General features: G+C 46.4%; 1 protein-coding gene across 5 annotated transcripts; it reads left to right on the top strand.

Annotated features, from left to right (window-relative positions):
* Positions 1–5307: 5307 nt before the first annotated feature.
* Positions 5308–28776, top strand: LOC126522480 (uncharacterized). 5 transcript variants are annotated; one of them, XM_072288527.1, is made up of 7 exons: positions 5325–5979; positions 7075–7136; positions 9003–9107; positions 18330–18356; positions 22165–22215; positions 22308–22358; positions 28536–28776. In XM_072288527.1, exons 1-6 carry the CDS (start codon positions 5835–5837, stop codon positions 22326–22328), a joined length of 411 nt encoding a protein of 136 aa, XP_072144628.1. In that variant the 5' UTR covers positions 5325–5834; the 3' UTR covers positions 22329–22358; positions 28536–28776. The 5 variants fall into 5 exon arrangements, with proteins under 5 accessions (XP_072144630.1, XP_072144629.1, XP_050027187.3 ...); XM_072288529.1 differs by lacking the exon at positions 18330–18356 and having other exon boundaries at positions 5308–5979; XM_055066265.2 differs by lacking the exon at positions 22308–22358 and having other exon boundaries at positions 5327–5979.
* Positions 28777–72089: the final 43313 nt, after the last annotated feature.

A 72089-nucleotide genomic window follows, 5' to 3' on the forward strand; every position in this document is an offset into this window, starting at 1 on the left:
CTACGACAATGCCTTGTGACTGGTGTTGTTGTTGACATTGATGTGTTTCGATTCGGCGAGAATTCACGTGATGTGCGCGTTGATGCGGTGAAGTGCAGTGGTGTGTGAATGGAAAATGGCCAACTGAGGTGATGTGCGGTCTGGCGTTGTGTGTAAACTGAAGAAGTACAGAAGAGTGACTGAAAAACAGAGGGGCCATTGTCAGGGTTGGCAAGTGCAAGTGAAGAAAGAGGACGAGATGGTAGCGAAGAAGGCAGACAAGAAGGCATTGGAAAAAGGAAGAAGCGAGGGGAGCGCGCGGAGACGTCATCATGGAGACGGGGCGCACACATCGAAGGATGTGGTGGCCGGGGCACTGCGCTCCGGGGAGAAGAAGTCCGAAGAACGCCGCTCTGGGTCGCGCCCCAGTACTTTGATGATACAGCGATATCCCGCCTGAGTCGTAGGATTGGCGAGCAACTGATCGCCGGCTCCAGAGCTACCGCTGGCCCGCACGTGCCCGGGACACGTCAGCGTTCACGCTGCTGAACGTGGCCGCGCGAAGGTTGGTTGCAGCCAGTTGCCGTCCGCCCTACAGAGCTAAACTGGGCCAGAGCGTGCCAGGAGCGCCAGTCGGCACGAGTCCCTGTCTGCCGGAGTGCGACAGCCACCGAGCGACGGTGCCTTTGCCCCGTCAGCCGAAGCAACGTTGATACTAGGCACCAGCGGCGATTGACCACAGACATCCACAGACACGACATCCGCGATGGACATTCGCATAGTATTAGCGCCATGGCCCTAGCGTGTAAACAATCGTCCCTTGGCGTTCAGTACTGCGGTGGTGTGATCGCGGAACTTATCGCGGACGCAGTTCACGTGGAAAAAGTGTTGCAACATAACTTCATGTAATTTAAAATATGTTACGGCTGTTTATACTGTACATCCAATGAAGGTCGTATTTGTGCTGCGCCTTGTGTTCATGTGCTCAATCTGTCTGTTCAAGCAAACATAACAGACGCTGACGTACGCGTGGCAATGATATAAACAGTATTTCTAGCTATCCACGATTCATTCATTACGCCGATACGAACATATTTTTGAGTGGCTGCACCCGAGACATGCTTATAGGCACAGGCTACGCTATTCTTGAAATATTGAGTGAGTGGTGAAGGGCAAATCTACTGTAAATAACCACTAAAAAGGCCAAAGCTCATTTTTTTCTACCTGTAAATTATGTCGTCACCTCTAGTAATCAGCCTGTGCTTTACAATAATGGAATAGATATACCATAGTTTTAAAACACTTGAAGTTGTTTTTGATTCCTCAAAGAGGTAGAGAAATCATATAGCCCTTATCGAAAAAAAAGTAGTCAGTCAGTTGGTTTTCTTTCTATATGTCGACTGGATTCTCCTACGTGACTACAGCCAACAATCTATCACGCTATTTTTCAATCTCGTGTTAATAAATTTCATTTGGTCAGGGGCACGACATCAAAAACTAACCTTAACAGACTATTGGTATTGCAAGAAATGTCGCGAGGCATATTGCTGGTATTAGTTATAGAGCACACGCTAGAGATATTTTGTACAGTATAATTTTATTTGCATTACCACTACTTTTGAATATAAGCTACTCTATTAGATGAGATTTTCACCACCTGGAGTGGCGGAGTTTCTGAAACCTCTTGCGGTCATAACCTAAATGATAAAGTTGTTCGTATTTGATGAGCTCGAAAGTGGACTGTTCCTCGAACCAGAACGAACTGTGCTAATCAACCTTTGCAATTTCTGATGCCAACGATCATGAATACATAAATGAATGAAAGTAATATATTTACCCTCACACTTAAACATATTAAGTGACATTTTGTAATGTCCATATGTAGCTCTTGAAGTTCTGTGTAAATTGTTCAGGAGATACTTCTAGAATATTTGATTTATTGCAACTTGTAATCGACGAATTTGGTTTTATGATACTGTTTTTAGATGTTAAATCATTTTATTGCCGTACATATCAATGTTTACTCTATCAATAGTTATTAACTTGAATGTAATCTTCCGTGTATCACGTTATCAGTTTGATTGTTGACTGTGTTTTTGTTTCACTGTCATGCATTTAATTATGTTAGGCCTCAGGTGCACTCAAGCTGCATCTTTGCAGCTTTTAGTATATGGTCCTTTCCAGAATTTTGTTGTATAAAATAAAAGGCACTTTTCAAATTTTCAGATGATCCGCCATCTGACCAAACAAAATAACGCTAGTGTCTATAAGTCTTAATTGAAATGACAATCATTCAGACGTTCATATGACTCCGTGTCTTAAGTGGAAGCTTCATCTCAAGGAGGACTTCAATTTCCTTATTCAAATGCATGGGAAACGCAGAAATGCTATTGTCATCTGCATAGGCGCGTACAACGGATCTCATTGGATAACGCTTTGAACTCGTGAAAAACATGATCCTTCAGATTTGGTGTGCAGAGCGCTTCTAGGTATAAATCGAATAATAGAAGGAACAAGGGACAACCTTGCCTTACCGATGCCCTCAGGTAGATAGATTTGGATAGACGACCATTAACTATTAGCCTTGTTGTGCTATTAGCATAACAGATAGTGATGCCTTTAAAAAGAAGAGACCCAGTGTTTATGTGCTCTAACACACGAAACAAAAAGTAGTGATTAACTTATCAAACGCTTTTGCCAAATGGACCTGAACTATTGCGACCTCGCCTGCACTTTCTGCTACACACTCTAGCACAGACCACGCAACGTGAATATTTGTCTGAATTGATCTTCCTGTAATGGCACATGTTTGATGGTCTCACACCACTGATCCCATTACATCTTGAGGGCGACTAGCTAATATTTTCTTAAATATTTTATAATCCCCTTGGCAAAGTGGTGCGTGGCGATATCCTTCGACTTTCTGCAATTTAGGCGCATCACTGCTTTTTGGCACAAGTGCTGTGGGCCCTGGATATAGCGTGGCGGATAGTTACCCAATCTGGTAAGTTCCTTTGTACACTTTAGGCAGAAAAACAACTAATATAAAGCAAACACACTGATCATATTCCGTGCTCAAGCCATCAGGCCCAGAAGTTTGGCCTTTAGATTGCGAAGCAATGGTTGCTTCAACTTCTGTGATGCGTATGTCTCTATCAACATCATCACATTCTTCTTGACTGAGCTGTGGCAGCAACGAAACACATTTTTCCATTACAGTTTCACTGTTAATAACTTTATGGCACTGAAAGATATTTTCATAATCATCCGTGAACGCTTTCGTTATTCTAGCCTGGTCATTAACAATCGCTCCTGCATACTCTATCTCGAGCACATGCTTTGGCAGAGCATGCCGACGCTTATCACCAAGCGAACGACTACAGGGCTGTTGCTCCAAATACCGAGGAGTACGTGCTCGGACTAGTACACCTCTGTATCTCTAAGTGTCCATTGCCTGCATTTGTGCCTTAATGTTGTAAATTCCTTCAATGTACTTGCCAGGGTGCAGGCATTCAAGTTCTTGTAGCTGGTCGAGCAACTCGCACAACCCTTTATATTTTCCTTTTTCCTCAAAAGACAATATGGAAGCTTCTTTAATAGATATCATAACTTATTGCTTGAATATCTCCCACTGCATAAAAAGACATAAAGAACTGCGACTTGATAATTCAATAAGATTTTTCGGGACACGCTTTCGAAAACGCTGATGTAAGAGTAACATACTAATGGAAAGAAAGGGTAAGGCGTGCAGACACGGACACAAAAGAAGAGAAGTGGACAACACGAATGCTGTGAAGGAAGCATTGAGGCAAAAAAAAGAAAGAACACACAAAACTCATCTGCAAATGCTCTGGAAAGGTAGCACCACGTGTCAATCGGGTACACGTGCCGGCCTACGTGATAGATAGCTGTTAAGACATTTGATCTCTTCCTTATGTAAGGTAATCGAAGGGTGCCTCATGTACGCATTTCCGCCATTATTGATATGCCATGCCTCGACCATAAGGCACGTATCTTCATTCCTATGCCTGTACAATACCGCGCATTCATCGAACTTAAGCGTGCAGTTACAATCTTGGAAGTCTTGGTAATGTAAGGAAAGATTAGAAGGCGATCCACCGGTTAACGACCTTTTATGTTCCATTAGCCTCTGATTGATTTGCCCAACGTATAGATGGTCACAGCTAAAGGGAACTTTACATACCACACCCATACGACAGTAAGTAAAATTGTTGTTCTTGATGTGTTTCCCTGGACAAATATTTGTTCTTTTCTTTTTTGCCTTTCACCGGCTCCTTTTTTCTCTGCACGGCAGCGCATATCTTACATAGCTTATTGGGAGCAATGAAAACAACATTAATACCATGTCTACTTGCAACGTATTTAAGCCTGTGCGATAGTGAATGAATGTCAGAACCCCATGCGCATGCACATGAGTTTTGCCTTTTACCTGCTCCTTTTTTCTCATACTAATAATTTTCCATCAATCCCAGCTTATCCGAGAACTTTGAAATTGCCGGTTGCCAAAACAAAGCGACACCAAACAATGATCACTAAAGAACACCAGGTGCACATGGTAGCCGTATCGTCTAGGCAGGATAGGTTATGATACATTAATCTGATCGAGCGTTGCATTAGTTGTACCTTCAAAGTGTGCTTAGCGAAGTGGGTCTTTTTCATGCTCCCCTACATCAACGAGTTGGTAATCACATATCATGACATTCAAAACGTCAACACTGGCATCGTGGCGCTGCCTTGTAGTCGACCGATGTTGTGCACTACATGCGCAATTAAAGTCACCTAAGACAACTAATACACAGTCAATGCGTAAGTGTTGGGTCAATGAGAGAAAGTAGTCTTCCCTGTCACATGCTCTACTTGCCACGTACACGCAAAGAAACCTCCAAACTTGACTTTCCCATAATGACATCACACCATAGCTGCCTCGGTACCGTTCTTCTAGCAACTTTTTTTTTGTATTTATAGTTGTCTGTGTGCATGATTAGCCCTGAGAATTTAGCCAGCGCTCCTTTCAGCCAGGGAGGAGCATCTCTTTAACCTCAGGCTGCACGTAGTAGGTGAGCTTAAGAGCAGGCACCTGCCCAATAAACCCTCGTGTGCTACTTCATAGCATCAAGGTTGCCAATTCCAGTTAGGCAATGATTCTCGATCAAAGCGCTTCAGCACTTTCTCAATGGTCCTGTTTATAGACATAGTACTGTATCGCTGTACAAGGGCCCATCGTTCATAACGCCTGATAACGGTAAATTTACAGTTATCCATCAAAAACATATTTATTTGTATGGTGAAATCGAAAAATACATTGTTGTGTAAGCTCATATTGTCCAGTCACGTAAAATCGAAAAGCCCCAAAATAGGAGTGCAAGCAAAATGTACGTGCAATACCGGCAGATGTATCTGTGAACAGTAGGAGCATACAGGTGATCAGAAGGAACTAGAGGAAAGCTTCTGCGCGTACAATTGATTTTCTTTTTTCAAAAAGCTGGGACCTTGCTTTAAATGTTATGACACCCTTATTAACGTTAGATATGGAGCCGTCCTTGACCACGCCGAAACCGTTCGCAGACGTGGCACCCGACGTTTTTTTTTTTTAAACATTGGCTGCTCAGCTGGGAAGTAGCGGCTTGCGTATAATACAGAGAAATCATGCGAACTATTGGCTCTACATAATGACCGAGCGAACGATAAGTCGCGACGTCTGGAATGGGCTGAAAACTGTACTGTCAAGCTTTAAGTATTGCGCGCGTTGAAGGACACCGAATATTGTACGGCCTCCGAGATGAATCAAACTTGTCCCAGCTGTATAAACACGCGTGGCCTAATACTGTAAAATAATGAACAAAATGTCCAATTTCTGGCGACGCATAAAAGCCGGCGCGCAGCTCAAAAAAGCAGCAGAGATGCTAGTGTTAGGAATATTCCTGATGCTTGCCTCAGTCCGCGCAATCTCCTTCGAAGATGCGGTTGGGTCATACTGCTGTGAGTAATAACATTTCTAGAAAATATTTATATGTGGTTTTTCATGTTTTGGAAAGTAACAAGCGCTAAACGGGCAAGTACTTAGGCAAAGAAGAACACGACACCGGCGCTCACACACAACTGAAGTTTACTTCGAGAAATATCACATTTATAAACATTGGCGGACAGGGCAACAACTAAGCGACTCTACATGAGCAGCAGGAGCCATCCTGGTGGCGTATCTAACTACGTGGGATCAAGCAGTGCGTCATAACAGAAAATAACAAACAAAAAACAATAGAAGACTTTCCTTATCAAACTTAACAACGCTCTATCGTGGTACACTTTTTTTTATAAATATCTCAACTCTTTTATTCTAAGTGTGACAGACGGTTTGCTAACACATCTTGCCCCTTCCAGTTCAATATAAAAGGCTTCCATAAGTTCCCTCGTGGTTTCATCCTTCGGCCAGAACAGACAATCCGTTTTTTTCTGCTATCAGTCGGCACCCGCACTCCCTAACTATAGTAATTATACAGCCACACGCTGTCCACAGCAAAGAGTTCTTTCTTTACGCTTGGTTTTCCACGCGTCATAACGTCACAGCGGAGCTAAATATAAGAATGGAAGCCTGTTGCACAGAGATATTTCAACAGTGACATAAAATGTGTTGTCCATATTCCATCTTTCATCGCCTCCAACTTGGTCACTGTTAAATTTTGCACTTTTGAGCAGACTTTCAAGAATAGCTAGCTTAAAGTTGTATTGCTCCCTTTAAGTTGCCAGGAACGCTACATTAAACATGCACAAAGAGGAACTCGCAAACAAGCACAAATACACATACATACACACACGCATGCACGCGCGTGTTAGATGGGCAAAAGCTAATTGCACTTCTAAGGACACCATTGTGTAAAGTTTGATATCTTAATGTTATGGACAATTAGGAGTCTGTTTCATGATGGCTATGCTGTTTTAATGGCAGTGAAATATTCAGAGGAGTTAGACAGCGGGGATGCTACGATTTATTACAAGCGCTAATAATGTGAGCTTGACACCGTAAAGTTAAAGCACACTCATAGCGACATTTAATTGCTGCTACACATTGCTCTTTAGATGCGGACGAACCCTCGATGCACGAATTTGTCGTCTGCGTCATAAACAATTTCCCTCCGAAGGTACGTAATAAATTCGTATTTTCCGTAGTATACCGTGCTTGATTATTCCATAGCTCATGCACGACGTTATTGGCCCAGTGTCAAGACGTGTTCAGCCGCTCGAACCACTTTGTCTTAGCTTGCGTGGCGCGTCACGAATTGCGGCTTTTGTGTGCTTTATTCAGTGCGTACCTGCATCGGCACATAGTATGTGCTTCCAAGTGGTCATTTCATAAGCGCTTTTTATACGAGAGGTTTGCAGGGAACTACATTCGCTCAGGAACGGAAGCGAATGCCTCTGGAAGCGAATCCGTTGACATCCGGCAGCTAATGGTTGTCAATTATTCGGTCGCTTGCAACGCCTGCGTGTGCGCAAGAAGATATAGGGAACCCGAGGGGCTCGATCTTCTATTAGTCGAAACCATATCAAATGACAGCATATGAAGCCAGAAAGGGTATCAGGGAAGTTCATTTATAATTTAAATATAATTATGGGGTTTTACGTGCCAAAAACCACGATCTGATTATGAGGCACGCCGCAGTGGGAGATTCCAGATTAATTTCGACCACCTGGAGCTCTTTAACGCACACCTAAATATAAGTACACGGGTGCCCTTCTTTCTTCCGTGGCGGGATCTGGTCCCGCGACTTCGTGCTTAGCAGCGCAACACCAAAGCCACTAAGCAACCAGAGCGGATGGAAGCTAATTGCTCCATTTAATTGAAATGTAGAGATAATCACGTAAAGAAAACGGAAGCGAAGGAAAAGATCACTTCCCGTAGATGGGCGGCGAACCCAGGTTCCCGGCATTACGCGTGCGTCGCTTTACCAAACAAGCTATCGCGACGACATCTTACCGGCCACTTTCTTGGTAATTTTTTTGTGTACTTGATGGTGCTAGGAGCGTTAGCCAGAGTCGCTCAGGTCCAATGCGGCAGACACTGAAAGCCCCTTCTGTCGCCGCAAGAAAATGACCAGACAGGTGGCGCCGCGGTATCTGAATTGGTAAAGTGTAATCCGGAAAATGTGGAGTTTGTCTCCACCTGCGATTAGCTTTTTCGACAATTTTCATTTCCATATACCTTTTTGTTTCTACATTTTAATAAGACATAACGATTAACATTCCTTAAGCTTTCCGTAGCTTCAGATTCTGTCACTTCGTACGGCTATGCTATAACTAACCCTTCCTCTACGTCTTTCCCGTGCACTTGCGCTTGCTGGTCAGTACACCGACTCATCACCACCTCACGTTGCTTGGGACCGCAGCACATCTGCTTTCTCTTACGCCGTTTGTCTTGCTTTCTCGCCCTCTATCAAAACTAGTATTACGCTCTGCATAACAAATATCATTTCCGGTGCGATATATGTAATATATGCGCCTGTATTACTCTAAAAGAAACATCGTTGAAAAAGTATGTCCACCGAGACTGAATATATATATCTGTTCCGGCCAGCGAAATTTACGCGTAGCTTGACCCTCCATGACGCCCAGAGAAAAGCTCATGACCTATTTGGGGGTCATGACCCGCAGTTTGAGAAACACCGATGTAGATCGTAATCGGCGCACAGACACGTAACTCACCACATCAAATGCTCATTTTGCGTGCGTTCTTCAGATGGACATTACTTGCTCTTGTGATAAAATATTGCAAGGTGGACGCACGCGCTAAAAAGAGCCAGCACTGTACTAAGATTTAGCCTCGATGTATTCACTGTAGTGGGCTTGAAATCGCGGGCCCGCAAACATTTTCACAACGCCGATTGCAACAAATATCCGCCAGAGGCTGCAATATTCTATGGCAGCCTACACAAAACACATGGGCAATCGGTCACGGCGTGTCTGATACGATAAGATTGAGAAGTGTGAGGGCGCCGCTTCTGTTTCAGGTAGGTCAGAAAGTCCAGGAACTCATGGATTTGTTCTCGGGAATGACATTTTTCGAAGCTGTACAGCTTATGTGTAAGGCATCGATGGATTCTTCTGCGGCAATGGTAAGCGAAGTGCCATGGGAATTATTGATTGAAAGTTATGCTTATTTCAATGTGACAGGAGGATGACTTGAACTGTCATTGAAACTACATCTCCCCACCTGTTTTACCAAGGTCATGAAGCGAAGGCCATCGAGCTTATCCTTAAAGTGGTTCTGCAACTTCATCAGCGATTTTATTTCTTTGTTTGTCATTGTGATATTGTTGAGTTTTGTTTTTCAGGAAGTCCCTAGTGGCTACGTACCATAAAACTTTAAGTCCTTTAACATGGACGTCTGTAGGGAAAGGCTGTCGTGCCCAAAGAACGTTCGCAAACGTTACCGACAGTCAGGCTTTCTCGCGAAGAAACTTGCGCAGTTCAACGCAGAATTTAGCATCGGTTGACTTGAGGCCATGCTTATTCAAAAGAATCACATTTAAAGAGTGCTGCCACTTATCCAGGCCACATTTTAAAGCCTAGATCAACGCTCCGCAACATAAAAGCAGTGCATCCTCATTATTTTGGATAAACGATCATCTAAACATATTTTGTGTGGTAGTGAGTTCAGCAGAGTGAGCGACCATCACCAACTGCGCGGCGTCCGCACGCTGAAGAACCCACTGGGCCGCATCCAGTGCTAAACGCTATAAATACCTATGTTGTCCTTGGTGTCAATGTTTGTTGGCTTCTTATGATATGACTGATAAACATCGAGCCCCTCGGTTAACCCCCTTTCTTCTCGTTATATATATATACATATATACATATATATATATATATATATATATATATATATATATATATATATATATATATATACATATATACATATATATATATATATATATATATATATATATATATATATATATACACATACCATAGGCCAGGCAAGGAGTGGCAGCTGAACATTTCATACATTAAAAAATGTGCGCAGGGCAGATTGGAAGGCAGACGGGTCAGTGATTGTTACAATATCTTGGGGTAAAGCGTTCCATTCATTCACTGATAACACCAAAGGGGAATTTAGGAATATTTTCGTCTTAGCAAATATGGGAGACACTTTGTATACATGGTCATTACGGTTGGACAGATAATGGGCGGGCAAGATGGGAGCAGATGAAAAAGATCAGCCGCTATAGTAAAGGGAGTGAAAAAAAAAACAGACGGAAATATTTCCGTCGTGTGCCAAGATCCGGAAGATTAGGGTCTGCTTTAACGCCGACACACTATAGTACGGAGAGTAGGAGCGCAAAATAAAGCAGGCAGCCTTATATTGAATTGATTCGATGCAATTAGAAAGGTTAGCTATGTGAGGGTTCCAAATAATTGAGGCGTAATCGAGGGTTGCTCTTATAAGGGAAATGTATGCACGAAGTCTTGCGTCACTGTTTGCAAGGTACAGACGGTGCTTTAAAAAGCCAAGTTTTTTAGTGCCTTGTTAGTAATATGCTCAACATCCATGGTGCAGCTTAAGTAAGATGTAAGAATAACGCCTAGGTATTTGAAAGAAGAGGTTCGTTCGAGTATGCATTTGCGTAGGGTGTATACGTTGGACGGAAAGCTTAGCCTGGAAGAAAATGTCATGACCTTAGTTTTATCCGAATTAATTTTCATCTTCCATACGCGACAGCACACAGCTAATGAGGTTAAATCTTTTTGTAATATGGCAACGTCAAATATGAACAGATCGCACTCGATGACTTCGCGCACTCGTTACAAAGCTGGCTTAATGGGGACCCCTGGCGTGCTTGTCACAAATGAGGAGCTTAATGCATGCCGCTGGCTTCACCACTTCAACTGTGCCACGCCTTCAAAACGCAGATTACGAGACCTCCAAAACTAGGCATGCGGCAAAAAACACAATTGAAGCCACCAGCAATCTTGGCTCGCCATTAACCCTTGGATCACCTCCAACATACGGCACGCGGGCGCGTATGCGTTAAGCAACGCGAACAGCCGCGACAGCCATGCGGAGTCACGGACACGAGACGTTTATTTGAGGGATCGCCAGTCGTTTGTGCGCAGGCGCTAGTAAGAGCGGGTGCGAGAGAGAAAATGTGGGGGGCTTTTGCTCCTTGAGTATACGCCTCGTGCACCGCCTATAGAGGCGCTACTGAAAGCCACCTAGCGGACGCTTCCAACAGTACACGCGGGAGCAGTAGCAGCAAGGATGGCTTAAGTTCGCGGCTGCGATTTCTCCTTTGTTCGGGTGCCAGGCTGCTTCTTCGACCTGCGGTGACAGCTGTAGGGAAGATGCTGACCTCTGTGCGAGCGGGTATGAACACGATGTTACCGGTGTTTGGGACAACATGGTCCACATACGTGCAAAGTGTGTCCCGCAGACAAACGCCATGAACCCCATTCACATGACGAAGTGCTCATGTTCACTAGCCAATAAATTTTGTTGAGTGATGCGATCTCTCGATGGTTTTTTTTAATCTGCCCTTGCCGCAATGCTGCTTCTGTACCTGAATAATAAGCACCCGTCGTTAGTGCAGACTTATATCAAACAAATCCGCACGGTGCAATCTCTGCATATGCCATTGTGATTTTCTGCCGATGAATACATCTGACATCACCGAATAAGTGCAGTCGAAGTCGCCTCAAGAAGAGTAATTGCCAATTTATTGATGGAAACGCGTACACTAGCCCACGAAGTCACCAAACACACGGGATAATAAAAGCGCGTGTTAGTGCTGTACCGCCGATGCAATTCTGCTGCATACGCCGATGAACTAGCGTTCCCGCTGCAGTTTGTGCAATTTTAACTTCCCCAAGGGAGCTGCTTGGAAACGTACAATGCTAAAGACTGACTAACTTTTCAGTACTTTTTTATATTACCAGAGAGAGGTGCCACATGATATATTTAAAGGCAGAGCAGCGCCAGTCAAAGTAGATGAGCGCTGGCGGCAAGGCCCGGTTTAGTCGTCTGCAGCGTAAGTATAAGAAAGAATTCAGTTGAGTACAAAACTCACATGCAAGAAGGGACTACGTTGTGAAACAAACAAATCACTCGGCGTGTTAAGTTTGCTCAGGCAGCATCGAGGTGTGATGACTTCCCAAACGGGATGCGAACTTTTCAGCGAGCAATGGAAGAAAAATACCATATGCAGCAGCTATTAGCAATTCTCACCCTGAACTACCTATTTTCTAAACACATTTCCAAAAACGCAAACAATATCTAAGATGCCCTCGGGCGAAAAGAATAAAGCTGTTAAAGAAGCACTTCCTTGGTATCATTCCTATAAGACACAGCGTGATTTATACCCTTTACAAACAAGGCAGGGTGAAAACTTCGCAGCTCAAAAGAATCGACAAAAGTTATGCATGGAGCAACTAGCAACAGTTAAACATGTGCAAAGCCGCGCATAAAATAGATGTAAGAACATGAAGTGCGCGACAGCTGGTGCGAGGATTTACCGCGCCACATGAAACCAACAATTTCAATTCTTGCAAACTTCAGTAGCTCTAACATACAACGCAATGCGCTCGTGCAGTCGTGCTGCCTAGCTAGCGCAACGCGGTAAAGAAGCGGAAAACAATATTACCGGCAAACAGCATTCCGAACTTTAGCGAAATGCCTTTAAACCTCATGCTGCACTGCAGACGAACTTCGTTGCTCACGCGTCTATGATCGAGTGGAAAAAAACACCGACGAGACAAAGGAAAGGATGAGAACAAAAAATTTCCCTTCGAAGCGACGATCCATTTTTGCGACCATTGCTCCCGCTGGTGAGGCTTTGCCGGGAATGATTAGAAACGCGTATCCCCGGCACGTTTTCACCGGTATTTGAGCTCCCACCCTGCAACAATTCTTCTTCGACATTCCCTGAAGCTTTGGCCACCCCACACGTGCGAATGGTGTTGCCTATCTTGCTCTGAAAACGTGAATAAGACAGAGAAGCACGATCAGCGACACAACAAACTACGGCGCGCGCCAGGCTCCTCTCCCGCGTGTTCTGCGCAAGGCCGCCACCAGTGGCGCGTCCGTCGGCGTGCACGGCGCCTATATGACTCTGCCTAAGCACTACGGAGGATGTTTCTTAGCGCGTGTTGTAAGCGTTTGTCCCCTAGACATGCCGGCATTGCGAAGTGCGGTCGAGTTTGTTTACGCTCCGCCGCTGACTGCCTACGCGGTGAGGCAGTGGACACGGACGCCCCATTTGGTGATCACTGTGTCTGGAAGGGCAAGGCTCTGACTGGTGCTGTAAAGTCGCAGGCAGCTTTTTTTGTCGCGACCACAAATTGGATTTTTTACAAGCACTGCTCCAGGAGGGCACATGTAACCGTCAAACAGAGGCCTCAGGAGAGCGTTATATTAAAGCAGGTGGCGCAGGATCTCCAGGGCACCCAAGGGGTAGCGGGGGGATCAAAACTGGAAGCAGGGCGGCCCGTGGGTTGGGGCCGCGGAGGCCGAAGCGTGCCAGGGGGTGTTCACATGAAAAATTGGCTGTCCGCGATACACCCCTGGCACGCGCAGGCCTCGGCGAGCCCCAACCCACGGACTAGTTCGGGTTCTAGCCTTGGTGTCCCCGTTACCGCTTTGGTGTCCTGGAGGCCACACCAATAATGCGAAATAATGACACCTTGTTACAATTAGTAAAAAAAAAAAACACGATTGAATAAATATAATTACGTCCAGCTGCCAACTTGTGACGCTAAGTTCAGCAGTACCGCGCCCCGCGACTTCTCGAACACCAGTCAGAACTTTGCCTCTGAAGGTATGTCGGACAGACTTTCTCGCGCCTGCGGCGCTGGTGCTGAGTCGGGCATCGTCACCGGCGGCCTTTCAGCCACTTGCTTTCAACCGCGATTGCTAAGGCGCTCTGCCTTCTAGCTTTTCAATCTATGCGGCCCGGGCTCTACTACGGCAGCTACTGGTCTCACAGAAACATCTGTGACGTTATTTACAAGGTACATCACCGTAAGGCGCGAGAAAGCTACGATCCGCCACGACTGTCTTAGCACGAGCTCAGCAGGTGCGAGACAGTCGGTCCGACACAGCGGTCGCCAAATCGGGCGTCAGTGCCTGCTACGTCACCATTTTTCCACGCCGGCAGCCAGCGTCGGAGCGTAATCTACTCGATCCCACTCCGCAATGCCGGATCGCTTAGGGACAAACGCCTACAACACGCGGTAAGAAACCTCCTCCGTAGTACCTAGGCAGAGTCATATGTTCAAGGAGCAAAAGCCCCCATATTTTCTCTCTTGCACCCACTCTTACTCGCGCCTTCGCACAAACGACCGGCGATCCCTCAAATGAACGTCGCGTGTCACGGACGGGCTTGAGGAGGTCGTGCGCTAGACCACTAGGCCTTCAGAATCGGGAGCATGGAAAAGCGGCGTGCATCGATTCTTCATTCTTCTCGGCTCACCTTACATGCTATAGTCATCGCGCCCGCAGCGTATGACGCATGAACCTTTCATTCCCCTGGCACTTGGACTTCATTCGGATAATCACGACGGCTGCGAAAATTTGCCTGGAAGGTCCATGTAATCGCTATCGTAATAATATGTAGGTTTTGTGAATGGAATGCGTCATGGCAGCTGGATATCAATATCAATAAGACAGTGGCTATGACCTTCGCAAACGAACAACCACTCCATGATATTAAGTATCTCGGGGTAATCCATACTACTAACCTAAAAGAGTACTAGTACATCGTCGTCATAAGTTCTAAAACACTTCGAGAACTCACATTCTTAAAATGAGCCTAAAGAATCATGAAAGCGAGTTAAACTAACGGCATCTTAAGCATCGATAATATGCAAAATCGAGTATCCGATGGTTTCTGGTCACTACACTGTTGAACTCGAATTTATAAAAAAAGCTATAACCTTCACATTTTGCATTTATGACCGCCGTTTTTCCCCTTCATTGCACGCGCACTCTTTGTCATTGCACACACTGGAACACAGGCGCATATGCGAGCGCCTTATTACTATGCAGCAAAGCACTGTCAATTCCTCAACAGTTATCGCAGCGCCAATTTTACTCATTGATCGCTCTGCACGCACATTGCGCCGTACTCAACCCCTGAACAATACTCCCTTTCACTCGCGTTGGAACTGTTTTAAATTTTCATTTTTTTTAATTCGTAAGTATGCCTACTGAACAAGGAAACCTGTCCGTCTGTCTGTCATGTAAGACTAATCGCTATGCAGAAATTAATGCACAAACAAAATAAATTGGGAAGGAAAAATGTTGGCGGGGGTGAGTTTCGAACCAACGCCGCCATGCTCAAAAGCCAAGTGCCACCCTTCTTTTCTTTCTTTATTGCCTTTGCTGAATACACACAGAACTACACTGTACAATCATACCCGCCCAGCAAGGGCTGAGGAGAGGAACACTCAACACTCTGGCTTGTACATGAGCTCTTCTAACCTTGGAAGCCAGACTGGTTCCTGATTGGGCTAAACACCATACGAATGTATTGTACCGGCGGTGCAAAACAAATGTTCAAGGAGAATGTTTTTTCTATGAAGGCTTTTTTGAAAGATTTCGTGCTAATGGAATAAAAGCCATCTCTAGGACCCCATGCAGACTCGACTCCGAGCAGTGTAGACATCAGGAATTTCTGATTTTCGAAAATTGAATGTCAAACGCGCCAGATTCCCGATGCGTTTCGGTGGTCGCGGAATGTGCCTTACATTGGGGCACTCCTTCACCGACCGAAATGCCTTCATCACTGAGGGTTTATGCGCTTCACGTCGCGTGGCACTGACAGATAAGCAGTCAATCAGTTGATAAGGAGTGATGCAGGGTTGTATGGGTGTCATCACAGTTGATAATGGTTCGACGCGGATGGATAAAGTGCTAAAGAACAATAAGAGCTTATAATGGTTGGGCAGTTCTGATAAGTTTAATAAGTACCGATAAGGACCGGATCAACTCCGATAATGTTGATAAGGACCGACAAGAGTTTATAAGGGTCGGATCATATCAGATAAAGTTGATATGGACAGATAAGGGATCTTTATAAAGCTCGGATCCAGTCCGATAAGGTTGATAACCGGTAAGGGCTGATTAGAGTCCGATCTATTGCGATAAGGTTAACGATCGATAAAAGTGGATGAGTGTTTATAATGGTCTGATCAAGTTTCATAATAATGATAATGGCACTGGGCTGTACGGAGATGGGCAAGTGCACATTGCTTACGCATACTTAGACAACTCCCAGAAGAGTTTCTACGTGAATTTTTTTCCCAGCAACAGTAGAACTATAGAATAATTTAATGATGCTTTGAAGCAGCTTCCAAAGATTTAACCATTTAACCCATTAGTTTTGTGCTTATTTGGAAGCTACGTGGATTACATTAGTTATCGTCCTCTTTTACTCTATACGTGTAATGTGTTTTCTGTTTTTGATGCTAACCTAAATATGTTATTTTTACATCATGTTTCATTACCTGTGTATTCTTTTTGTACCTACTTCTACAATGTCTCGCAATGAGACGGCAGTATGTGTAAATAAAAATAAAATAAAATTAGAAAAGGCAAGCCTTTCTTTAATATACCAGGTATTCTATTTAGTCTGTGCAGTCCGAAATAGTCTTGAGAAATGAACCTACGCAATATGTTGCGAAGAGCAGTGCTATTCTCCACCTAGTTGCGCTGTTTCGGCGTGGACCTTAATGCGCATAACAAGCACCAGGGCGCGTGTTCACAAAACGCCCGTATGCTAGAATTGTTTGTTCGTAAAAAAAAATTCCAGCCACGTTGGCTGGCGAATGGCAAAGATTACTTACGAACAAGACGCTTTGTGAATTCGACACCAGAACAATCTGCGGCCGTTCTTGCCCTCACGTATGATGCTGCTTTATGCTTCTTTCATTAAGCTTTGTCAGCTCATAAGACTTTCAAGGAAGCACCCTTAGACGACTGGCCATATTTTAGGTAAACATGTTCCACAGCGAAGTTGATTCAAGGGGAGTTCCACAATGATTCTCCTGCCGAGGCGTGTGGCTGCGGGTTTGGTATCAAACGTCAGATAGTGAACAGCCAGCAATGGACTTAGGAAACCTGGAACTACCGCATGAACACAGCGTCAGTGAAAACGCGCAGCCGGCGTGGGTGGTGCACCATTACTAAGGACAGCCTGCGACTCAGCTTCACCAGGTCGTCGGAAAGCCAGGCCAACATCGTGACCGAGCCGGGCGCCGCTGTCGGTACAGAAGCCGCAGAATATAGAAACATGTGTCGGATGTAACGAAGAGTATAGATAAAGTCATCAGCGTGGATATGGAGAACCAGTTGAAGAAGTACGGCTTAACAGAAAAAATTGGATTCTCTACAGCAAAAGCTTTTTTGGAGTCTTGGACAGAGATTAAGCAGTGGCAAATTAGGACCCTAGGACTTCCGAGCAGTGTGAGAGCCCCCCTTCTACAGTTTTTTTGTCATTGATATGTCACTTGTTCGGATTGGTGTACATCTGCGATCTGTTTCTTTTTTTTTTTACTTTTCAACCGATCACTGGTTCTTTAAAGAATGCCAAATATCTCGCAATTTAATTTTGCAAGGATAATGCCTCTTTGAGCTGTCGTATCAAGTACTTTTGTAACGCAAGTCGGAAATGTGGAAATTATAGGGAATTGAATATTCATGAGAGATTTCTCCTGAGTCCGGCCGATTCTGCGCAGTTGCACAGTTATCATACCTTTCCCGTAAGACTTCAGGATGTTATAAATTGCATCATCAAATCTAAAGAGGGTGTAGCACAATATGTAAAAGCTTACTGTGGCAGCGCACGTTGAATGAGCACGCACGACAGGTTGTTCAGCTGATATTTGCTCAGATGGTCGCTCGGATATACAGGTTCTGTGCATGTGACGAAATACTCTAAAGCGCAATATTATTACGTCAATACGCGTTAGATTTCGTATACTCCAATAAGATGTAATACTTATTAGAGACGACCGCGCATACATAACATTATAAAAATACACTCAGAAACAGGCAATGGCGTTATTGCTACCTACGTAAGCTTCTAGTCCAGATATTGTACGCGTAGGCACGAACCACAACTAAACTAGTGAATAGTTCTGTATTTCTATTAGCTAATTGGAATTGAGTGTAACTGAGTGAATAACCATGTATATCAGCTAGATGACACGTGTTTTTAGAGCCAATGGCAGAAACTCGGGCATGCTCTAATTTTATTGGATTGACTAGAGTGGTTGCCCCTAAGTACATGTTGCACCAGAAACTGAAATATGACTGGCTCACTTTGTTTTTATTACAGTTTGATGACTTTATCACCATGAATGTAGTAAGTACGTTATTGTTTCTAGATATAAACGTATATACTGTTGAATTATTTGCCAGCGTTGGGGTGTATTCGTTATAGGTTGAATAATACAGCATAAGTATTGAGGACAGCTGTACACAGCGCTGCAACCTGCAATTTTTGCCGCTTTGCTGCCTGAGCCTTAGACGAACGAATGAATAAAACATACGACATTTACTGTAAAGACATGAATACCCCACATTTACCATCTCAGATTATCATATTGAAGTTGTTCAGTAACCCACGTGCAACCATATGGAGTCATGTGATCGGGGGGGGGGGGGTTATGGTGCGAATTACATAGGTATTTTTTAATGTAGTTTTTACCATATGCTGCAAGTTGTGTGGCGAATGTTATGTGCGTGAAAATTTTCTTTGGAATATTTTTTTTCGCTATGTGCGTGGAGCGGCTAGCGAGTACGCGTGTCGTTGCAGACACCTAATATTCCACGCTGAACAAACTGATTTGGGGGGATAGATCCAAAGTCAAAGCCAATGCTTATTTGACAGCACATAGTATACATGATGCAACTGTCAGAGACAAAGCAAAAAAAAAAAACATTCAAAATGGGCTTGGCTAAGGTCTGTGCTTCCTAATAGGCAGAAAAAAGAAATTAGCAGTTACAGGGATAATAAATAAATATAGATACACAAATTTCTTTCTTCAGCGCGGAGGCGTTGTGCAATTTCTAACAGTATAAAAATACATTCACAATAGCGCTAATATATTAGAAAAGAAAATGCAGAGCGAATAAGGTAATTGTACATTATACATATGCTATAATGAATCACAGTACTTGTTGACAAGAAACAAGTATATCAAATTAGAGAATGCTAAAAAATAATTTGTACATTTTAAGGACAGATTGATTTCAGAAGCAATGTCAGTATCTATCGTAACATTTGAGTACCGTAGTTCATTCGTATGTGGAGAATGTGCCATGTCTAATGCTGACACGTTGTGTAGTTGGTTGTGGTTTTTGCTAAGCTTGACAGATGCTCAAATAAAGGGTTATTCATGCGCCCTTCGCCAACTCGTAGCGTTTCGATAAAGTATGATTGTACAGGGAATCAATTTTCTACAAGTCTAGTTTAGTAAATAGTGGTTCTGTATGAGCATCACATGGTGTGTTTGTAATGGCGCGCACGCCTGTTTTCTAAAGTACTTGAAGGTTCTGAATATCTAACGCAGCTGCTTTATCTCGACTCAAGAAGAAAAAGTTAATATAGGAAAGAAAAAGTGTATTATAAATCAATAATTTTATGTGCGTTGGCATGAGCGAAGCAAACTTGTTAGCACTTGAACGCATGAGAAAGTTTTTTTTTGGTAGCCATGTGTGCATATTGACTTCAAGCCATGTGCTCTTGAAAAATAACTTCTAAACTTCTGATGGAGGGCACAACTTTAATAATTGTATTGACTATCATAAGGCCACCACTAACGATATCACTCTGATTCTTTGGTTTAAAAACCGTATATTTAGTTTTGTTAGTGTTTATAAGGAGTAAGTTTAGTGCACTCCCACTCGTGCAATTTCTACAATACATCGTTGGTGTGATCAACCAGTTTGTTGATATCGCAGAAAGTTAATAACATGGCGCTGTCAGTTGTATAATATATAAATTACGCAGTCTTATCCACGTTAAAAATGCCACTGATGTAAATATTGAAAAGCAAAGGACCATGGACGCTTCCTTGTGAAAGTCAGATATTTATCGCATTAAGACTGGACATTTCGTCATGTATATCAACTGCCTGCTTGCGAAATTCAAAGTATGATTTTATTATTGACAAAGATGCACCTCTGAAGCCATATATCTCCAGCTCATTAATAACATTACATGACTAATGGGATCGAGCACCATAGAAAAATCAACAAAAATGCAAGAGTAAGCATCGTTTATTTAATTGCCTGTAAAATGTGTTCTTTTTGCATTTGGAGTGTGGTCTCACTTGAGCAATTCATTCTAAAACCAAACTTACAGGCTGTGACTATACTATGTCTCGCGTAATATGATTCCTTCCTATTACGAATTAATTTTTCTGGGACCTTAAAAAAAGAAGTTCAGGGCAAAAATAGGCCTGTAGTTGAATAGAATGCTTGCGACGCCACTTTTAAAGATAACGGTTAGTTTTGCTATCGGCATGCCTTTCGGAAACTGATGATAGTCGAAAGAAAGATTATGTAGGCGTTTAAAGACAGGGTAGGGAATATCTAAAACGCACTTGATAGGCCGTATCTACATGCAGTCTGCATCACCGCATTTGTTCTTTCGAAGTGACAAAAACGTGCTGTAAATCTGGTATGTATTTGTTGTTGTTGTTGTGGCATGTTGTTGGAACGCACTTTCATAACGCACCGGTTAAACGTGACGTGAGCTGTGTGGATTATGACTCGCATTATGATTGTGACTCGGATTATGAAAGGCCGACATGCGAGGTTATAGCTGAATTTGCGACAGAGCGTGAAATGTGACCAAAGGAAACGCAGGTAGCTGTAAACGGGGCCGTATTTATAAGTCCGCATTTAAGGGGGCCCTTCAGCTGGTTTCTATACCACAAACACACAATGAAGCTGCTTAGATAACGTGGCAACAATCGTGTGTGGAAAATGTAACACCCATGTATGCCGCAAGAACGGCTGAACATTCAAACAATTGCCTGAGCGTTTTTCTCCTCTCAAGAGGCACTGCAGCCGCGAGTCACAGTACGTCGAACGCGTAGTTTGCTTCCTCACCATGTGCAGGCACAACAAGATCCTGCAGCAACGTGAACAGCTTGGGGAAAACGACATCACAATGCGCACAACGCCTTTTTTGTTTGCTCTGTAGACCATTACCTGATGTCGCCTTGGAAGTACACGCACGGAGACTTTCACGCTAGAAGTCTACGTGACGTGCCACGTAAACACCAAACGAAGTGCCAAGCTTCGAAAATACCTGGTGGCGCAGCTACTGGCGCATGCAGCTGCTAACTTTCACTCCGCCACAAAAGCCGTTCGAGGCCCACATTACACCAGCGCAACCGCAATTTCTTGAGCAAATAATATAAACGAATCGTCTCGCGACATGCTGAAAAGTTGTGCACTAGCGTTTTGTGTCAAGCCGGAGTACTGTGACAATGCAAGTTGCGCATTTTAAAAATTGAAAAGTGAGTCAATTATAGTGTTTGCATGAAAGTCTTGTTCCGCGTCTATGAGATCCCCAGCCTGCAATATTTTTTTCCCACAGCAAGGTCATGCAATGCGACTTGAGAAATTCTTTATGGTTGAATTCGACGTAACAGAAATGTCTTATGAGTGAAATTATATGTTTTGATGGGTTGAAATAAGCAATCAAAAAAACGTTCATATTAAAACTGGCTTACTGTTGGCCGAGGATATGGGAAGTTTAATTAATTAATTATGGGGTTTTACGTGCCAGAACCACTTTCTGATTATGAGGCACGCCGTGTAGTGGGAGACGACGGAAATTTCGACCACCTGGGGTTACTTAACGCGCAGCTTAATCTATAGGTACACGGGTGTTTTCGCATTTCGCCACCATCGAAATGCGGCCGCCGTGGCCGGGATTCGATCCCGCCACCTCATGCTTAGCAGCCCGACACCATAGCCACTATGCAACCATGGCGGTTTGTGGAAAGGTTCTTGTGTGACGCTGTCATATCTTTTATTGAGGCACTGTTTTTCAAAAATATTTGTGCCGATAGGAGAGAGCTGCAAAAGAGCGATCGTAGCAAACACCTTGGTGTGGCCGTTGAAGGAAGTGTGTGCTTTCTTCTTTCTTACAGGAAGACCAGGAGGAACTTGACAAGACTAAAGACAAATTATTGGAGTGTCATGTGAGGGTTTTCAAAGAATAGATGGTGTGTGGTGCTGCCTGCGGGTGCGGTAACCATCACTGCGACAAGCACTGTTGTCATTTGCATTTCAGTGCAAGAAATATGAAACGTAAAAAAGATAGCGCACTCCTCACTACAGAAAGGTATGTTCCACGTGCCATGTCATTAGGAAATAAACAGACACTGCAAAATGCTTATTACTATTCACATGTGCATGTGTGGATGGTAACCGTGTAACGTGAAAACAGCCTGGATTGGATAACATAAAAGTGTATCGTTTTCAGGATGCGAGAAATACAATTGAGATCATATTGGAGAGGCCGATAGTAGCGAAAAGAATTGGGTCGTGGAGACAAGGAGCAGCAGCTGCGGCAGTGCCAATATATTTGTGTCCAGTACGATCGCAGGAGAAGCGCATAGGCCGGAAGTTGCTACTGCTACATTCACTCGGATTCCTCCGGTACCAGCGGGAAGTTCGAGGTTCGCGTAGCGGTAGCAGCAGTGAGCGAATTCGCCTTCGTGCATCCTAGCCTCAACACGAACGAAACGTCGAAAGCACAGCACATATGAAGCTACCGGCACTACGCGCCCTCTGCAAGCATCGCAGATCGCTTTTAAGATGAGGTCCGCGCGGCCGCGCACGTCGACCACCTCGCAAGTGACTTTCAAGATACGGCGCCCCCACTGTCGCGTAGTACGCTGCAGCCGCCAGAGTGACGCACTGGGCGCAGCCGCCTCTGTGTGACGCACCATTGCACGAAGGTCGTGATCGCCTTTCAAAATTTGCCGTGCGCGACGAGACAGGTATTCCGCCTGGCTCCTTCGCTCTCGTACCCGTATCCTGAGGTGTCATCAGTGATGCAACAGTCCCCTTACGCCATCCGACTTCTTCGTGAGCCGTAAAGCTCTACCACTAACCTTCGCAACGCTTGACATCGCCGGCAGCTGCAGCTATATATACTTCTACATTCACCTCTGTGGCCTATTACGTTGCTCGTTGGTGAATGCCTTGGCTTCGTGGAACACCTCGACTCTTCGTCTTAGATTGACGTCCCCGGACATTCTTTTGATGTCGACATAGGCCAACCATCTGCGATTTCGGGGCTTGAGGAGACGTCCAAGGATACGTTCTCTAGTGCGATCGCCGATACTCTCACACCTGCCGAACGAACCCACCTTATTGATCTCCTGCACCACTTTAGAAGTTCATTGGACGTTTCACAACCTCAACTAGGCCGCACGTCGGAAGTGCAGCACTACATTGACACTGGTTCGCATCAGCCGTTACGTCAAAGACCATACCGCGTCTCTGCCGAAGAGCGTCGTGTCATTACCCCCTAAGTCGAAGACATGCTGCGCCTTGACGTTATTCAACATTCGCACGGTCCTTGGGCATCTCTTGCGGACTGAGACGTTCGCGGAGCAACTCGGAGCTTGTCATACTCCCACCTACCAACAACGGCAGAGCCAAGACCAGACAACGTTAATACGAAAAAGATGACAGTGGCTTAGCTCGGCTATGCCAAGATATACGTAGCGAAAGCTAAGGCATAGCATGGTTAACCTCGGTTAATCTTTATTGCAAGTCCAGGTTAGTCTGGTTGTCTAGCTATGTTGCGGCGTTTAGCCAGTCGTTCGGTAGGCTGTTCGTCTGTTGTTTCCTGTGCGATTCGTTTCCTCTTCATCTCGTTCCGATGTTGATTCAAGGCCTCCTCCTGCTTATCAGAATTATCGCCATCCATACCGCCACCTCAACTGTGGTTGCGGCGTACGCGAGCTATCCTTTTCAATCTTCCGACATGTTATCAGGCATGCGACGCAGCCGGCGAAGCGAGCGAAGGCGAGCGCAACGACGAGGAACGCGATGTGACGAGGAACGTGGTGAGACGTCATGTGCCTCCTCGGAGCACGGCCACGGCGAAATCGCAAGTTCGCGGCCGGTAAAGCTTTCGCTTAAAACATCCGAATCGTAATCAAATACGGCGACGTGATCCCCGAGGTCAGCAAAATCAGGATCCCTGGCATGGTCATCGAAAAGAACGGAAGAAACGGCGAAACCATCGCCCGTTTCACGGCAGAAGCGGCCAACGCGATTCGACTCCTCAAACGAGTCACTTCCCCGAAGGCTGGCATGAGAGAGGAGAGCTTAATCAGGCTCGTCCAATCATTCATCATCAGCCACGTCGCGTACGTTGCAGCCTACCACAGATGGCTGCAACACGAATGCTTCAAAATCATCGTAATCATCAGAAGAGCGTACAAGATGACACTGGGCCTGTTCGAGTCCACGAGCACGACCCGCTTCTTACAACTCGGGATACACAACTCGCTCGAAGAAATAGCCGAAGCGCAACGGACCTCACAACTGGAGCGGCTGTCGACGACCGAAGCCAAGATGAAGATACTGGACGACCTGGGAACAGGACGCTCGAACGAGGCGGAGATGAAGCTCCCTGTCCCCGAAGAGGTCCGACACCAGTCGAGAATCGACCCCATACTCAAGAACATGAATCCCGAGTTCAACAAGGGAAGAAGAGCGGTGAGGGCCTAGGCTATCATCGACCTGCATGCTAACGACGCTGGACAGCTCTGGGCTTTCCAGCAGGTCCTCGGGGCGCTCAAAAGGCAGGGACCCAGCGAGCCGGCAACGGCGAGCGGAGACCCGCGCCGAGTAACGGCAACCTCGTAGATGACGTAGGCCCTCGTCGGGACGCGCGAGCGCCCAACTGCAGGCACAAATAAAGTTTGCTCCAATACAATCCAATTGGGCATATCCTGTCGTTCTCGTTAGCAAGAAGTACGGGCCTATTCGCTTTTGCGTCGGCTACCGTTGGTTAAATAAGGTAACGCACAGAGATGTCTATCCTTTGCCGCGCATCGACGACGCTCGACAGCCTTCAGGTGGCAGAATTCTTTTCGTCCCTCGACTTGCGTTCAGGGTACTGGCAGGTCCTGATGGCTGCGGGAAATCGTCAGAAAACCGCATTCATTACGCCTGACGGCTTATATGAACTTAACGGGATGCTTTTCGGGCTTTGTAACGCCCCTGTCACGTTTGAACGACTCATAGACAGCACGCTGCGTGGCCTCAAGTGGTCTGTGTGTTTGTGTTGCCTTGACGATGTCGTGGTTTTCTCGCCTGATTTTCCGACTCACCTGCTCTGCATCGGACGTATTTTGACGATTAACCTCAATAAGTGCCGCTCCGCCTTGCGGGAGCTCACCATCTTAGGCCATGTTGTGTCCAAGCACGGCGTTCTACCCAGTCCTGCAAAACTTCGAGCCGTTGCTGAGTTTCCGAAGCCTAAGACCATCAAATTAACTTTGAAGCTTTGTGGGCCTATGCTCATATTTCCGGCACTTTGTTCGTAATTTCGCTTCGACCATGGCGCCATTGACTCTGCTTCTACGCGGTGACGCCGACCTCTCCTCCTTCTCCCCTGCATGTGGCTCCGCGTTTGCCACGCCGCGTCGCCTTCTCACCTCCCCGCAAATTCTTCGCCATTTCGACCCGTCAGCTGCAACTGAGGTAGATTCAGACGTCTCGCCGCTGTCCTCGCTCAACGAAAGCCCAGCTACTCCGAATACGTAGTCGGAGTAGACGAAGTATGGAGTACGTAGACGAAGCCTGAGTCCAATTACAGAGTGATCTAAAGAAGTGCTTGGCTTTAGTATGTGGACTTGGGAATTTCCGACTTGTATACTTATACAGGTTCCCGTTCGACTTGGCCACATATTACTATGCGCTTTGTTGGCTCGCCAACATGAAAAATCCCACTAGCCGCCTAGACCGTTGGGTATTACGCATCCAGAAGTAGGATATTCGCGTCTTATACCGCAGCGGGCGCACGCACTCACACGCTGACGCCCTGTCCCGTTCACGTTTACCTCCAGTCTCTGCCTGCGAAACAACTTGCGCACAGTCCATGTCATCTCTCAGCATAGACTCCTTTGCTACCGCATAACATCGTGACCCGTAGATCGCTTTTCTCGACTATGTATCTGGATCATCGACCATACCTCTATCCCGAACCCTCCGAATTGAAGGCCGTTATTGGCTTCTGGTGATTCTCCGCAGCTTAAGATCACAAATATGTGCCTCATTCCACAACGATCCGGAGTGTGGCCACGCCGGAGTTTTCAAGACGCACGATAGAATTCGCCGCCACTACTACTCGCGTGGCATGTACAACTTTGTACAAAAGTTTGGTCGGTTCTATCGTGACTGTCAACGCCGCCAATCGCCGCCTTTACGCCAGTCTGGTGCTTTGCAGCCGCTCCCGTGCCCTGCCAAACCCTTCGATCGCGTCGGCATCGACCTATACGGCCCGCTTCCTATGACACCAGACGGCGATCGGTGGATTGTAGTTGCGGTTCACCATTTGACACGCTAGGCCGAAATTGCTGCTTTACCAAGTGCTACAGCGCGGGATGTAGCCTCCTTCGTCCTTCATCGCTTCGCCCTTCGACATGACGCACCTCGAGAACTCCTCAGCAACAGGGGTCACACCTTCCTCTCCCTATGTCGTCGAAGGTTTGCTTTCGGAATGCCACATTATTCATCGGACAAGTACGGCATGCCATCCCCGGACTAAAGGGATCACAGAGCGATTTAACCGCACACTTGGTGATATGTTGTCGACGTGCGTTGCATCTGATAATGGTATCTGGGACCGCATCCTTCCATTCCTCACGTTCGCGTACAACCCCGCGATATAGGCCACTACGGGATTTTCACCTTTCTTCCTCTTGTATGGCCGTGAGCCTACGCATACCATCGACACGTTCCTTCCATACAGTCCTGACGCCTCCGAGTGTCTACCTGTGTCCGACGTCGCCCGACAAGCCGAAGAATGCCGCCAGCTAGCACGCTCCTTTACGGCAGAGAAACAGCAGCGCCAGAAAGAAAACCGCACCGACTCGCTTCCAAACACCACCTACGCTCCAGGCGTTCTTGTGTGGTTGTCTGTCCCTTTCCAAACGCCGGCGCTTTCTTCGAAACTCGTCCCAAAATTCGAAGGGCCTTACCGAGTCTTGGAGCAAACATCTCCGTTGAATTTTCTGATTGAGCCACTGTCACCACCTGCCTGAAGACTTGCGCCGGCGTGGACGTGACATTGTCCACGTCTCGCGTCTCAAGCCCTACCACGACCATCTGCCTCCCGATTCTTCAGGCGCCAGGATGGTTCTTTTTGTTCGGGGGGGAGATTGTGACGAAGTAGACGCATCTCGCTGTACAGCCGCATCGCCAACGCGCGGCTAGGCTCTGCTTGCGCTGCTGGTTGTTGGCGTCTTTTCGGATAATGCTTCGGGCTGCCTCGCCATTCCCGGTCACTGTGCCCTTTGCATAAGGAGCCTCTAATAAAATTCTTCTCACTATCGCAATACTAACTGAAATCGAAGCCAAGACGCTGTCGTGTACTTGCGGAAGTTCGGTGGCTGGCGACCCTCTAGTTTCCGACCATTCAACACGGGTAAAGCTCCCAAGAGTTGATGACGGTTGAAATATCGGCATAAAACCACAAGAAGTCGCAGCAACGTTGGGTAGTCGAACGAAGCGTTGAGCTACAAGCCTACTTCTGGCTCGTTAGAAACGTCAACACTCCGTAATTATGACCTCAACTGCCGAGTTGTTCTTGCAGAGAAGAAGGATGAAGGCATCCTCGGCAATATCCTTATGAATGTGGCCAGATATGCTCACTTCTACATATCTTTGTGCATTTTCGGGAGAGAGATCTCTTGACTTCAGGAGATGTGCTTTTCTGTTGACGTCTGAGCTCGGGACGTGAGTTACCTTTGTGCTGATCGTCCACCACTATTCCAGAATAGGTGGCGCAGCTTATACTTACCAATGTCCCAACTGATCATGTCCTCCTCACGAGTTCCATACCATAGGCGCACTGTGCCTCGTAAGTAAATGATGACATTGGCGAGCACAAGCGTTGCGTCGAGTTGGCGTGGTTGTTGACAAGCTGTTGACATTGCCAGCCAGTCTTCGACACCCGCGCCAACGGGGCCGATGAACGCCCCCTAGTCGCGGATGAGATAGGTTACTAAAGCTTTGCAAGCTCACTAATCCTAAGAAAGTGGCAAGCCGCAGCACCTTCGAAAAAAAGCCATAAAGTTCGATTTGTTGTATGTGCACGAAGTACGGTGTGTTAATTTCCTTTGCCTATAGAGGCAAACATTACGTTGGTTAGACCGGGCAATGTCTTAATGACAGATTGGATGGGCAAAGCAACATTGTTAAAAATAAATCTCAGCTGGTGGATTTCTTACTTCTGAATGTAATACTGGTGGCTCTGCCCCGATTTCTACAGATGTGTTGTCGTCAAACGTCACCATAATCAGCAGGCTGGCACGTGAAATGAGATAAACTGAAACCATCGCAAAATTTTGGAGAGATGTGTGTAAGATCTACTATGCCATCGACTAGTAGAAGATTGCTTCTTCGTCGGGTCAGCTGACACATTTGAAACGAGCTGTGTCATGGTTTGTTGCTTTTTACATCAAGTGTAAAAGCTTTGACAGGTATCATGAAATAAACCAGTTGAAAGTCTAGCGCCCTCTCTCTTTTCTTTCTTTTTATGTGTTTTGTTTCCTTCACTGTGAGTTGCACTAATTCAAGAAAGCAACATTTTCAGGACTTTGTCGTAGCTTTTTTTTATATGATTAATTGCCGATCCGGAAAGCTGAGTGTGCCTGGTAAAAGTGAGTGTCCTGCAAAGAACATGTAGTCTTTTGGAATTGAGAAAGAAAACCGGAAGGACAGAAATGAACCTTTGCATTTAGCCTATATTCTATACACTTTATATGTTAAAAAGCCACTGCGACACATGTCGTCTCGGTAATGACGCAGCGGCTTATTAAATATAGTGTGTCATACGACAATTTGTACCAAGGTTGCTCAATGTTTATCTCCTGTAAAGAATTCGTGTCAGCAAGTGCAACTGCGAATGTAAACTAAATGCAAGCCTATCAGAGACCAATTCGCTTTCAAAGAGCAAGGGCATTTTTGGTGACCTATATTGAAAAGTAGATCTTCAAAGTACTCACATAGCGCTGACACTGGACATTTTAGTACTCTGCACTTTAGTAACCGTCCTTCTATGAGTGTATAGTGAAAAATACGCATGGTAAATGGAAATGAAGCTCTGTTGGGGCAAAAGAAAAATTAAGAAGCTTCCGCCGTTTATACTAGGCGATAAACGTTTCCAGATAGAAGGAAACTATAGCGATTTGAGTACTAAAGCTTCAAGCGTCTATCATTATCAACTTGCTCAGCGGGCCTTACCGCTACCACATCCTAAACTTACTAGACCACAACCGTCGGCCTTTCGCATGCTCCGAACGGGGTCATTCCCCTCCAGGGGCCGATTCAGTCACTTCGCGCCTAATGTAGAACCCCACTGTCCAGACTGGGGAGGCGTGCTGCTTCTTATCTCATATGCTCTGGCAATGTCCTGCGTTACACAGCTCATCGCTTACCACTCTAACCGACTGGGAGGCAACCCTTAAGAGCGGCGACTTCTGGACTACGGGCTGTCCAGAAGGCCTGCGACTGGGCGGAGGACCACGACCTTCCGACCCCGACGTGGGTGCGGCCCGCGAGTACTACGGGGACTCCCTGAAAAGGGAGGTACATTAACGCGGTTCCTCAGGACTATTAGTAAAGTTGTCCGTCCGTCCGTCCGTCCGTCCGTGTCTTCTCACTGAACATGAGCGTTTTGTTTTATTATCATGGGTAACGCCGTACGCAGAGGAAGCAATGTTCTGCTGATTAAGTCGGCTCCACACTGTCGCTACTTTGAGAAGCAATAGTCACTCATAGAGAGAAAAAGTAGACAGGCAGGGTAAGCCATGGGGTAATATATGGATTGCTACACTACGGGAGAAAAGGGTAACAGTTATGGGAAGAGGTAAAGAAACAAGGAAAATTGATAGTTACTGCCCGGCGCGCAGTCGCGTTATTTCCCGTTCAAAAATTTGGTAGGCTGTATCGGGGAGGCGGTCGCAGTGCGGCATACGTGAAACGTATTGTGCAGGTTGCTGAGGGTGTATCGGAAGTAGGATACATAAATGACGTCGCCACATGCGCAAGCGACATTTATCCGCACATTACAAAATCTCACATGCTCAACTTATGATAGAGAAAAGGGGGCAGGGGGTTTACAGTCTGATCTTTCAATTGTTCTCGCTCTCTATTCGCAGTTGGCCCTCCGTGGTCGAAGGTAGTGGGCGCATGTTGGCATCCCTCTGTCTTACTGGCCGAGTCTGCTCACGTCATTCTAGGCCCTATGTGTTGAACGCGGGGACGCCATAGCCGATTAACCGTCAAATTTCTGCAACAGCGTGCACACTTGTAAGCCTTTCAACTGATTTCTGAAGTGAAGGCGCTAAAAAGACGGAGTCTTTTTAGCGCCTTCACTTCAGAAATCATGCTTAACCAACACGCCCAACTATCCATCCTAACTTCCTTTCAACTGATTAGCACGAGCTTCAGCTTGGTCGATTAAACCAACTTCGACAGAGTTATGAGCTCCCTCAAACGTGGCTACTCCCGCTCGGGTCGACGAACGTACCACCGAGCGATGCTTCCCTGAAGGTGATGCGTAAGGCTAAATTTAGCGCCGATTGCGTCCTGTATGAAGCAGCAACAGCGCTGCCTGTATACGCGATAGATGCATGATCGTGTAGTGGATTCCCTTCTTTACACAACGGTACCGAAGCTAGGCGCGTGGCTAATACGGTTACAAAGATATAAGCAATAATATTAATACCCGTTTTCGTAACGCGCAAAGCAAGAGAGGCCCTAGGCTGGCTGAACTGAAAGACGCTTCGCGTCAAGAAACACACCATAATATCCTGACAGTAAGAAATAATGGCAGCATTTATAAATGCTACTGTCAGAATTTTCGAGCAGCTTAAGGAATGTCACTGTCGAGGTTTTAAGACAGCGTAGAGCCAGTCTGTGGAACCCACTACACACGTTTTGGACAACTGCGTCTGGCAGTGCTTCTTTCGTTCTGCGCATTCCTTGCGCAGATTTTCAAAGTGAAGGAGCTATGATACTGGACGTTGTACAAGAGCGCTCGCGCGATCGCATGTCGAAATGTAACGCAAGAACGCCTCACAAAAGAGAGGCGTAGTTTCTGCACATTTATACGCATAAAACATTCTGCAATCGCATCAAAACGCAGCAGAAATTGGTTGTACGGACTCTCCTCGAACCAGGGGCATTGTTTAGAGACGCAATGCTTTCTTTGCGCTACAATCGGAAAATGGGCGACTTTCGTTTGCCTTCTTGTTAAGCAGTGCGAAACCACACCGAAAAGACGAAAGGGAGCCGAAGCCAGGGACCAGTTTTTCCGAACGACCCATACTTCTGTGACTGAACACGTTCTTAGTCACTAAGATTCGAAATCACAAGCCATTGATCGCAATAAAGCAAAAATATATATATATATATATATTACATTTAACTGCGCGCACCACTTCGCACTCATGACAACAAATGTAGCTCTTCATGTGACAGAGCTATGTAAAGTTTACCAACAGCTCTTGCTTTTTCTATAAATCGTGGCTTCTATTATAGTTCATGTTGGTCACTTGCAACTTTTGCGATCTACCCGCCGTGGTTGCTCAGTGGCTATGGTGTTGGGCTGCTGAGCACGAGGTCGCGGGATCGAATCCCGGCCACGGCGGCCGCATTTTGATGGGGGCGAAATGCGAGAACACCCGTGTGCTTAGATTTAGGTGCACGTCAAAGAACCCCAGGTGGTCAAAATTTCCGGAGTCCTCCACTACGAGGTGCCTCATAATCAGAAAGTGGTTCTGGCACGTAAAACCCCATAATTTAAAAAGAAAGTTTTGCGATCAACGTGATGTCATACTAGAGGAGAGAGCAAACACATTCAAAATAATGCAGTGCCAAAAAGCCATCCCTGCTGCCCTTTTCGTCATGTATGGCATGTAGGGACTGGCCGGCGTAGACGTAACATCGAAGGAACGTTTGCTCATGCTGCTTGGCAGGCAGCAAGCAGGTTACATACTGAGTGCGGTGGGCCCGTGCAAGCGTTCTTTTCAAGCCAATACGGGCTATCAGATAAGGGATAGCAGAAGAGTGCGCATGTGCATAGAGTACGCGCTAACGACACGTGTACGTGCTTTTGAGTGCATACAACACTTTTGAACTTTTTGATTGCGATATTGATGGCGCACGTTGAGACCCCTACCAGTTTCTCCATCATAAAGGCCAGTGAGAAGGTGTTTGTGTTGTGCTTTCCGCCTCAAAATAAGTTGTCAGGGTTGTACAAGTTCGCATGTACAGTGCAAAGAGAAAAATGAAGAGTACAACGTCAAGCATAGGAAGCGGTTCGTAGACTGCATCAAGAATGTGTTGTGCAATTTCTCTCTCTCACGTGGTCAAAAATACGTGAGATAAAAACTGTGAGACCAGATAGATTGAGACCAAAAGTGTCTTTTTTTTATTCGCTAGCCGCAAGCTAGGGAATAAAACCTTTCAAATGTCACCTTTCTCCTCCGCTACGGGAGAAAGGTGACAAAAGTAAAGAAACGTGCTGCCTACTTTCGATATCCGTCGCTCCAGATGTGTTTTACTCTTTCAAAAGACGGTTCAGTTACCTTTCTCGTGCCACATTTAAACTTACAAACTTCGACAGGGTAGCTACCTCCTTATTTGCCTCTGTACGAATACTTTGATATTTTAAGAAAATGTCATAAATATCTCCTGTGCTCTTTCCGGAAGCTACACACGGTTAGTCACTGACAAATTTCCCCTATAATACCACGTTCTGAGAATCAGGTTGCCTTATACGGGTTCAGAGAGCAATGCTCAGCACTTTGAAGTCCGATGACTTCTCTCTTTTTGATTTCATTCTTTGCTTTTCAATATAGTACCGCAGCTCGTTTCTTCTCCATCACCCCTGTTCCCTAGGTCTTCTCACTCCCCTCCCCTTTCGTTTACCGCGTTTCCTCTGCCGCTGTTCACACGCACGGGAACGTAATATTTACTGGGCTAATTCCGTGACCCATTTGCACATTTTCTCCAGTGTGAGTAAACGTTTTGTGTAAGTTGGCAACATTAAACCCAGGTCTTTCGAGTACCTTTCATGAAAATGCGAAAGACGAGTGCGTTGTCAAATGTGAGCGACCGACCGACCGAGTGATTCCGTCGACTCTCCATGCCGTTGTCGTCATGCCTTCTTTCCAACCCAGTTGACCAAGTTGTCGAACAGCTTGGGCCACTAGGTATGTTCTTGTTCTCGTGATACCATCGCGGTCGCTACATCCTCGTAATTGTAGTTTTGTCAGTCGACTCTCGTCACGCCGTCGTCCTCACCCCATCGTCGTTACGCAATGGTCGTCATGCACGATTTTCTGATTGACTCGTCTGAAGCTGTGTGTACCGACGATTACAAACATGTACAAACGAACAAAAAGACACTCAACAAAAAAAAACAAGCTAACCCGCTGTATGACAGGACTATAAAGTACAGAGTGTAAACGCGGCATGAAAAAATCACTGATTGCTCAAGATATACTGGCGTTTATCTGATGCTTGCTGAGTAGCCATATTAGGACGTTGCAAAAATTCTTACATGTTAATAGAGGAAACTTGAAAGGAACAAGGTATGTGGGTGGTATCGAGATAACAAATTTGCAATTAAACAGCTGCAAATTTGCAGCTGTCCCAATAGTGGACCTGAAATAAGGATTCATTTGCTTTATCGAAGTATCTTAGGACACAAATGGCAAGTATCGTATTGAATACATTTATTTTGCTAGTATATTGCGCCCGGCGTTTTATTACACAACATGGAAGACTTGGCGGCGCAGACTAACAGCCGTAGGCCTGGGCCGAACAGCGTTCCAACCCCAGTTACGCTTGCGCTGCGAGCAGCTATCCGCGACTTCGTCGGAGGATACTCCCTCAGGAACTCCAGATCCGTCACAAGTACCGAGGACCGAACTAGAGATTGGCACTGCAGCTGATTGCGCTAGTGTGGAGAAAAAACCGAACACCACTGTGGCGTCACAACCTCAAGTGGAAACGATGGCCGCCGGGTCGCTACGGCGACTCCATCTGAGAAGGGAGGAAAATGTTGTGTACAAGCGATGCACTACCCTTTTGCGGCTGGAGGAAGCACCACCGCGGCAGTAAGGGAAAGTGACGTACCCCCGTGTCGAGTTCCGAGACTCCCGCAGCCCGGAACATCCAGTCCACTGCAGAGGGCCCAAGGTTCGCTCCTTCACGTGCATGTGGGGCTCGCCAGCGTCTTTCGTATAAAATAAGCTGAGACCGTCTTCTGGCACCGACCGACGCGTGTAGCTATTACGGACTGTGCCCGACCCTGTACGCAACATCGTGTATCTGCGACCGGTGTACTTAACGGCTCAGTATCTTGCATTTGCATCATGATATATTTGCAAGGTATGTTAGCGCCACCCTAGCGCTGCGCTTCTATTTTAGAGCGCAGCTCCTTGGCGCCCGTTCCTGGTTTTCGCGTCACCATCGCCGTTGTGCCTCGCCGTTGTCCTTCGCTGTAACCAGCTCCGTAGCCGGGGCCAGCGCACTGCTCGAGCTGCGCGCACTCGTGGCGCCATCTCTCCCGCACGGCGCGAGCCTTGCTCTCTTCGCTTCTCCTCCAATGCGACCCCTGCCCGGCAGCAATCAGAGCGCCGGCTCGGTGGCGGCTGATCCGATGATGTGCTGCTGCCCAAGCTGAAAAGCATAGCCGCCGCCGTTCGCCACTGCGTGTACCCCCCCCCCTCCTTCTTGGCGGCGACCGCGCGCGGTGTTCTCCGGTTGCCGAAGCGCCGGCTCGGTATCAGCCTTTCATGGTGCGCGCTTCCCAAGCCAAAACACAGAGACACCCTCAGTTGACTCGCTAGCAGCGTCAGCGGCGTCAGTCAGTCGCTGCCATCTCTTCGCCGCGCAAAATTCATATGCGCCTACGCGCTGCCTCCCGCGACATCCCAATAAGCGAGGCAGTTGCGCCAAGCTATGCTCTGTTTGCGGTGGCTGGTGCGAAATGTTCCGCACGAGACGGATTGTCCGAGCCTCACAGACGGTTTGTATTTTAATATAATCTGTCTGCCTACATAAATAGTTTATTCTCAGCCAGTTCTTTCTCAGCCATGAGCGAGGCAACCGGTGCAAGTCCTTCGTCAACCGCTGCTGCTAAACGAGCTGCCCGAGCTGCCCAGCGCCGTCACCGCCAGAACCCAGAGGTGCGCTACGCCGAACCAGAGATTGGTGCAGCAAGTCAGGCATATATCCATCTATTTCTCCGATCACAAAGCTTCCTTCATGACAATGAAGAACTGGGAATGGAGTGTTTCTTAAAGAAAGAATATGTGTGAAGAATAAAAAGTTGTCTGTGACTGTACACGTCTTGCTCGAATTGTTTGCCTCAATATATCGAAAAGCTGAAACAGCTGAAGAGCTGCACTTAAATTTCGCATTAGGAAGCAACGTAATTGGTACTCGTTGGCAGTTTTTTCTTGTCGTCACCATTTCTTGTCGTCAATGGGTCTACCTAGCAGACATTGCAGATTGCAGCGTGTGTGCCACAGGCAGGCTGGTACCATTTGTTATGGGGACGGGGTTTCGGCGAACTTCAACAGCGTCTGCTTGGAGCTTGAACCAGGTTGATCATCGGAGAGGGTTCTACAGCGAAGACAATTCTGCAGGGAAGACAATTCTGTTATTGTAAAAACAATAACATAACTTCAAGACATCGTTACGAGTGAGCAGTGCGCTTCGAGACAAAAATAATAGAGAAACGTTCGGCGTAGGTGCTCCTGTACGCAAGGGCAGGGGTGATGCTCACGTAGAGTCTCGCTGATCTTTTTATACTCTACACCATCCAGGCAACCTCATTGTCGCTTGCACTCTGGTAGAGGGCCTTGACAGCACACTGGTCAGTCTATAAACAGGGATTCGTAGAGAAACGACTCACTGGTGTATAGAGGTGGAGAGCGCAGGCCACCTCCGTCAACACACTGGTCAACCCATAGACAGCATTTCGGAGAGAAACCACTCCCTGACGTGAAGGCGGTGAGCGCAGTACACATGGGAGTAGTATTTGCACTCGTGTATAATCCCGTCGCACACACGCAATGGACAAGTGTTTTCATGTTTACCAGCGGGACGTTTAGTCACGTCGAGTCTCAGGCGCTTTGCATCCATTCCATTCACCGCCGCACAAAGTGAACCGTTGTCAGGCGACCCTTCGTTTCAGTGCTAGCGACACCGTAGAAGTAAAGGACATAGACCGCCAAATTATTTTGTGACTGCGTTGGGTGCACCCTAATAGTGCGCAAATCAATGGAGCGAAAACAAAGGTGCTAGTTATTCGTCCAAAAGGTTAAAGTGTATAGGTCACCTTCTTTTATCTTCTTTTTTTCCACTGTGGCTATTATACTGTTGAAGTAGTAACTGCATTTAAGACTCTTGGTATATTGCTTAAGGAGATGTTGTGGTATATGCATTTTAGTAATGAATGTATTAAGGCTTCACGTATTGCCGCTTAATATATCGCAGTCACCACACTTTGACTACTAAAATAAAACTCTTCCTTTTAAAATCATTATTTATGTCCCATTTGGCGTCGTGCCAGCACTTATAGGGTATACAGAAGGCTTATAAGTCTGGAGCTCATTTATTTGCTTCAGAACAAGTTGTTAGGGCTAACATGGGAAATATGGACGGAATGCGGACGAAAAATAAATCTGTATCACGGTAGATTACATCGTAAACCAGACGTTCATATATCCATATTGAGTTCCAGATTACCATATTTTGCGCCACAGCAGTTCTACCTTAATTTAAGCGTAATAAGAACGCTCACTAGTGCATTGAATGAATTCTCGGATTTTACGTGCCCGACCATAATTTGATTATGAGGTACTCCGTAGAGAGCGACTCCAGCATAATTTTGACCACCCGGGATCTTTCACCGTCTGCCAATGCACGGTACACGCGTATTTTTGCAGTTCGCTCCCATCGAAATGCTGTCGTCGCGGCCGGGATTCGATCCCGTGACTTCGTGCTTAGCAGCGTAGCACCGAAGCCGCTAAGCCACCAGGGAGGGCTCACTAGTGCATTAGACAGAAAACTAAAAGACGCAGGTGACCAAAATTAAACTTGGTTGTCGGTTACAGCGCCCCTCTTTGCTTATTGTGCATCTTTTGCACACGACTTGCTGCGAATTAGGCATAATATTTATTCAGGCAAATATTTCTTCCTTTGCACACTCAAGTATATTCTTATAAGAGCGCGCTAGTATAGGAATCTGGCTCCATGTTTTTGATTGGGCGGGTTAATCATGGCGCGCTGTCACGTATCGAGCACACGAAAAGTCTTTTTGACGATATTAATGTGGAAGCTGAGACCTTATTCAACAAATTCCTTCTTTTATTCTCTCTCCGTCATTATTCGCATAAACTTTGAGTAGTAAGCCAGCTTCTCTACATACATTCCTCAGCTAGGCTCTTATGTATAGGTCAGTAAATGTGGTTTCAACGTCAGGAAATGTTTTTACTCACGTATATAAGTGCCTGATTTTTTACTTCTTTTTCTGAAAGGCAATGAGGTACGTCAGTCTCGCCTGTACCCTTTCGCTGGCTGCAGGAAATCATGCCAGCAGAAGCAGCCTTAAAGATTTAGTCAACGTAAGCACTCAATTCAACGAATTTCACTCATCGCTGCGCGAAATACAATTCCCTTTATTTCTTCTTTGCTTGAATTTAGCGATATGCTTGCTCCAATATCCATGCTGTAAAGTGGCGCGAGTGATTCGAACGAATATGGTGGGCTAGAGTGCCATGTGGCTAGACTGAACTGGCCAATAAAACATTAATCCTTTGATCGATTACATCTACAGCTTACTGCCCAATGTATCCCTGCATACGCATAGCTGCCTGCATACGCCTAAGTTCCCACAAGTATGCAGGCAGTGAAAGTCGATTCGGGTATTTTTCGTTATGGACACTGCTGACGAGGTCGTTCATAATTAAGCACCGTCGGATTAGAACGTGCAGCAAGTAAGTACACACAATGTACGTAGTCACAAAAGCTTGTAGCGACTGTCCGTCACTTCGCCTTGCCTCGCCGCGGGGGGTCATTGCCCCTGCTCCTGGAACCGAGGTGGTTGCCCGCCTTAGGCGCCACCACTGCGACTCGGCAAACCTGTTTTTACTTTAGGATAACGCCAGTCGACTCTCCGTTCTCAACCTGTAAAGACATGTATTCCTTGCCTCCGTGAAACTGACCTCCCAAAAAGCTCATTCTTTAGTTTTTGTCTTGAACTCGTTTACGCTGCAACTGAGCTACTACCAGATCCCCCAATATGGCAAGTTCACCACTACTCCACTCGCAATCGCTGTGGCTGTAAGAGCTCCTTTCTTGGCTAAACAAAGCGCTGGTACGCGGAGCTCAGTGTTGAAAGGCTTTCAGCTCACAGCTGTGTTTAGCTCATCTGATTTACCTAATGCTTTGTTCTATAGGCGAATCGCTCGTGCGGTATAGCAGCCTTTCGCAACAAGAACTGTAGGCACTGCAGATGGTCTTCGAATGCTCTTGGTGATCTTAGCGGGACTTGGGGCGCTACGACGCAAATGTATTCCAAACTTTTGTATTTAATTTCTGCAATTAGCCCTCTACGACTGGCCAAACATTTTTCGGGTCACTCCGAATTCTCTTGTTTTCCACCCGGCGTCAGGGAAACCGTGAAAGCTCCTCAACTGTTCTAACGTGCACAGACTCATTATGCACTAGACCGAACCAAAGAAATATTATTAGTTACGATTTTACGCCTTTATTCGCCATCAGCCCTCCGCTATTCACCAAAACATTTCGGGCTGCACCCACTTCGCCTGTCTATCATGCGACGTCACATTGCAGCGAAATATACCACGGCAGTGTGACGCGCACGCACTGAATACGGGTTAAAATACCAAACAAAATTGAGGGATTTTTGTTTTTCGAAATAGCCGGAGACTAGCCCCCTCACAAATGAATAAAACAAGCCTGGTCATCGATCCTACAGCACTGGCTGCTCAGGGCTGCCAGGGAGAATGCATTTATTTGCGTATAATGCAAAGTTTTCCGTGGCAGCATAACGAACGTTGTAGAGCTCTTTCGGTACGTACAGGACATCGTTTTGCCAACTTTTCTTGGCTGGGAATTCGTTTTAGCGGAATTTTACCTTTCCGTTGCACGCCGCCGCGATCTCGTAGCAGCCACCGAAAGAAAGCTAAACAAGGAGACGCAGGACATCCGCCGACACCGTCGCTTCGATTATGTACGTTCATTGCACTATCCTGGCCCGACCGAAATTCTCTCCACTTCTGCGGGTTCCTTGGCTCCTGTGAGCCTATTACATGAGAAAAAGCTCTCAAGGTAGGCAATGCTATTCGCTTTGAAAGAAACAAAAGCCACCTCCATAAGCGAGGCGAGCGTTTCATTGGCTTGTTCAAACAACGCGTCGGGTCTAGTGCCTGATGCTTATGTCGGCAGTCACGTAAATTTGTCGGCAGTAAATTGGAATAGAAACACATTCTAATAGTTTTGCGTTATAGGGCCTCAAATAGGGCGGTGACCTGTAGCGTTGTCTGAACAGTCCAATGAAACGCTGTCCTGGTAGTTTGCTTCAAGGCGGACAGCAAAGGCTACGTTGACAGTTTCCTCTTATCTAATTGGCTGACAAAAGGCGAGGAGCACATCAAGAGGACGGGGTTGCGATAGGGCCGAGCCAGCGCAGTTAGACTAGATAACTGGATGAGGATGGTGGTGCCGGCGTCTGCTGTTAGTCCGATTCCCCTTATTGAGCTTGCGATGGCTGGCCGAAAATCGGGCGGCGTACCCACAGAAAGGAAAATCTGCATAGCTATCATTTTGTATGCCTACAGAAATGGCTCGATAACGATGCACTGTCACACAAAAAAGGTTTATTATACGCAAATAAATCAGTGTTCTCCGGCAGGTGCGAGAAGCCAGTGCCTAATCGATCGGCGGGCAGCCATCTTCTATTCGTTTCGGAGCGGGGCAGTTTCTTACTACTCAGAAAAAAAATTCAGTTTTGCTCGGCATACTAATGCATCTTTAAGGGGTACATGTCACATCGATGAGTTGAGTGATCGCAGTGTTTTGACGCCGCTTGACAGACAGGTGATGTGAAGATGGCCCGAAGATTTTTTGACTGATCGATGAGGGCTGATAGGAGAATTCGAAAAGAAAACTTTGGAGAATTCTGAGGTTTTACGTGCCCAAGCACGATCTGATTATGATGAATGCCGTAGAGAAGGACTCCAGAATAATTTTGACCATCTGGGATCCTTAACCTGCCCCCAATGCACGGTACAGGCGTGTTTTTGGATTTCGCCCCCATCTAAATGGTGTCGTCGTGACCGGACTTCGATCCCGCGACCTCGTGCTTAGCAGCGTAGCACCGAAGCCGCTAAGCCACCGGGGCGGGCTCACTAGTGCATTAGATAAAGAGCTAAAAGACGCAGGTGACCAAAAATAGACTTGGCTGTCAGTTTCAGCGTCCCTCTTTGCTTATTGTACATATTTTGCACATGAGTTGCTATGAATTAGTTATAGTATTTATTCAGATAAACATTTCTTCCTTTGCAAACTCATATATTATTATAAGAGCTTGCTAGTACAGGAATCAGGCTTTTGTTTTCGGATGAGAGGGTTAATCATGGCGCCCTGTGACATATGTAACACACGAACAGCCTTTTTGACGATATTAATGCGGAAGCTGAAACCTTTTTGAATGACTTCTTTACTCTCTCTCTTATTCTTTACATACACTTTGAGTAGGAAGGTCGCGTCTCTACATACGTTCCTCAATGAGGCTCTTATGTATAGGTCAGCAAATATGGTTGGAACGTCAGCAAATATATTTATTCAGGTATATTAGCATTTGCTCCCTTAATTCTTTTCTGACAGACCATGAAGTACGTTATCCTCACCTGTGTTCTTTCACTGGCTGCAGGAAATCATGCTAGCGGAAGCAGCCTTAAGGACTTAGTCGACGTAAGCACTCAATTCTGTGCATTTTACTTGTCGCTACCCGAAATAGAATTCATTTTATTTCTTAATTGGTTGAATTTAGCGATATGCTTGCTTCACTATCCATTCTGTAGCGTGGCGCGAGTGATCCGAACGAATATGGTGGGCTAGGCTGCCTTGCGGCTATAGACTGAACTGGACTAGACTGAATTAATTGTTTAAGCATCTTAATATCGAGCTTACTGCCCAACGTACCCCTGCATACGCATAGCTGCCTGCATACGCGCGAGCTCCTACAAGGATGCAGGCAGCGAAAGTGTATTCGGGTATTTTTCGTTATGGACACTGCCGACGAAGTCGTTCGTATTTTCGCACTGTCTGATTAGAACGTGCAACAAGCAAGTGCACACATTGTACATCGTCACAAATGCTTGTAGCGACTGTCCGTCACTTCGCCTTGCCTCGCCGTGGGGGACATTGCCCTTGCTCCGGATATTCAGTTTGCCTCGCCGTGGGGGTCATTGACCCCTTGTCTTAGAACCGAGTTGGCTGCCTAACTGGAACTCAACCACTGCCATTTGGCAAACCTCCTTTTACTTTAGAATAAAACCGGTCGACTCTCCGTTCTCAACCTGCCGAGGCATGTATTCCTTGCCACCGCTAAAATGATCTCCAAACAAGCTCATCTTTGAGTTTTCGTCTCTAACTCGTTCACGCAGCAGTAACTGAGGTACCACGAGATCCTCCAATGTGGCAAGTTCACTACTGCTCCACTCGCAATCCCTGTTGTGTTAAGAGGAAGCTTTAGCTCGGGTGCTCCTGCCTAAATGCATGTAAAACGAAAATTCGTTTTTCTCAGCTGCCACTGCACCAAATTTGACGAGGTTTGCTGCATTTAAAAGAAAAACTTAAAATCTAGTGACAATTGGTTTCGAATTTTTATTTACATTGTCAATATTTTAATAAAGATCGGCAAATATCGATAATTTAAAAAAACGGAACTATTAGGTTTACAACTTTGTAACTCAACAATCAAAAATTATACCACAATTCTGTGAACTGCATATAATTTTACATCTAAAGCGAACAAAATTGATATGTTACGCATGAATATAAAAAAAAATTGGTAATATGGAAATATAGCTTTTGCAGAACCCTTGTACACAACGTAACGAATTCACGCAATATATAAAGTGACATATCGAATTTATCCGCTTTGAATGGTTTAATGGATACCGTTTACAGGATCACGATATCTGTTTTTGTCGCAGAGTTATTAATTTGTAAACTTCGCGCTTTTGTCTTTATCAAACGTTTCAGTTTTTGAAAATACTTGTAACAAAATTCACACCACAAATCGAAATTCTGCTTCCAACAGTCACCAGAATTTATCTTTCTTTCTCAAATGCAACAAAGTTCATTAAAATCGGTCCAAGAGTTATCTCAGAAAAACGTTTTTGCGTTTTGCATGTATTTCAACAGGCCGCGTCGGAGTTGGGCCCGAGCTCAAGTCCTCTTAAGAGCTCCTTTCTTGGCTAGGGCAAGTGCTGGTACGTGGAGTTCAGTATTGACAGGCTTTCATCTCACAGGTGCGTTTAGCTCATCTGAATTACCTAATGTTCTGTTCGACAGTAGAATTTCTCTTGGGGTATAGCAGCCTTTCACAACAAGAACTGTAGGCACTGCAGAAGGTCTTCGAATGTTCTTTGTGATTTTAGCGGGACTTGGGGCTCTATTACGCAAAGTTATTCCAAACTTTTCTATTCCATTTCGGCAATTAGCCCTCTACGACTGGTCAAACATTTTTTGGGGCCACTCCCGATTCTCTTGTTAGTCACACGACGTCAGGGAAACTGCGAAAGCTCATCAACTGATCTAACCTGCACAGGCTGATTATGCACTAGACCGAACCAAAGAAATATTATTAGTTACGATTTTACGCCTTTATTCGCTATCAGCCCTCCGCTATTCACCAAAACATTTCGGGCTGCACCCACTTCGCCTGTCTATCATGCGACGTCACATTGCAGCGAAACATACCACGTCAGTGTGACGTGCACTCCTTGAATACGGGTTAAAATACCAAACAAAATTGCGTTATTTTTGTTTTTCGACATAGCCGGAGACTAGCCCCCTCGCAAATGAATAAAACATGCCTGGTCGTCGATCCTACAGCACTGGCTTCTCGGTGCTGCCAGGGAGAATGTATTTATATCCGTATAATAAAATGTTTGGCGTGGCAGCTTAACAAATGTTCTAGAGCTCTTTCGGTACGTAGAGGACATGGTTTTGCCAACTTTTCGTGGCTGGGAATTTCGCAGCGGCATTTTCCCTCTGCGATCGCGGTGGCGTGCTGCGTTGCACGCCACCGCGATCTTGTAGCAGCCACCGGAAGCTAAACAAGGAGACGCGGGTCATCCGCCGACTCCGCCGCTACCTTTCTCATTCGATTATGTACGTTCATTGCGCTATCCTGACCCGACAGGAACCCTCTCCACTTCTGCTTGCTCCTTGGCACTTATGAGCCTATTACATCAGAAAAATCTGCCAAGCTAGGCAATGCTATTCGCTTTGAAACAAAAAGAAAGTGACCTCCTATAAACGAGGAGAACGTTTCATTGCCCTGTTCAAGCGACATTGCGGGTCTAGTGCCTGATTATTGTGTCGGCGGTTATGTAAATTTGACGGCAGGAAATTGGAATAGAAACACATTCGAATAGTTTTTCATTATAGGGCCGCCAATCGGGCGGTGACCCACAGCGTTGTCTGAACAGTCCAATGAAACGCTGTCATCGTTTATAGGAGCTGAATTTTGTTTACTTCAAAGCGAATAGCATTGCCTACGTTGACAGGTTTTTCTTATCTAATTGGCTGACAAGAGGCGAGGAGCACGCTCAAGAGGACAGGGTTTTGATGGCGCCAAGCCAGCGCAGTTAAACTATATAACCGGATGAGGATGGTGGTGCCGACGTATCCGATTGATCCGTTTGCCCTTATGTAGGTTGCGTTGGCTGGCCGAAAATCGTGGCGGCGGATCCGCAGCAAAGAAAAATTGGCATAGCGATGTCTTAAACCTACCTAAATGGCTCGATAACTTTATGCTGCCACGCGAAAAGGTTTATTATGCGCAAATAAATCAGCGTTCTCAGGCAGGAGCGAGAAGCCAGTGCCTGAGCTATCGGCAGGCAGCCATCTTCTATTCGTTTCAGAACGGGGCATTTTCCGACTACTCAGCAAAAAACTTCCGCTTTGCTTGACATATCTGCGCATCATTAAGGTCTACATGTCGCATTGATGCAGTGAGTTATCGCGGTTTGGTGACGTCGCATGACAAACAGGCGATGTGGGGGCGGCCCGAGGATTGTTTTGACCAATCGTGCAGGGCTGATGGCAGAATTGGAATAGAAAAATTTGGAATTGTTTCACGTTATAGCGCCCCTAGTTTCGTACACCGACGCACGCCTCTTGCGGTACCAAAGTCGTTACTGCCGCAAATGGCAATTTCGGTTTTGTTTCATAAAACAGATGCCGTTTGTCTAGCAAGTGTTTTAGTAAAGAAACACAACTTTCAATAGCTCACTCAATATGTACGCGTCTTGCTATAGTTTAGCGATGGCACTGAGGCAGCAATGCATGTTCAAAATATTCTGATCATCAGAGAGCCACTTGTTCTTCTAACATGTGTGTTCCTAAAGCAAACGCGAAACAGAGTAATTAAGACCCAGGGGCTTTTATTTAAAAACATCTACTTCTACAAGGTTCTGCCTTTATTCTAGGCCAAGTAACCTGATCATAGTTGTGATACGCCTACATTGGTGCGTCATCTGTCTTTGTTGTTCATGGTCTCTCAAGGTCAGCATTTGCTCGGACAACGTTTCTTCCGTAATGATGCGCCGGCTGCCTTTATACGAAGGCTCCAGAACAGGTACACATGTACCCGTAGCTGAAAGTTTACTCTGGTAGATCCTATGTGCAGAACTTCGAAATCCTTCAAAGTGCCATCCAGCTTCATTTTGATGAGGTCGGCTGTTGTGACCTCGGGAGCAAGGTTCTTCGCTCGCTCACTTTGCACATGGTAACCTGCGTATAATCAATGAAGAATGTAACCCACATGATATAGTTTACGACTACACCACAATGTAGCCCTGCTTCGGTTGTTCACGTGTACATAGACAGACAGGTATCACCCGTCTTCAAATGTCATATTTTTGAGAGCGCTCCTCTTCCCATCGTCGGGTGCATCAGGTGCAGGCCATTTTAATTTTAAAGCTGTTGAAATAGTAAATACGCCTGGGTTACTTGGGAAAGACTTATAAGTGATTATTTAGTTAATAAACAGTCACAATAAGTGCTTATAATAAATATTCCGGTTGTCCTTTTGCCCTCGTTTTTTTTTTTTTTTCGTGTCATTGTGTCTAATATAGCAGTATATGAAACCTTGGGAAAATAATCGCTTTAAAGTTCATTTCAACCAAACGTGTGTTTGACGGACTTCTAGCTGACGATGAATATACTCGAAGATGTTATAGGAAGCGTTCTTCTACCTCCTTCAACCCGATTCTTGGCCTATCCCTCTTATTGGGGACGGAAGGAAGGAAGGAAAAAGTGGAGAAGGAAGGCAGGGAGGTTAACCAGTTTTGCCTAACCGGTTTGCTACCCTACACATGGGAGGGGGATGGGGGGGATGAAAGATGGGGAGAAGAGATAGAGGGCACATAACACGGCACACACATCGTTGGTTACAGTCTGTCACTCTTGTGTGGTACGTGACATCACTGTCACAGTCGCTTGTCCAAGCCCGTATCCTTCATAAACCGAAGTAGACCCTTCGTCGCCTTCAGCTGCGATGTCTTCAGTCGGCGATATGTGAAAATGGTTGCAACTGACAATGGTCTACTGTCAAGGTGCGCTAGAACGGACGCCATGGACTGTCTCTGAACATTATATTCAGGACAGTCGCACAGAATGTGTTCCAGCGTCTCCTCGCAAAGACAGGCATTGCAGAGAGCGTTGTCGGCCATTCCAATGCGAAACGAGTAAGATTTCGTGAAGGCCACCCCTAGCCATAAGCGATAAAGCAGGGTGGCCTCACTTCGGCGGAGTCCGGTTGGCATACAGAGATGCATCAAGGAGGGCAGGTCGTGTTGATGATCGCTGCGGTTGGTCTGGCTGCTTGGTGTGCACCATAGAGAGAGCGTGATCTCCTGTGCAAGCACTTGAAGTCTGCTGGCTGCGTCGGAACGTGAAAGTGGTATGGCCTCTTCCTGTGTGTCTTCAAGAGCTGTCCGAGCGGCTTTATCGGCGTCTTCATTTCCGATGACGCCGCAGTGACTTGGCAGCCACTGAAACGTCACGTGATGTCCTTTCTCATGTGATGTATGAAGTAGGCATCTAATATCGAATACGAGCTGTTCAGATGGCCCGCGACGCAGAGCTGATAGTACAGATTGTAGGGCTGCCTTTGAGTCGCTGAAAATTGACCATTGTCGAGGTGGTTCCCGATTGACAAAACAAAGTGCAGCTCGAAGAGCAGCTAGTTCCGCAGATGTAGATGTCGTTGGGTGGTCAGTCCTAAAGCTGATGGTAATACCTCTTTCTGGGACGACTGCAGCACCGGACGAACACTGGATGTTTGTGGAACCGTCAGTATAAATATGTGCACTGTCTGCGTACCTCTCGTGCAGAAGAAGCAGAGACAGTTGTTTCAGCACAGGCGACGACAGCTCAGACTTTTTCCCGATTCCTGGCACGTTGAGATGGACTGTGGGGCTGACAAGGCACCAAGGGGGCATCGATGGTTTAGATGCAGCGGTGAAGCCCGAGGGAAGTTTGTCGTTGTACTTGACAATAGTTTTTGAGAATGATGCTTGGTGCCTGTCTGAAGGTAGTGTTGCAAGGTGGTGATAGGGGGCCCGTGCCAAATGTCTGATATGCGTTCTCAGGGTTTCCACCGTGATGTGAGTCTGCATTGGATGGTCCCGAGCAATCGCAATAGTTGCCTCAGTTGACGTGCATCTCGGCAAACCAAGACAAACTCTGAGTGCTTGAGCTTGCGCTGCTTGCAGAACACGAATATTTGTCTTGCAGGTGTTGTTCAGTACAGGTAGACTGTATCTTAAAAAACCGAGAAAGAGAGCTCTGTAGAGTCTCAGCATTGCGTCTACTGACATCCCCCACGTCTTTCCTGTCAGGTATTTAAACAACTGGGAGGTTGCTGTTAGGCGTCGTTTCATGTAAGCCACGTGCGGGCTCCAACAGAGGTCTCGGTCGATAATTACGCCTAGAAATCTGTAGGTTCTGACATAGGAAATGGTCCGCCCGTTGATTGAGATGACATAAGGCGTCATTGGTTTGCGAGTAAACGCCACTAGGGCGCATTTTTCTGGCGATATGCTGAGACCTTGTTCACACAAGTAGCTCGCTGTCAAAGTAGCCGCTCTCTGAAGCCGTGCACGTATCTGAGGACGTGTGACTGCCGAAGTCCAGAGACAGATGTCGTCTGCGTATACTGAAATTTTGGTGGTAGTTGGCAAGTGTTCAGCAAGCCCAATAAGAGCGAGGTTGAATAGCGTCGGGCTGAGAGCACCGCCTTGAGGAACGCCCTTGCTGGTATAGCGTCGCGTAGTTGGGCCATCGTCAGTTAATACATAGAATGATCTTGCAGATAGGTAACTTGCAATCCATAAAAATACTCGGCCACCTAGGCCAACCGTCACAAGAGCGTCGAGAATAGCCTCATGCAATACGTTATCGTATGCCCCTTTCACATCTAAGAATAAAGCTGCAGATAAACGTTTACGGGACCTTTCGTGCTGGACAAATGAAACGAGATCAACTACATTGTCGATGGAAGAGCGGTCACGTCGGAAACCAGCCATGGAACTCGGATAAATCTTGTAGTGTTCAAGGTACCATTCCAGGCGGCCAAGGATCATCCGTTCCATTATCTTTCCTACACAGCTGGCCAACGCTATCGGGCGGTAAGAGCTGAGCTCTAGTGGGGATTTGCCCTGCTTCAATATTGGCACCAGGCGGCTCACTTTCCATTCGTCAGGAACATTTCCCTCCTGCCATGAGGTGTTGTAGAGACTCAATAGTGCTGTCCGTGCGGATTCTCCGAGATAGCACAAGGCTCGGTATGATATACCATCTGGACCCGGAGATGATGAGCGCCTGCAGAGGGCTAGTGCCGCCTCGAGCTCCTCCATTGTAAAAGGAAGGTCCATGCGGTAATCTCGGGAATCATCATCATCATCATCATCATCAGCCTGGTTACGCCCACTGCAGGGCAAAGGCCTCTCCCATACTTCTCCAACAACCCCGGTCATGTACTAATTGCGGCCATGCCGTCCCTGCAAACTTCTTAATCTCATCCGCCCACCTAACTTTCTGCCGCCCCCTGCTACGCTTCCCTTCCCTTGGGATCCAGTCCGTAACCCTTAATGACCATCGGTTATCTTCCCTCCTCATTACATGTCCTGCCCATGCCCATTTCTTTTTCTTGATTCCAACTAAGATGTCATTAACTCGCGTTTGTTCCCTCACCCAATCTGCTCTTTTCTTATCCCTTAACGTTACACCTATCATTCTTCTTTCCATAGCTCGTTGCGTCGTCCTCAATTTGAGTAGAACCCTTTTCGTAAGCCTCCAGGTTTCTGCCCCGTAGGTGAGTACTGGTAAGACACAGCTATTATACACTTTTCTCTTGAGGGATAATGGCAACCTGCTGTTCATGATCTGAGAATGCCTGCCAAACGCACCCCAGCCCATTCTTATTCTTCTGATTATTTCCGTCTCATGATCCGGATCCGCCGTCACTACCTGCCCTAAGTAGATGTATTCCCTTACGACTTCCAGTGCCTCGCTGCCTATTGTAAATTGCTGTTCTCTTCCGAGACTGTTAAACATTACTTTAGTTTTCTGCAGATTAATTTTTAGACCCACTCTTCTGCTTTGCCTCTCCAGGTCAGTGAGCATGCATTGCAATTGGTCCCCTGAGTTACTAAGCAAGGCAATATCATCAGCGAATCGCAAGTTACTAAGGTATTCTCCATTAATTTTTATCCCCAATTCTTCCCAATCCAGGTCTCTGAATACCTCCTGTAAACACGCTGTGAATAGCATTGGAGAGATCGTATCTCCCTGCCTGACGCCTTTCTTTATTGGGATTTTGTTGCTTTCTTTATGGAGGACTACGGTGGCTGTGGAGCCGCTATAGATATTTTTCAGTATTTTTACATACGGCTCGTCTACACCCTGATTCCTTAATGCCTCCATGACTGCTGAGGTTTCGACAGAATCAAACGCTTTCTCATAATCAATGAAAGCTATATATAAGGGTTGGTTATATTCCGCACATTTCTCTATCACCTGATTGATAGTGTGAATATGATCTATTGTTGAGTAGCCTTTACGGAATCCTGCCTGGTCCTTTGCTTGACAGAAGTCTAAGGTGTTCCTGATTCTATTTGCGATTACCTTAGTAAATATTTTGTAGGCAACGGACAGTAAGCTGATCGGTCTATAATTTTTCAAGTCTTTGGCGTCCCCTTTCTTATGTATTAGGATTAGGTTAGCGTTCTTCCAAGATTCCGGTACGCTCGACGTCATGAGGCATTGCGTATACAGGGTGGCCAGTTTCTCTAGAACAATCTGCCCACCATCCTTCAACAAATCTGCTGTTACCTGATCCTCCCCAGCTGCCTTCCCCCTTTGCATTTCTCCCAAGGCTTTCTTTACTTCTCCCGGCGTTACCTTTGGGACTTCGAATTCCTCTAGACTATTTTCTCTTCCATTATCGTCGTGGGTGGCACTGGTACTGTATAAATCTCTATAGAACTCCTCAGCCACTTGAACTATCTCATCCATATTAGTAATGATATTGCCGGCTTTGTCTTTTAACGCATACATCTGATTCTTGCCAATTCCTAGTTTCTTCTTCACTGTTTTTAGGCTTCCGCCGTTCCTGAGAGCATGTTCAATTTTATCCATATTATACTTCCTTATGTCAGCTGTCTTACGCTTGTTGATTAACTTCGAAAGTTCTGCCAGTTCTATTCTAGCTGTAGGGTTAGAGGCTTTCATACATTGGCGTTTCTTGATCAGATCTTTCGTCGCCTGCGATAGTTTGCTGGTATCCTGCCTAATCGAGTTACCACCGACTTCCATTGCACACTTCTTAATGATGCCCACAAGATTGTCGTTCATTGCTTCAACACTAAGGTCCTCTTCCTGAGTTAAAGCCGAATACCTGTTCTGTAGCTTGATCTTGAATTCCTCTATTTTCCCTCTTACCTCTAACTCATTGATCGGCTTCTTCTCTCGGGAATGGGGGACATCATCTCGGGCTGGAGGATCTGGGCGTGTCGCTTGGTCTGCCATTCGCACACAAAAGTCTTCTGCGACATCGATGTCTTGCCGCCCTTGGAAAAGCGCGAGTGCCTTGAATGGAAAACGCTGTTCCGGAAGGCAACGCAGACCTTGCACCGTTTTCCAAATGTGAGACAGCGGCTTGCGGGGGTCGAGTGTTTGGCAAAACGTTGCCCAACGTTCCGACGCTAATCTATTCATTCGACGCTGAATCTTCTTTTGTATCCTCCTGGCTGCCCTAAGGTCATGGATTGATCTTGTACGCCGATATCGACGTTCCGCCCGCCGACGAAGTGCGCGAAGTCGCTCTAATTCTATGTCGAAGTCGTTTCGCGTGTGAGAGATCGTCAGTATGCGAGTGGCGTTCCGTATCGTATTTTTAATTGTTTGTTCTAACCCAGAGGGCAGGCCCTCGCTGCAGGCATCTTCCATATCAGATTTGAAGTTGGCCCATTGAATCGTCCGAATGGTATTCCGTGGGCCAGATCTAGACATCAAGCCTTTGATGTTCAGATAGGTGGGAATGTGATCACTCCCATGGGTCTCAATATCTGGAAACCACTTCACATATCTGGCGAGAGAGTTGGAGACAAAAGCAAGGTCGAGGCAGCTGCCGTATGTCACGCCTCGAAGAAAGGTGGGGCTACCATCGTTCAAGAGAGTAAGGCCATAGTTGTAGGCGATGCTTGATAATCTTCGTCCTCTTGCATTTGTCTTTGTACTTCCCCATGCTGGATGGTGTGCATTGAAATCTCCTATGATGACCCATGGAGCGGGGCAAACACTCAAGATATCCGCTAATCTTTTAGTGTCGAAATTGTTGGAAGGCGATATATACACGCCTATGAGAGTAAACAAGAGTTTGTTCTTTTTAACTGTGACGCATATATACTGATTGTCGTCGTGGGGCGCAATCGGTTGCAAAACATAGGTGAGTTCCCGACGAACAAAAATGATGATTTTGCTGCATGCACTATTTGTTGATGACATGAAACATTCGTACCCTGACAGTCTGATTGGTTTCGACAAGTTGGGCTCACAAATGACGATGAGTGGAAACACATTGGTGTACACATACTGACGGAAATCTGAAATTCGTGATTTTAGCCCTCTGGCGTTCCACTGCATGACGGACGCTGCCTTGACTTCTTTTCGGAAGGATGGGGTATGGGTAGCCATCTTTCTAGTTGAGGGATTCAAGCACTGGGCTTAAGGCGTCCAGCACTTTAAGTGCGCTTCGAGCAGACGGTGTCCCCATCTCAACTAAAATCGTTCGGATGGCCTCCATGAGGGAACGTAGCACCGAGATGACTTGATCTGTTTTAGGTGAATCATCAATGGCCGGAGAAGGCTCCGGTGGCGCCGTTACCTTCTGAGGTTCCTTAGCAAGGGAGCGGCTCGGTAGCGTAGGCCATTCCTCTAAAGAAAGAGTCTTATCTGATGCCCTCGTGGAAGTGGTGGGCCCTATCGCGTCGCGACTAAGTGGTACCGTAGTGGAGCGGGTACTATCGCTTCGCTCATGCGCCTTCTTTGAAGACTTACGACGGTGCCGACGTCGACGCCGACGCCGGACTACTTCGGCTGCCTCCCTGTGGGCCGAATTGTCTCTGGCCATTTGCTTCAGAACCGCGCGCTCCCTCTTGATGCGGGGGCAGTCTTTCGACGAGGCTGCGTGAGGGCCGCTACAGTTGGCGCACTTCAGAACTGTGGCACCGCAGGTCACTTCTGCATGAGGTTCAGCGCAACGGGGACACAGAAGCGAGTTCGGACACACGCCCTTTACGTGTCCTAGCCTGAAGCACTGATGGCATTGAAGCGGCTTCTGGATGAATGGTCGAACTGGATGTCGAAAATGTCCGACTTTAACGTGGGAGGGTATGCAATCCCCCTTGAAGATTACTTTTACGCAGCGCGTATTCCCAAGACGGCGCACTTGCGTAATGATCGTGCCCTCGTTTGCCGGCTTGATGAGGCTAGTTAAATCTTCATTGGGAATGGCAATGTCAGTGTCGTAAATTACACCGGCTATCGATGTGTCGTCGATCGGGATGAAGGGGCGCATTTTGATTCCGCCAAGCTCCGTGATTTCTTGAAGTGTTCCAAGCGCACTCGCGTTGTACACGTCTATGGCGAGTATATTCTTGCGTGGGTTTATTCTGATGTCTTTAATTTGATCCGGCACCGCACGTTCCAGAAAAATGGATAGGGCTTGCCTGTTCAGCAACCGTAGGTTGCTTGACGGTTCTTGCGGCATAAAGATGATGACGTGTGGCCAGCGCGCAGGCCTTGACTTCATAGTCGTAGTGCTCGCAGGAGGTGACGGCGCTGTGTTGGCGATCTTTCTCTTCGCCCTCTTACTCCGGACGGGTATGAAGCCGTCGTCGGATGAGTCGTCTTCCGACATAGAGTACAGCTCGGTGTCCTCGGTGTCGCTGGGGGAGCCAACTCGCTTCCTTGCGGTTGACAGCCGTGATGACTTCTGGCCAGGAGGGCCTGTGGCATGCTCCGCGTCCATGGTCGCAAGACGGGGAGGTAAGGCACCCCGAAAGGCAAAGAGTTCACCAAAAATGCAGAGAGCACAGAAACAAGCGTTCTGTCAAGAAGACACTTCGTCGTCTTCTTCATTGGGGACGGGCTATATAATATGTCTACCACCACCACTACCAACACCAACGCCACCACCACCACCACTACCACCATCATCATCATCATCATGATCACAATCATCATCATCGCCTAAATTGACTATGGTCTTTCATGTTACTGTGGCGCTGTAGTGCGTTTCTACAAGTTCAAGTACGTAAGGTCTTGCCATTCAACTGGTTTTACTGTTACATAGAAGTTCCGCGTTCTCTGCAAGGTCCACCATGCTGGCTTAGGGACACCATGGTTGACGCGTTCGTCATTGATACCTGCAGCGTGTGCTTTGTAATGCGCAAGGCTATCGTTTACAAAGATATCAACCGAAGGTTGGTTCGGCAGATTTGAGTCCTAAAACAACAAAGATTAGTTAATGTTGCTTTTAGAGAGCTTTATGCCAAGCACTTGCTGCGAAGCAGAATTACCTATAGCTGTCCACATTTCATTTAAGCTTCATAAAGTGGGTGCCGTCGTTTTCACGCTACTACCAGTGAGGCTAACTGACAACCTCTCTGTTGCAGTCTGTTAACACCTCGATGAAGATATGGCTGTATGATAGAAGTCACTTCGAGTATACTGGAAAGTACTTGCACGACTGCCTATATCATGAGAAAATCTACTTGAGTGAGCAATATTATGTATTTCTTGAAGGTTATGGAGAAACAGTAAGGTGAGACTTTATTTTTGAATATAATATCGAATCTGCGAACGCGTTTATTTTATCATGGAAGGGTGCACAGGTTCAAAGACGCATTACGCGAACAATTCGCTCTGTTTGCGGAAGCAGCGAGGCAATACTTCTGGCAACATTCTAGCTGGCCAAAATAGCTTAATATAAGTTACTTACAGCCGGAGAATGATAGTTTTGCTAGCTTGTTTATTCAGGGATGATAAAAAGGTACAATGTAACTCCCAATTTGTAACACACATTCGTTATGTGGTAAGGAAAGCCTGGGATAGACTCCCAATGAATATAATTGCATTTCAAGGCTTCACACTTTGAACAACAACGCCCACAAACTTGCCCCAGTAAGAAAGCTTCGAATTCGACTCGTAGTAAAATTCACTCTACTGAAAATGTTCTCCTAAACATATATTTGTAAATATGTAATTTCACAAGCTAACACTTTCACGCAGGAATCAGTGAAGTACTCCCGGGCAAAGCTTTGGCGGTGTTTTGAAATGTAGGATAGCTATGTAACGTTTTCGATGTCTGCGAATTCCTTCCCATGGCGAATCTCCAACAGAACCATTGTTCTCGGCAACACACTTAACTTCTATCCTTGAAAAAAGAAAGAAAAAAAAAAGGACTGGAACGTCAGTGCACCTTGCTGCCGGAAATCTTACGCGCTCGTGAATTAATATTTGTGCTGCTATTAATCAGTTTTTGCTTTTCCCGAAAGTGCTTGTGTTCAAGGGAGGAATATTTACTTGCCGTGGATCCAATTGCTGAAATGTCAAAGCATCCATGGAGCGCACTCGCTGTGGACGTTCTCGGGTGTTTTGCGACGGTGTTTGGGGTCAGTTGGGAGTCATTTCACGCGCTTGTGGCCCCAAAATGGCGGCGTGCCCCGTGGCAGTGGTTTTTAAAGTGAAGTATTTTTTTTTCTTTCCTTCATACTTTGCGGGAGCGATCTGCATGGAATAGGACCTGAGCGTGCGTGAACTAAGCGCACTGAGCTACACAGAATTAAAGAAGTATGTTACAAAAAAGTGAAGTTCGAAATTTTCTTGTTGAACCCAATCGGTTGCTCTGCTAAATTAATCTCCAATATTTAAATTCTGCGCTTGGTGTTTTACTAGTTCTCGCACTCTGCACTTTTTATCTACAGGGTGCTCGCTTTTTTTTTTTGTTGTACCAATTTTTTTTTATTGGCTGGTGTTGCAAGTACAATTCTAACACATGATTTATATTACTTCGTGAGGTGGCCATTATTTCTACGAGTTATTATGCTGAACTGAAGATTGATATAATAACGCTAATTCGATTTTAAAAGGTTGCCTTACAGCACATATTAAAATATACGAATTGTAGCTAGTGAGTATGCAAGGCATATCGACTTGGAACGAATTCTCAGTGTATCACCGATTTCGAGATTTGCACCATCAAATTTGCAATAGAAATTCGCTGTTGTTCCACTTATTTTTTTTTAAAAAAAAGCTGTTTTATGCATTGAAGCACAAAAATGTCTAGAATGCGAATGCATTTTGCCGGACACTCTGAAAATTAATATCTGCAAACTGGCGTAGTCCTGACAATATGTTCCTAGCATATATATACATTGCGAACTCACCATTCGTAAATTGAAATATGTGCCGTAAAATAATTAATTAAACAGTTAATTTCCGTATTTATGCTAAATGATCAATTAGATATCTCGATTTCTCGTAGAAGTAATGGCCGCCACATCGAGCAATCTTGATCAAGGATTAGAATTAAGCTATCTGCCGTGGAGAATTTCTTATCAACTTGGTTCAGATAAAAAAAAAAAAACACTGTGTATATGCTGAAATTTCAATTTTCTTTTTGTTTCCCTGTTGTTTTTCGCTTGTCTTAACCACCTGATTCATGGCGAATACCCCCGCTATGGGTATTCGCCAGAATTATTCAGCCGAACAACAATAAAAAAAATTGAAGAAAGCTGTAGAATACCTTCATATGCTTCAGTCTGGGGTGATCTGACACTTGCTGTCACCTGAGTATCTGAGCTCGAGTATCTGCAAGTGGCAACCACGCAACGTGTTCTGTGTGCCCGACACCTGTGCTTACGGCACACCTGCGCACCTGTGTGGACATCCATTGCCTTTTTTGGCTGTGTCATAGTAGCCAGTATATTAGGCACGAGGTGCTCAGGGAGGCTGAATAGAAGATGAATGTTGCAGACCACTTCACCCGTTTGCTAACTCACAACAAATGCGTTAACTCATTGCTGCAGCGCCTACGTCACGCAAGGCTGCATGCCTTTATTTGATGCCATTTTGTTCATGTTTCTTTTACTATATGTGAGTTGCGGCAAATACCGTAACTAAAAAAATTAAAAAGTAAGCAGCCGAGTGGGGAGAACGAAGTTTTTGTTCTATTTGTCAGCATTATAAGTATTTTGAAGAATTCTAACATGCACTTCGCTTTGTCTCACGCAGAAAGATACACTGTAAAAAAAGATGGGATGAGATCGTACTTTGGGTGAGGATGTAGAGAGAGAGAGAGAGCAAATGATAAATTAAAGGTAGGGAGGTTAACCAGGACTGAGTCCGGTTGGCTACCCTACACTGGGGAAAGGAAAAAGGGGACGGAAATATTAAAAGAACAAGAGAAAGTCCACTGGGTATATCGTTCGGTCACTCAGTCCGGATCACAGACGCTGAATCAATCCAGTAGCTTTCAAATACCGCAGCAGCGCTTTTGAGGCCTTTTGTAGCTGCGATATGCAAGGCCATGGTCCCAAGATCTTGTTCAAGGTGAACGGCTTTCTATCTAGCTGATTGAGACCTGTGCAGAGGTCATGTCTCTCATTTTCAAAAGATGGGCAGTAGCACAGTAGATGTTCTGTAGTTTCCTCGACACCGCAGGCATTGCACTCGGCGAGGATGTAGATGTAGCTGTAAAGCGTAGGTGTTACAGGCACATACCCAATCTGGAAATTGGCAGGCATTGGCTAACGGGGAAATGAAGAAGTGAAATGAATACATTTTGTATTTCCATTTGAGTTCATTTACACCTCTCGTTTACTTACTTCAGTTCATTTCTCACTCGTGTGGCCAATCCTCCTCGTGGTTACCATGTTCAAAAGTGCTCAACATCAACACTTAAGTAATGATCAAAGGAAGCTTCGCCTATCAGTGATTCCCAGATATGCGTTAGATCTGCCGATTTTTTTTTAAAGTTGACACAGCTCTGAGCTTACAGTGCACATTTGCATAAATAATTACAATACAACACTTACATACGTACGATATTTGCGCATTCTCGAAGCAGTGTGTTGCTCCTATTGAATGGAAAACTGAACGCGGCCTTGCATTGTTGGTCCCTATTAGCCATATACCAATTGCCCCACGTAACTTTAGCCAATTTTTTTAAATATGCACATGCCACGCAGCTGGACAGAACCAAGGTAATGGTGCTTGCGGTCGCTCGGAGATATTCAGAGTACTTCTTGCATTACGCCTTACATTACACAGTTACATTACATTACACAGTTAGCATTACAGAGTTAGTCTTAGTTATATATCAACTTCTCAAATGTTATAATTAGATGAAAAGTCTCAAAAAGGAAATTGTAGAGAAACATCAAAAGCTTCCTATCCTGATTTGTATTGCTCAATGCGTGGTATACAAAAGTATTTTTCTAAACATGAGAGAAGGCCGCGTGTACACGATAAGTGCAGCACAAGGAAGATTAGATTATATGCAGGGTTTGGGAGGGAGACGGAGTCTTTCCATAGCATTTCTGCTATCAACTTACGCCGAAACATGGCAGAATTAACCCCTTACCAAAAAGCCGCGCCCCGTATTCGCGCAAAAGTTGTTGCGCTAGAACAGTGTGCGAAAGGTGATGTCAGCCAATAGTGAAGTTCGGCATCATGGCACCGAAGGCGGTGGTTGAACGGCAAAGAGCACTTACAAATAAAAGTGTCGATGCCACCAGAAACGAATAACGCTGCCTTTTATAAGCATACTACGTACGCACCTATAGAGAATGTCCATGCATCGTCTGATATTTTCTTTTTTGCGCGATAATATTATGGAATGCTAGTGGTACCTAGTAATGCTAGAATATTACCATTGAGAATGGTTACGTTGATTTGCTCCAGCTTTTAGAGCGTCACCTCCCTCCCTTCGTTACGCTTGACTAACATGTTCTCGGAAACCATTCTTCCAGCGAATCTGTGTTATACGCAACCCTCTGCCAGAATCGCACTAGCAGAAAAGGAGTGATGAAGGTCGGCAAGAGTTTTGGTGAGCAACCACAATTTGTCTCTCTTTAAACATTGGGACCATCAGAACGTATGGAGGTGCTTCCACGTTCATGTTTATTCAGATAGCTTGTATTCAGGGTGTTTAAATGAACCCTAACCCAAAGGGAAAAGCGTAACCAAATCAATATTATTGGAACGTGCTCGAACACGAATCGAACCTGAACCTAAAAATGCAGCAGATCCAATGAGCTGGAATTTATATGAAGCGAAATTTGTGTCAGTACATAAAGAGTCAAACCATGAGTACACACACACACACACACACACACACGCGCGCACACGCACACGCACACGCACACGCACACACACACACACACACACGCACACACACAGACACACACACACACACACGCACACACACACACACACACACACACACACACACACACACACACACACACACACACACACGCACGCACGTACACAAGCCCAGGCGCACATAAATTATACCACGCTTTTTGTTAAGCGGAGTTGTTAACTACTGGCGAGTACGACGGGCGTCTTGAACGCATCATGGTGTCTGAGGCAGCAATCGCATACGTACGTAGCTCAATTCGAATCCATCCTGGGCGCAAGAAGCCTTTACTTCCTCATGCCCATGCAGCCGCGGATGCGCGGAGGCTGGCGCCATCTGCTGCAAGGAAGCCAGAGGCGCGTGTTCTTCGCTGTGATTGGTTGGCCGATTAGACAACGGAGCAGCCAGATCGCAGCGCCCACGGTCACGAAACCCGGCGAGGTTCGCAAAGAAAAGCTTCGCTTTTAAACAAAAAAGAAATGTGGTTAGCGGTTTGGCATGAAGCGGCTCAAGCATACACGGCAACAAACGAGCGTTCATCATACAGGAATTCTGGACCACCTTTACAAGGGGGACAAAACCTTTGTAACTGACGAGTCACTAGAGGCACGTGGGTCTTTAGCTGGGACACGTACACTGTTCAATGTCGGTTTAATACGAGATGCAAAACACGAGATAGGGAAAGCATTAAAGGTTGTTGGCGTCATTTGGTAAGGGAGGCGGTAGCCCCACCTTCTGGTTGGTAATTGGTCAGAGTAACGTATAAAGACTAATAATGTGATCGTCGAGCTTTTTAGTCACACCCTGCGCTGCTTCAGCAAACGATGGTTGCTTCTGGGGCTGCACTGTCATATCAAAGGTGCACTCAGTAAGGGCCAAATGAAGGCCTGGGCGCTGCTGCTGCTTGTAAGTAAAAATGGTCGAGATTGTCATCATGGTAAGTGATGGCAGAGTTATACTAGATAAATATGTTTTGAATGAGTGACCAATGCCCAGAAAAATGCTGGCTGCCGATGTTGGCATGTGAAGTGTGCAAACAGATTCGCACAGGCCCCGTGTTGCCTACAGGGGCTTGTGGCGTTCTGCAGAAGCTTAATAAGGACTAAGTATGGGTCGCTAAAGCTTACCATGGTGGCTGCTCTGGTGGCTGCAGGGCCTGATTTTTTTCTGAGCGTTTTTTTTTAATTAAGTCCTCGTTGCGGACAGAAAGCTTGAAGGAACAAGAATCACAGCGTTTGTCAGTCCTGAGACGAGGCTCTGACTGCCTGTAACAGTAACATCTGCAGAAGAATAATGCAGCTGGTTGGTTTCAGAGGGTCAAAGATGAGACGTGCTTGCGCGGCCGAAAACCAATCCTAACCAAGGATAAAAGGAAGTACAATATCTTCGAGAAAGGCGGCCTCAAGAACTCCAGTAATGGCACCAATGGCCATTTTTAGAAGGGCCGGTATCACTGTACATCCTCTGACAACAGCAAGCGGCAGCTCAGTCGAGGGAATCACCATGCTAGCTGGGACACTCGTCTTGGATTCTATAGTCACCTTCGATCCCGAGTCCAAGAGCGCTTCGTACTTACCGACACCGATAATAACAGCATTGAAAAGGCAACACCGCTGCGGTGAGCCGTCCTTGGAAACGCGAGCACAGTGCAAAGCTGGTCGATGCTGCGCGTTGAGTGAAGTTGGCACACCTGTCAGTGGAGGCTGTAGTGGACGGTTAGACCGCGTAGGGAATTTGTTTGCCAATAGGAGGCTGTAGGATTTGACTCGCGGTGCTGCTGAATGTCGGCTTGCGATCGCTGAATCAGTTTTTCTTTAGAACCAGCGTTGTCCAGCTGGCGACGTTCAAATTTGTCTCTTGTAAGGTCTCCTCCGTGACGACATAGTCTAAAAGGGTCAAATTGTTCCCACAGAATTCCCGGCTTTCTGGTATCCGAAGTACGCCAAGCGCTATGCAACACGCGAGCGTCGCGCGTGGGTCCACTAGATTAAAATAAACGTCGATTGAACTCACCAGAGAATGCTCGTTTTGCCTTTGGTAGCAGGAGGCTCCACGTACGAGCGGCGGGTGATGAGCACGTGGCAGGAACTGCTTCTGACGAGAAAGAAGCAACGGCCGAGCAAGGGTTGATTTGTTGGCCGGCTGGCGTAAGCGAGTGGGTTAGGGATGACTCAGACGTCGAATACACCAGATGTAGAGGGCTGAATGGGGTGGCTAGAGGCGTATAGACCGGGCATTGCAGAACAAGCGGATGCAGATAAGAAACATCATATTTATTACACGAATACATGAAGGCTGAACACAGCTTAAGTGCGTGTGTGTGCCGATGGACACCGAATAAAAGAGTACGAATAGCCTCGTGCGTCGTTTGCGCCTGGCGTTGTCGGGCTGTGAAAGAGAAGCTGAGGTGGCACTAGTAGTGTGCTAGACCATGCTCTCACAACCAACACCAAATGAAATAAACTGTTCTATGAAAAAGCAGTTCGCTCGCGCGCATCTGGATATGTCTACTTCGCGCGACCGACACCAGAGGATGCAGCGCAAGACTTATGGAGTATGTTACCTCAGCTGCCTCGTCACTGCTTCGCATGAAGTGAAACTGACAGTTGGGGGATTTGGTAAGAATTGTAACAATTTACAGCATGGGGGAAATTTAGTTATTTGTAATTTGCCGGACAGCCTATTATTTTACATGGATATTGTTACGTGTGGAAAGACACAGACGAGAGATGCTATTTACACGCTATTTACACTGGAGCCAGGCAGCCAGGCTGACACTCGCTCGTGCCGAGGGCACCGACCAACTTCTTCGTCGTTCTCGCGGCAGCTCGTCTCTCGCGGAATCATATCGTAATATTATCCCCCGGCGGCAAAAGCACCGTCACGGTGCTGTTAAATATCCAAGGGGCATGGAGAGTTGTAGGGCTTCAGGCGGGCAACGTGGACAATGTCCCTGGTTGTCACAGCGGAGAACGTCGTGGGCGTGGCTAGAACGATTTCATAGGTGACATCGGTCACTTTGCGTATCACGCGATATGGGCCTGTGTAACAGGAAAGCAGTTTTTCACAAAGGCCGACTTTACGCGATGGTGACCAAAGCAACACGAGGGCTCCGGGCACAAAATGGACATCACGGTGACGGAGGTCGTAGCGTTGTTTCTGCTTGTCTTGAGACACTTGTAGACGAGCGCGCGCAAGTTGGCGAGCATGGTCAGCATGGGCGATTGCATCACGGGCATAATCGCTAGTTGAAGCTGTGGCGGACGGAAGCACAGTGTCCAGTGGTAGCGTCGGTTCGCGGCCATACAAGAGGTAAAACTGGGAAGAGCCAGCAGTTTCGAGACGGGAAGAGTTATATGCAAAGGTAATGTAAGGTAGAGCCAGGTCCCAGTCACGGTGGTCGTGTGAAACGTATTTGGATAGCATGTCTGTAAGGGTGCGGTTCAAACGCTCAGTGAGGCCGTTCGTTTGCGGGTGGTAGGAGGTGGTAAATTTATGCTGTATTGAGCAGGCACGCATGATGTCGTCAATGACTTTGGCCAAAAAGGTGCGGCCGCGGTCTGTAAGCAATTGACGCGGAGCACCATGCATCAATATAATATCATGTAGCAGGAAGTCCGCAACATCAGTCGCACAACTGGTCGGAAGAGCACAGGTTACGGCGTAGCGGGTCGCGTAGTCCACCGCGACTGCAACCCACTTGTTTCCTGATGTAGATTCCGGAAATGGGCCTAGAAGGTCCAAGCCGACACGATGGAAGGGCTCGGCAGGGATGTCGAGCGGCTGCAGGTAACCAGCGGGGAGCTGGGAAGGCTTCTTGCGTCGTTGGCAAAGTTCACAAGCGGCGACGTAACGTCGTACGGAACGGGCAAGGCCCGGCCAGTAAAAACGGCGACGTACACGGTCATAGGTTCGAGATACGCCGAGGTGTCATGCCGTTGGTGCGTCGTGAAGCTCTTCTAGAACGGTGGAGTGGAGGTCTTTAGGTACTACAAGCAGGAACTCAGAGCCGTCCGGATGAAGGTTACGACGGTACAGAGTACCGTCGCGGAAGACGAAGAGGCGTAGAGTAGCATCAGCCGGAGAGTGTTCAAAACGGTCGATGAGGGCTCTGATGTAGGCGTCACGGCGTTGCTCGTCGGCGAAATGAAGCAGCTGGGATACCGAGAATACGCAAGAAGCACTGGCAATATTGGAGGAGTCAGAGTCGTCAACAGGGTAACGCGACAAACTGTCAGCGTCTTGGTGCAGGCGGCCAGACTTGTACACCACGGAATATGAAAATTCCTGTAGCCTCAAAGCCCATCGACCAAGCCGGCCTGTAGGATCTTTGAGCGATGAGAGCCAGCAAAGAGCATGATGGTCAGTGACTACGGAAAAAGGGCGACCGTAAAGGTAAGGACGGAACTTTGCAACCGCCCAGACAATAGCAAGGCATTCGCGTTCCGTAATGGAATAGTTGCGCTCCGATGGTGCTAGGAGGCGGCTCGCATAAGCAATAACGCGATCCTTGCCACGCTGACGCTGGGCTAAGACGGCACCTACGCCATGACCGCTAGCATCTGTACGTAATTCTGTAGGGGCATCAGCGTCGAAGTGGGCGAGAATGGGTGGTGAGGTTAGAAGAGTGACGAGACGAGAGAAGGCGGCGGCTTCTGCAGTACCCCACGAGAATTGTACGCCTTTCTTCAAAAGATTAGTTAGGGGCCTAGCAATTGTCGCAAAATCTGGAACAAAACGACGAAAGTACGAGCACAGCCCTACAAAACTTCGAACGTCTGCGGCTGTCTTCGGAACCGGAAACTCTCGGACAGCGCGAGTTTTGTCGGGGTCAGGCTGTACTCCGGAAGCGTCAACTAGATGGCCCAGAAGAGTAATTTGTCGGTGGCCAAAACGACATTTCGATGAGTGAAGTTGCAGCTTCGCCTTTCGAAATACATCAAGTATAGTTGTGAGACGCTCAAGGTGAGTGTCAAACGTTGGCGAGACGACGATGACGTCGTCGAGGTAGCAGAGGCATGTGGACCATTTGAAACCTTGGAGCAAGGAGTCCATCATACGCTCAAAGGTGGCAGGGGCGTTGCATAATCCAAACGGCATTACTTTAAATTGGTATAGGCCATCAGGTGTGATGAACGCGGTTTTTTCTTTGTCCATATCGTCAACAGCAATCTGCCAATATCCCGAACGAAGATCAATAGACGAGAAATATCTGGAACCGTGCAGGCAATCAAGGGCGTCGTCTATACGTGGGAGCGGGTAGACGTCCTTTTTTGTAATGCTGTTCAGGTGACGGTAATCAACACAGAAGCGCCACGTGCCGTCCTTCTTCTTAACCAACACCACAGGTGACGCCCAGGGACTCGATGAAGGCTCAATGATGTTTTTATCGAGCATTTTGTTCACTTCATCTTGAATTACTCGGCGTTCCGACACAGAAACTCGATACGGTCGTCGGTGAATAGGCACAGCATCGCCAGTAAGAATGCGATGCTTGACCGCGAGCGTCTGGCCTAAAGGGCGATCGTCAAAGTCAAAAATATCGCGGTAGGACGATAATACTTCGCAAAGATCTTCAGCCTGCATAGAGGACAGGTCCGTCGCAACCATTTTCTTTATGTTGGGATCGACGCCCGAGGCTGGCGCGATGGGCATGCTAAGGTCGCGAGAACCATCCGTCGATAACGCTGCCACGTATTGGTCGCCGAGACAATCAATGGTGGCAAGGCAAATACCTTGCGGTAGAATTTGCTTTGCCAATCCAAAGTTACTGACAGGCATGCGAGTGTGGTTCGCAGTAATAGTAACTATACTGTGAGGCACGGTGACGTCATACTGTATTGGGATGTCGGGCAGAGGAGTGACGAGGTACTCGCCATCAGGAACTGGTGGGAAATGTAGGCTATGGACTTTGGCGGCAGGCGAAGAAAGCCGGTGGAGCGTAAGCGGCAGTGGGGTGCGTCAGAAGGTTCTGCGAGCATCGGCAACTCGAGGCGAAGGGTACTGGAAGAGCAGTCAATTAGGGCAGAATGGGCGGAGAGAAAATCGAGGCCGAGAATAAGGTCGTGGGGGCAATGAGCAATTACAGTGAAGAGTACAGGAGTGTGGCGGCCGGCGATGCTGACACGTGCCGTACACATGCCGATGATAGGCACAGTACCGCCATCCGCAACGCGGACGACGCGTGCCGACGCTGGGGTGAGGAGCTTGTTCAGTCGTCGTCGGAAGGCAGCACTCATAATAGAAAGATGTGCTCCTGTATCGATGAGTGCCGTGACAGGATAGCCGTCAACGTCAACGTCAAGAAGGTTTCGGTTAGTAGGTAACGTGAGCAGAGGATTTGAGGGCAGGGTCGACAACGCAGCTTCACCTCCAGAAGCTGCAGTGCCTAGTTTTCCGGCTGGGTGCGGGAGGCGATAGGCGGCGAAGAAAAGCGGCGGGGTTGGGGCGAACGAGACTGGTGGCGTCGAGGTGAGGGCGAGCGGCTCTAGCGAAGGTTCGGAGCAGGGACATCAGCAGTAGTAGGTTCATGGCGGGTGGCATAGGGTACAGAAGGTCCAAAGGTGCGGGAATAAGTGGGGGCGTAAGTCCGAGGAGGTGGTGGCCATCGGTTGCGGCAGTGACGGGCGACGTGGCCGATGCGACAGCAGTGGAAGCAGATCGGCCTGTCATCAGGTGTACGCCATTCGGACGGGTTGCGGCGAGATGTGGCAGAAAAGGACTGCCGGGGACGAGGAGGGCCGCTAGATAACTGGGGAACGCTGGGTCGAGACGTGGAACACACGGTGTTCAGACCCATGTTTTCAAATTCCTGTCTGACGACAGCCTGAATCATCGCAATGGTGGTTGCTGGCGGATCGGGATGCGGCGTGGAGAAGGCTGGCAAAGAGGCGGCCTCGAGTTCGCGGCGAACAATGCGGGTGACGTCGTCACAGGTGGTGGTCTGACGTGGTCGACCCTCACATGTCGACGTAGCAGCAGTGTTGGGTAGGCGCGCATTGTGGTTTGAGATACGGCGGCCCTTAGCCTGTTCAAGGCGACGGCATTCTTTTATAATGGCATCGATAGTCGACACGTTGCCGAAAACAAGCAAATTGAAAGCGTCGTCGGCGATGCCTTTTAGCACATGTGCCACTTTATCTCCTTCGGACATATGATCGTCAGCTTTACGGCATAGAGCCAAGACGTCGAGGATGTAGGAAACGTATGGCTCTGTAGGTGACTGAACACGAGATGCAAGAGCCTTTCTCGCGGCAGCCTTGCGCGCAATGGGGTCGCCGAACAGTTCCCGCAGTTTTTCATTGAAACTGTCCCAACTGGTTATTTCGTCATCATGTGTTTGGTGCCACACGCGTGGGGTGCCGCCGAGATAAAAGATGACATTGGCGAGCATAATCGTTGGGTCCCACCTGTTATTAGCGCTGGCATGTTCATAGAGCTTGATCCAGTCGTCGACATCCTGTCCCTCCAGGCCAGAGAACACACCTGGGTCACGATGTGGGGCAACCGTGACGACTGGAGCAGTCGCACAAGCCGAAGCCGTTGCGGAGGCGGGTTCGTCACCGGGAGGCATGGTGACAAGCTCGGTGTGCCGACCACTTCGGAGTTCCGTGGTGAGGACGGGGATCGCTGACCTCCACCAGAAATGTTACGTGTGGAAAGACACAGACGAGAGATGCTATTTACACTCTATTTACACTGGAGCCAGGCAGCCAGGCTGACACTCACTCGTGCCGAGGGCACCGACCAACTTCTTCGTCGTTCTCGCGGCTGCTCGTCTCTCGCGGAATCATGTCGTAATAATATTTTGAACAAAAGGACATTCGCGTTTTGTTGTGTCGATCTGGTAATTGATGGCATTGATTGAGAATGCCATTACGCATTAAGTAAGCTGTCGCAAATGGAAGTACTGATAGCATGGATCGGAATAGCACCTCATTTGCACGCCAGAAGGCTATAAAACAGCGTCTTTCCAAAGTACGAGCAATATATACCTGCTTCAACGCTTTCAAGTTCTTCCTGCTGCTGCCGCTACTTCGTGCTGAAATTTGTAATGGATGTTTTCCCAGCGCATTAGACACAGACAACAGGATAGACACACAACGCTAAATTGATACGTGTACGATATACCTGTCTTCTTCGCAGTGTGAGCAATGACATTTGCTTTGCTTTTTAGCTCACGCAGACACTGAATACACGCTTGAGTACTGGGACCCTGAAAATCTGTGCAGTGTCTTCACCTTTCAAGAACGCGGTAAGTTTCTTTTAACTGCAGGTTTCCAGCATAGGCGGCCTTTATGCCGTGACAGGTAGTCGTTATGGTAGCTGTAAACGGTGCTCTTTTGCGTAGTCATGTCACGCAATCCTACGCAGTCTCACAGAGAATTTAGAAGAATAGCTTATAAGCGGAAATTCCAAAAGACGGAACAACCGCCTCGGTTCTAACATTTTTGATTCGTGGAATATACGTCCCCTTTATGTCGGTACGACCTGCATTCCCACTACATCAGTCTGATAAGGGCGATCTTGGAGTCGTGTATAGACGAACATATATATTGCAATACTGAATAAATTTTGACTGGTATATATTCCTTTATAAGCTACAGTTGGATTAATTCTGTATAAACCCTTAACTTCTATGTACACAAATAGAAACTTTTAGCTGACCGCGTTTTTGTACCCGCTACCACGAAGGACCAATCTGTAGGAAGTCATTATTAATCTGCTCTCTTGTGTGATTACCTAGGAGAGCACGTGGAGACTGTCATTTTCGGTGGCGGGCTTCTATCTCTCTGATCATTGCCGTAAGTGCGAACGCACTCCGGGATCCGCCGCGGTAGCTTAGTGGCTACAGCGTTGCCCTGCTGAGTTCTAGATTATTGGTTCCATCCCGGCCGCGGCGGCCCCATCTCGGTGGTGGAGAAATGTAAGAGCGCTCGTATACTTAGATCTAGGAGCGCCTTGACGAACGACAGGCGGTCAAAATTATTCCGGAGTCCCTCATTACGGCGCGCCTTGCAACCGTATCGTGTTTTTTTTTTTTCGGGTAAGGCTGCAGAATTGGATGTTAATTTTTTAACGCATTCGGGGTTTTAACTTGGCGCTTATTTTCAGACTTCTTTGGCGGGTGGATAGGAAAATACTTGAGACGTTGCGTAACGCAAACGCAGCCAACAATCGCGCAATCACAGAGGAAAATACACTGGGCACCTTGAAACCGTTCATGGTCAACCTGGCTTTTACGATTAGCAATATGTAAGCTTCTTAAAAGACGTCTATGCAATGCGGGTTGCGCATAAATGGTGCATTGTATAAATGACACTTTGGTGCTGCTAGGACAGCTTGCATGCGTGAGTCTGCACTAACAAGCAATGCCTGTAAGGAATATTCTGATTTGTAAATATGGAATAAATCGTTTGCTGCAAGGTTGCTAACGCTGGCAACGCTCGGCATATATGAATGTTTTGCGTAACCGGGGGTGGCTTGCATGCACGAATGTTTAATACGAAAAAAAAAGCAGATTCAAGGCACATGAAGGAATTGATGTCAATCGGAGCTAGTGAACCGATTAAATGAATGCATTGCAACTGACTGGTTCTAAAAACGGAGATGCGTACAATTTTGTTTTTCATCTTAAACGTTGCATGTTTAAAAACCATACGAGGTATACAAGGATCCCTTTGATAAATCAGAAAGTGTAATGTCATCCGTGAGGCACGCGCGCGCATCGCTCGAGATATATATGCTAAATATGCTATCGCATCCTTACAGAGCTAGCGGGGCTAAGTTCAGGTCTAGTTGATATCTTGTTATTACCTGCTCATCAACAGGAATCATTTGCTTTCATACACAAAATACAAATAATAATAATAATAATAATAGTAATACTCCAGAGCCTCCCATAACGCTTCCGTATTACGTTAAGCTTTCCGTTCAGGAAGTCGGTGCTTTAGGTTTTCTTAACCGGGCGATTTCGCTGTTGTCTGTAAGCAACCAGAGGTGGACCCAAGTAATGAAAATATTTTTTCTTTTTAGGCACTCAAAAATGCGAAATGTACGTCTGGGATGGCGCGTTTGGAAAAAAAGATCTGAGTGCCTGCACCGCCGCTTACTGGAAGCACTGTAGGACACATTATATTCCCTACTCTGATAAGTGCCAAACATTGTACGCTTCCCCAGGGGCACGAAGTTATAATCATTCTTGCGGCTAATAAATGTACTCTCACAGTGGAATTTGTCACTTACTACATTGTTTGCTGCATGAAAATGTGTCACATCAATGACTTTGTAAATCCAAGTCAGAAATTGTGAATCTAGCTCATGGTTACTAAGGTATTTAAAAACGAAGGGCTCGTAGAGAGCAAGGCATCCTTAGTGTGCATGTTAATTATAAACTGAGCCTAGGCCCCGCGGTGTATTAGCCTTCTCAGTACACAAGGCACTCACACAATCGTCAATGAAGCTCAGGTTTCATATTTAACTAGAAGTAATATTCTATGTATTCCTTTTCGCTACCTACACAGAGTGAGACTCTGTAAGCGTTACTTACCATGCGATTAGGAGAACAATGATATCTTCTCATGCGTAGTATGTTACTATTCTCGTAACTTCCGTAGCAAAACCCTCCCAGACCGTGGCTGCTACTGCTGCGAGTGCCTTGCCGAATAGTTAAGACAGCCGGCCCTCATCTAGCAAATCAGCTTATATGTAACCCAATCTATAGTGCGCCTCCTGCGGCCGCCTCTGTTGCCTGAGAAATTGCGCAATGAAACAGCGCCTGTATATCATATCTACAAGCAACAGATATACGCCTCGAAGCACCTAATTTCTTTATTAGCTCATACCTTACCGGGCCGAAATAAATCAACTAATTTGATCAATACCTTTTTCACACGTTGTTAAACATTGTCCTTAGAATTCTTCCATGAGCAACGCCATGCACCGCATGAAGTGATGACTGCCTTTTAACTACTGGTCAAATTTCACAATATTCGGCGCAGTGGGGAGCCGGGAAAAATAAAACTTGAAGAGGAGGTATCGTACAAACTAGCCTCCGGAGGTCCTAATGCGTACGAATCAAAGCGCGTCAAATTTGCGCTTTGGTCAACTCGACTACATTCTTTTTAAATGACAGCAGCAGTGGTGACACAGAAGCTTCTGTCGGGTTGCCTAATTTTCCAATGGCACGTCTACGCTGTTTCCGCGATGTCTCAAACGTCGGTACATGCTCATCCGTGCGTGTGACTTTGATCATTGTGTTCGACTAACATCAAGGTGGAACTTTGTTTCATGCCACCATGGAGTGATTTTATTCATCAGCGTCTCGACAAATCACGTAAAGGCTCCAGCGCCAGTTCAAGGCACACGATTACACCGGCTTGCTTGTACCGAAAAGCTGGTCGAACATAATAATCAAATATGAGGAGACTTGCGGATGTTTCTCTACTTGATAACCACTCCTATGAAAGCCTAAAGAACGCTGTAAAAAAAAGGGGGCCAGGTGCTTTCTGTAACTAGTCAAAAAGAAATGTTTCCTGCACAGTAGGCACACACCTGTCTTGACATTTGTGAAACCACCGCTTTCCCGCAAAGCATTGGCATCACGAGGGCTAATGATCCCGACACCAATCCTGCATAATATTCTTTCGTGTGGTGCAACTTACATAAGTTGTAAACTAGAAGCATGGCTCACATATTGTATATTTCAGATTCTTTTTTTTACTCCTGAGTATTTGTACTAAAAATCACAAATTCTTATTTTCATTCCTGTTTCTTGAAGTGCTCCTCTGCAGTTTCACGTAACAATTCTCAAAAGCTATCCGAGCAATTATTTCTGCTTTACTTCCATTCAGAACACCAGTGATTAGGATACCATTTTATGTATCACGGTATACATTTCGACTAATGCATCTTGAAATAAAACGTTAAATCATAAAAGCGCCGGAAATAAGCACATTTTTAGCGGCAAGGAAAGACCTCAAGCGAAGATTCCAACTTTCCGAAGATCTGGAGCTTCTGCTTGGTTGATTTGTCATCGAGAAAAGCAGACCTATCCTAACTATAGTGCAACAGTAAAGTGGGCCGGCTCTGAGGGCATTCAGAAAACGTCGGGAAACAGCAGTCGCTCGTCATGAACTCTTCCCGCAGCGTAACTCCAAGGACTGCGGAAGGTCACTGCATTCCTCCCAAACCCCCCACAAACGCATATAAGCACTGCTATGCTTACCGCCATCTCACCCTTGCAAGAAGGAATCAGTCTGGCTCTGAAACGTCGGGTTTCTCAATATAAACTTTGGTTCGAGCTTTCTAGTTGTTAATTCACTTATTGTTCACAATCAAGCAGATCTCTGCCGAAAGTATGCATTTTATTCCGCCATTCATGGGATCCGCGTATGTCTTTTCTATATATTTTATATTGTTTCAAGTATTCGTTCTACTTAGACCGTACTCATGTACGCAGTCTGCATCATGGAACGTATATTAATTTTTACCTTAGGTAAAATTAATATACGTTTCGTTATAGAAATAAATTGGGGTTATTATACCACTTAATATCGCGGTTGTACTCTTTTCCAACAATGCTTCTTAAGAGCGCATGCCCTTAGTTTTCATTTCCGCCACTGGCGCCGGCGTCTGAAGCAGGTTTCCCGCAGTCCTTTGTGATAAGCTTATAAAGAAATAAAAAAGACATGTGCAGTGTCAACAGAGCGAAAGTCGAAAGTATCAACTCGCAGTGGTATCCATCGATTCTATTGCAGAGAAAAATATTTCACCGGGAGAGCGCGGTCAGGCAGCTAACTACAATTATTGACTGACGAAAAACTGTACAGCTTACGTACTGACGAGCAATAATATGAAATGACAAAATTGAAGTCCGCGTCAAAGTGTCAAAGGCAAGATAAGAAAGAGAAGGTGAAGATAGCCACGTCTCTGCACTTACTATACCAGGGAGCACCACGTCATAATGAATGAACTTTTTGTTCAGCAGTCAGTGGCAGTTCCGAACACTGGAAAATTATCCTGTTCTTCAAAGCCGGAAGTGACAGGCAATAAATTATTGAAGATATATATATATATATATTCCATTTCATAGTCTAATTATATATAGTCCATTTCCCTAACCAATAGTGTCTGGAAACATCTAGAACATGTTATACATTCTCAGGTCATTAACTACCTCAAGAACATTCAAATAACTCCGCGGTTTTCGAAGGGGATATTATTGGGACACGCAATTTGCCGGCTTCATCCATAATATTCATACTTCCATAGACCCGGGTTTGCAAGAAGATGCAATTTTCTAGTCAAAGGCTTTCGACCGCGTCCCACACCACCGCCTATTGACCAAATTGGTAAAGCTTAGCATTCGCTTTAACGTTTTAGCATGGATAAAAGATTCCTTATCAGCTCACGTACAATTCACTTCTGTTAATGACACTACCTCATCTTTCGGTCACGTCACGTCACGTCTGGTGTCCCGCAGGGCAATGTGATTGGACCGTTACTATCTTAACACAATAGCGTTAAGGGCGCCGGTTCGCAGAA

Source organism: Dermacentor andersoni, chromosome 6 (genome assembly GCF_023375885.2).
Source record: "Dermacentor andersoni chromosome 6, qqDerAnde1_hic_scaffold, whole genome shotgun sequence".
NCBI classification, from domain to species: Eukaryota; Metazoa; Arthropoda; class Arachnida; order Ixodida; family Ixodidae; genus Dermacentor; species Dermacentor andersoni.

Bases quoted from the DNA above. Each gene is read 5' to 3' on its own strand.
- LOC126522480 (XM_055066265.2), top strand. From the start codon at position 5,835: ATGAACAAAATGTCCAATTTCTGGCGACGCATAAAAGCCGGCGCGCAG. The intron at 5,980-7,074 runs GTGAGTAATAAC...ATTGCTCTTTAG, and splicing joins TGCGGTTGGGTCATACTGCT to ATGCGGACGAACCCTCGATG. The intron at 18,357-22,164 runs GTAAGTACGTTA...TCTTTCTTACAG, and splicing joins ACTTTATCACCATGAATGTA to GAAGACCAGGAGGAACTTGA.